At 36.8% G+C, this 72,089-nt stretch overlaps 2 pseudogenes; both read right to left on the reverse strand.

The window, feature by feature from the left end:
* Positions 1 to 4,657: 4,657 nt before the first annotated feature.
* Positions 4,658 to 39,691, reverse strand: LOC134363647 (small ribosomal subunit protein uS2-like; annotated as a pseudogene).
* Positions 39,692 to 57,605: 17,914 nt separating this feature from the next.
* LOC134363648 (large ribosomal subunit protein eL15-like) lies at positions 57,606 to 58,198 on the reverse strand (annotated as a pseudogene).
* Between the last annotated feature and the right edge of the window lie 13,891 nt (positions 58,199 to 72,089).

Genomic DNA, 72,089 nt, shown 5'->3' on the forward strand with positions numbered 1-72,089 from the left:
TAGTCACATCAGAGGAAATTTTCTGAGCTCTTGAACTACTTTAAGCAAACATTCAGTCACTGAAGGAATAATTGTACATGAGTCAACTATGGAAATCATTGCTTTCAAACAGCAAGTAAAGGAACGTTTCCTGGATGGATAGATGCTATGTTATTATACTTGGTACATGTTATTAAAGAGCTGCTCTGGAAGACATTCCTTGACTTGCTATTAAAATCTGTGTTGTTCATTTCTATTAAAATGTAACTGCAGGGCCGCCCCGTGGCTCACTTGGGAGAGTGCGGCACTGGGAGCGCCGAGGCCACGGGTTCGGATCCTATATAGGGATGGCTGGTGCGCTCACTGGCTGAGCATGGTGTGGACCATACCATGCCTAGGGTTGCGATCCCCTTGCTGGTCAAAAAAAAAAAAAAAAATTCAACTGCAGTGGACCCACATCTCCCATATGCACAATGCTAAGGGCAATGTAGAAGTCGCTGTCTCTAATGAACCAGTGAAGAGTCTTTCTGACATTGGTTTATGATGGCATCAGGAATTTGGGATATTTAATTGAGGTCATTTAAATTTAAGATTTGGGGACTTCAAGGCAGCATGTGCTAAAATGAAAAGTCAGGATGGTGGGGAATAGGTATTGATAGAAAAACAAAAACCAGTTAGCTGGCATTTTCCATATGCCAGGCACTGTATTGCCTCATTTAAAATTTAGAAAAAATTTTCAGGTCATGGTCATCATCCTCATTTATGAGGATTTTGACTCAAGTGTTATAATTTTCAGAAAGAGGTACAAAATTTCCAAGCTCATGTGAGGCAAGGAAAGAGAGCCCATAAAAAGGATTTGGATGATGATCCCAGGCAGATAGGAGCAGTGGAAGAGATTGCTAGTTGCTTTAGACCATGAGTGTTAGATTTTGTTACTCAGTCACCTTCTCCTACTCATAATGGCCACTCTTCCCATGAGACTGTAGTCCGAGACTAGGGACTGCATGAAGGATGGACTGGGTGAAGAGTAGTTTTAGCAAAACAAACTCTGTGGAGAGCCCATATTTTAAGATTTTCTCGCTTATTTTCATTCTGAAAACTTAATTTTGTTAAGTATGTGCAATGTGGCATTAAAATTCCCCTTTAAAATGGATTGCCCCTGAAAGGATGGTGTGTGTACATATATATTTTATTCTTGTTTGACCTTATTTTTTTGTTTTCTTTCTGTTGGTTTTGGTTATTCAGAATATTGTCATTATTTCTATATTTTATAGTACTTCTATCTTAAGACACTTAAATAAAAGTATCTTTTATTAAGCTATAAAAGTCATTTTAACTATTCAGACCTCTTAATTATGCCTATGTAATTAGAGACATGTTTATATCTTAAAACACAAAAACAAAACAAAAACCTTCAACTATTTTCTCAGGGACAATCAAATCTAATGAATGAGAATGCATGTTGGTATTTTCTAAAAAAGTTTTGGAACTAGCATTAGCTTGTTTCTATAAGCATTCCTTTTCAGTGGATTTTGCTTACATATCAATGGCAACTGTGCCTGTGAAAATATAATTATCACCAGTCTCATCATACAGTAACTCTCAGAATCTTCTCAATGTCTTTTAAATAGATTTATTTATCTCTACTGCCTCTATTTAAATATGACCTCATTTTATCTTCTTAGCTGAGAATACTAGCAAGAAAGGAAGAAGGAAGAAAAGGAAGAAAAGGCTGTTGGTATATGTTTTTAAAATCTTTTCAACCAGTTTGTGGATTGCCTCTATGTTTTCTTTTAGACATTTTATAGTTTATCTCTTATGATTTGGGTTATAGTCTATTTGATTTCTGAATTTGATGCTAAGTGAGATTGAGGTTAGTTTTATTTTATTTTTTCTATGTGTATATCTAGTTGCTCTAGCACAATTTATTTAAACGATTATTTTATCCCTGTTGGATTACCTTGAATTACCTTGGCACACTGTAGAAAATCAGTTGGTTCTGAAGGGTCCAGTTCTGGACACTTTATTCTGTTTTATTGACCCATATGTTTATCCATTTGCCAACATCACACTGTTTTAATTATAGTAGCTTTACTATAAATCTTGAAATCAGGTAGTATAAATCATGCAACTTCATTTTTCTTGAAGATGCTTCTTAATATTCCAGTTCCTTTGTAATTCCCTGAATTTTAGAATTACTTTATCAATTTGTATTCTAAAAGTCAGCTGAAATTTTGATGGAGATTTTGTTGAATCCCAATATAAATCTGGGGAATTTAGACAACAACATCTACCTTCTGAATTCATTTATTCATCCTACTAGCTTGTTTTGTAGATTATCAGGACTTTCTACATAGATGGTTGTCATCAAATAAAAAAGTTGTACTTCTTCTTGTTCAATTTCTATGCCTTTTATTTTATTCTTTTAATGTATTTCTTTTGCCTTATTGTATTGTCTAGAGCCTCCAGAATAATGGTTAAAGAAGAAATCACAGAAGATATTGGAAAACATTTTGAACTGGTTTAAAATTAGAGGTGATGGCTGAGGGACTGTGGGGCCCCTCCATTCCTGCTAGGGAGCCTGGGGGGTTTCTGGCAGTGGCTCAGTTGTCACTGGGCTGGATGCAAACATTGGGTGGCATGGCTGATACCCTCCACTCTCCCCACCCCAGCTCAGAAGCCCGGGGGTCTTCTGAAAAAACACAACTTTAAATTTATTTATTCTTTTAAAATTTTTACCAAAAATATATACTTTAGTGTAGCAGATATTCCATGTTTGTCAAACAGTTCACTTGGAAATAGTACTAAGAAACCACATATATGAATATTACTGTTTTGAGAATAGCTATGGGGGAGTCCTGTTGGACAGTAACCAATTCATTTACTTTAAACAGTGCAGACATGACAGAAAACCTGCACTTTCTCTGATCATGATAAAATGTAAGTCCATGACCTGTCAATAAATAGAAAATCATTAATAAACCAAATAATATAGAATAAAATTAAACTAGAGATGATGAGAGTGGACATTCTTAGAGGGAAAGACTTCACTATTTTCAGTATAAGTTTGTTGTTGGCAGTAGGCTTTCTGTAAAGGTTCTCTGTCAGTTCTGAAGAAATTCCTTTCTACTCCTGGCTTGCTGAGTTTTTTTTTTTTTACCATGAATGAGCATTTTATGCACGCATTCATAGGATTATATGACTTGTTTCGTTTTAGTATGTTAATATAGCATAGTACATTGATTTTTGGATGTAAAACCAACTTTGCATTTCTTGAATAAACCCAAATAGATCGTAATATTTTACCCTTTATGTGACTACATGGCAGGATACAGTTTTTAAATTTTTTGTTATAGATATTTGCATATATGTTATGACAACATGGACCTATGGTTTTATTTTATTTTTTTAAGTGTGGTTTTTGAATAATAGAAATGCCAATGCCATAAAGTAGATTGGGTGTGTCTCCTCCTTTTTTATTTTTTAGAGGTCTTGGTGTAGAATTGGTATTAATTCTTTCTTAAATATTTGGTAGACTTTAGAAGTGAAGTATTATGGGTATAGAGTTTTCATTGTGGAAAAATATTTTAGCTGCAAATTCAATTTCTTTATAAAATCTATAAAGCTATTTAGATGATCTGTTACTTCTTGAGTTAGCTTCTGTGACTCACTTCTTTCAAAAATTTGTTCATTTCACCCAAGAGGCCAAATTTATTGCCATATAGTTGTTCATAATATTTCCTTATCATCTGTTTAATATGTGGCTGATCTGTAGTAATATGTCTTCTTTCATTTTTGAAAATGCCAGTTCATTTTCTTTTTTGTTTTTCTTGGTTAGTTAACTAGAGTTTTGCCAATTTTGTTAATCTTTTCAATAAACCAATGTTTTATTTTTCTTTATTTTTTTTATTTCATTAATTTCTGCTCGTCTTTATAATTTCCTTTCTTCTGCTTACTTTGGATTTAATTTACTTTTGTTTTCCTAGTTTCTTAAGATAGTATGTCAAATAGTGAATTTAAGACCTTTTTTTCCTTCTAATACAAGAATTTAGCTCCATCTACCAGGCTTTGTTATGCAATGTTTTCATTTAAACCAATTCAAAATATTTTCTCTTTTCTCTTGTGATTTTTTCTTTAAAATGTAAGTTATTTTGGAACATGTTGTTTAATTTCCAATTATGTGAGAATTTTCCATATGTCTTACTGTTATCTATGTCTAAGTTAATTCTACTATATTTCGAAAACATCCTTCGTATGATTTTAATCTTCCTAAATTTATCGAGTCTTGTTTTATGGACCAGACTATGGTTGTTTTGGTGTTTCATGTGCACCTGAAAAGATTGGGTTTTCTGTGGCTAGGTAGAGTGCTCTATAAATGTTATTTAAATAAAATTGGTTGATAATGTTTTACAAGTTTCTCTATTCTTACTGATTTCTATATATCATACTAATTATACAGACGAGTGTTGAAATTTCCAGGTATAATTTGGATTTGTCTCTTTAATCTTTCAGTTCTAACAGTTTTTCTTATATTTTGATGCTTTGTTGTTAGGTATAAACACATTTAGTATTGTTGCGTCTTCTTGATGAAACAACCCCTTTATTATTACAACATGTCTCTTTTTATTTCTAGTAATTGTCCTTGCTCTTTTTTTTTTTTAGAAACTGATGCTTATTTTCCATCAACCTTATTTCCATTTTGCTTAAGAGCTTATGGAAGAATAGCTTAAGACCACTCAGTGGTTGTTCTTACCCATTCAGTGGCCTGAACAGTGGAAGCTGCAGACCAGTCTTCAGTAGCAGGCCAAGCACTCCAGTCTTCAGTAGGGAACTGCTGAATAGACACAGAGGACACCTGTACAGACCAGTCTGCAACCTCAAGTCGAGTAGCAGTAATCTCAGGACCTGGAGCAGTCCATTCACTCTGAAATTCTTCCTTGGTCACAGCTTTTCAGCAGTGGCCTGCTCTTCCTTTTCAATCTCTGCAGGACCTCTGTAGAAGGAGAGATCAGGCTTGACCTCCCACAAGTGTTCACAGGAGATGGTGCCACGCATATACAGAATTTCTCGGGCCAGCGTCCAACACATCAGACCCACTGAATGAGCTCCCTTGTTGTTACATGGGATGGCAATGTCCGCATAGTGCAGAGGAGAATCTGTGTTACACAGAGTGATGGTAGGCGGGTAAATGTAACAGGCTTTTGTGAGAGGTTGGTAGTCAGCCCTGGGGTCAGTAACCACAAGAAGACGTGGCTCCTGGAAGGCTGCCTGGATCTGGTTAGTGAAGGTTCCGGGAGTGAAGCAGCCAGCAATAGGAGTGGCTCCAGTGACAGCAGCAAATTTCAGCACAGCCTGCTGGCCAGTATTCCTGGAGGATATGACAATGCCATCAGCAAGGTTTTCAATGGCAACGATGGCACGAGCTGCCAGCAGAAGCTTCTCCCAGGTCCTCTTCAGATTTATTTTGTAGATGCCATCCTCACCTTTCCTTTTGTAGATGTACTGTCCCATTTGGAAGTCAAGGATGGTGCCACCTAAGTGGGTTCCTGCTGCTGGAATTTGAGGACATCCTCTTCCTTCATTTGCAAGACATCAAGGGCTCCGGATATTGGGAAAAGTTCCCTTTAAGTTAGGACAGGAATCCAAAACAATGCCATATGGACCCCTTTCTGGGCAATGCGGAAAAGCGTCCTTGTTCTGAAATCTATTTTTATATCATATTAACATAGCCACTCTAGCTTTCTTTCAATTTATGTTTGATGTGTAGCTTTGTCTATAGTGTTCTTATTAACTTATCTAGGTCTTTGTATTTAAAGACGGCATAGAGTTGGGTCCTGCGATTTTTTTTTTTTTTAAATCTAATCTGACAATCTCTCCCTTTTAATTTGTGTGTTTAGACCTATGGTTCTCAAACTTTCTGGCCCCATGATCCCTTTACACTCAATATGATTTTATTTACATGGGTTACATATTTTTGATATATACTCTATTAGAAATCAAAAGAAAAACTTTAAAAATATGCTTCTTGCTACATTTAAAAATAATAAAATAGCATTACATGCTAACATATATATTTATGAAAAATAAAAATCTTATTTTTGAAAAAGTTAAAAGAGTGGCTTTACATTTTACAAATCTCTTTAATGATTTTTGGCTTCATAAAGGAAGACTGGATTTGGATATCTGCTCCTGCATTTAATCTATTGTGGTGTGTTGTGTGTGTTGAAGTACCTGAAGAAATCTGGCCTCACAGGAATATGCAGTTGGAACATGAAGCTTGAGACATATGTTCCCCTCTAACAGCCCATTAGTAGGTCCTTGTCTTCCTAACCCGAGATTAGAAACCATTCACATATTTTTCCTATCATTTTGTTTTTTATTTTTATTTCCTAAATTTATCTGGAATTAATTTATGTGTGCACTGGGAGATATGAGTCTAGCTTAACTTTACCCCAAATAGAGAGCAAATTTTCCCTAATAAATTTATTGAATGGACAATCATTTCTCAAATTATTTTTAATTTTTTCTTTAGCACAAACTAAATTGTTGATAGATGTCATATAAAGTGGTTTTTAGTCTATTCTATTTGTTAATTTATTTTTTCCTATGCTAATACCACACTGTTGCAATTAATTAGTTTACATCGACATCTATTAAGGCAAGCCCTTCCAAATTGTTCTTTTCTGTCAAACTTTCTTGGTTGTTCTGGCACACTTTCTTTTACATGTGCACATTCCACCCAGAATTCAGTTTCACTAAAAATGTTGTAATAATTCAGTAATTTAAATAAAATTTATAATTTTATAATATTGAGTATTTTCACCCAGAACATAGTGTAAATCTCTATTTATTTAGATCCAGATAATATTATAATTTCTTCATTTAAATTTGAATAATTGTTTTATTCAGTTTATTTTAGGTATTTTAGTTTTGAACTTTTATTAGTGGAAACATTTTCAATGGCATTTCTAATTAAAATACATTTATTACGATTTTATATATGCCACCTTGCAGAACTCAGTCACTTGTTACTGCTGTTACCAGTTAATTAGTTACCAGTTAATTCTCTTAGATTGTCTGAAAATTATGATTATATATGAAAATTACTTTTTTTTCTTCCTTACTTTCCCTAATACACTGTCTAGGACTTCTAATAAATAATAGAGAGCAGTGGCAATAGATAAATACATTGTTTAATCCTCCTTCTAGTGGGATTTTAAAATTTTTATGAAGATTTCTGAAAGAAATCCTTTATAACAGTTAAGAAATTTTTTTCTGATTTGTATTTACTAAGGATCTTTAGAAAGGATGGGTATTGATCTTTATCATCCTTTTTGATTATCTATTGAGAGGATAATCATTTTTCTTTATTCTATGCAGTGAATGACATTGACAGTTCTTTTCAGCACAAACCAGTGGTGCCCTGGAAGACTGACCCTTTGTAAAAAAAAAAGTGTCCTGATTTGTAACATTTGCCAATTTACATGGTTTACTTACTTGCAGCATAGCTGATTTGTAGCTATCAATGTTTTATCAATCGGCTCACAAAATTACTGATTATTTAACAATAAATTATCATGTGTTTGTATAAGTCAATTCCAACCCAACAGTTCATAAAACAACTTGACATTCTTGGCTAAATTTTACCTGGTCATTATGTAAAAATGCCAGGATCAGGTGCCTTTAAAATAAAGATGTTTTACTAGCTTTTCAAATCTATGTAAGATTATTAGACTATTCTAGGTTTCTATTTCTTTTTATGACAATTTTGTAATATATATTACCTGAAAAATCATTTTTTTCTGCATTTCAAATTTTGTCAGATATTTATAGTATTCTTTTATAATTTGAATCTTTTTTGTGTTTTCCAGGTCCCTGCTTTTACTTTCTAATGCTAACCATTTATATTCTCTCTTCATTTTTTCTTGACTAAGTCAAGAAGAATTTCTTTCTTTCTTTTTTGAGTTAATTTATTGGTTCTTGAGTTTTATACATTTATTTTTACCTTTTTTTGATTTCTAGTTTGAGTATTTAAAGCCATAATTTTGTACGAATTTATTAGGTTGTGACAGGTAGTGTTTTTATTACCATTATTCAGTGTTTCAGATGCACTATAGATTAAATTAAAGGCATGCCTTCCTCCCCACATGCACATTGCATTACATTTCTGAAGTATTTAGCCAAACATGAATTAACTAATTAGAAAGAAAGTGGCTACACAATGCTAAAGGAGATAGATCAGGTCTCAGCCAATTTCCTTGGTCACCAGAGTCCCTAATACAGTCACAAAACTACTGACGACACTTCTCTCACAAGATGATTGCTAGATGTGAAAAGCTTGATTCTTTTAAATTTTTTATTATGGACATGTTTAATCATACACAAAAAAGAATAGTGAAATGAATCCAGTATACACATCATCTAGAGTCAATATACTGGAAAAATATTTTGCCAAACTCGCTTCACTTATTTCTTCTTAATTTCCTTCCTACTTTTTTCTTCCTCCCATTCTTCCATTTTATTTTTATTTTTTGTTTTGCTGAATTTTTTAAAAAACAAATAATACATATCATGTCATTTATCTCACACATACTTCAGGAGGTATTTTCTTACATAACCACAAGGACGTTATTTCACTTAACAAAAGCAACAGTGGTCTTTGGATTTATTCAACACCCAGCCCAAGTCAAAATTTTTTGATTGCCTCAGAAAATGTTTACAGTTGACATGTTTTAATTAGGATCCCCCAAGTGTCCACCTATTACATTTAGTTGTTATATATTCTAAGTTTCTTTAGTCTAACACAGTCCATCTTTTCTTTTTTTTTTTTTTTTATTTTTTTTTTAAATTTTATTTTGTCGATATACATTGTAGCTGATTAATGCTCCCCATCACCAAAACCTCCCTCCCTTCTCCCTCCCCCCCTCCCCCCCAACAATGTCCTTTCTGTTTGCTTGTTGTATCAACTTCAAATAATTGTGGTTGTTATATCTTCTCCCCCCCCCCCCGGTTTGTGTGTGTATGTGTGTATGTGTGTGTGTGAATTTATATATTAATTTTTAGCTCCCACCAATAAGTGAGAACATGTGGTATTTCTCTTTCTGTGGCTGACTTGTTTCACTTAATATAATTCTCTCGAGGTCCATCCATGTTGTTGGAAATGGCAGTATTTCATTCGTTTTTATAGCTGAGTAGTATTCCATTGTGTAGATGTACCACATTTTCCGTATCCACTCATCTGATGATGGGCATTTGGGCTGGTTCCAACTCTTGGCTATTGTAAAGAGTGCTGCGATGAACATTGGGGAACAGGTATACCTTCGACTTGATGATTTCCATTCCTCTGGGTATATTCCCAACAGTGGGATGGCTGGGTCGTATGGTAGATCTATTTGCAATTGTTTAAGGAACCTCCATACCATTTTCCATAGAGGCTGCACCATTTTGCAGTCCCACCAACAATGTATGAGAGTTCCTTTTTCTCCGCAGCCTCGCCAGCATTTATCGTTCATAATCTTTTGGATTTTAGCCATCCTAACTGGGGTTAGATGGTATCTCAATGTGGTTTTGATTTGCATTTCCCGGATGCTGAGTGATGTTGAGCATTTTTTCATATGTCTGTTGGCCATTTGGATATCTTCCTTAGAGAAATGCCTACTTAGCTCTTTTGCCCATTTTTTAATTGGGTTGCTTGTTTTCTTCTTGTAAAGTTGTTTGAGTTCCTTATATATTCTGGATATTAATCCTTTGTCAGATGTATATTTTGCAAATATTTTCTCCCACTCTGTTGGTTGTGTTTTAACTCTTTTAATTGTTTCTTTTGCTGTGCAGAAGCTTTTTAGTTTGATATAATCCCATTTGTTTATTTTTCCTTTGGTTGCCCATGCTTTTGGGGTCGTATTCATGAAGTCTGTGCCCAGTCCTATTTCCTGAAGGGTTTCCCCTATGTTTTCTTTAAGAAGTTTTATTGTCTCAGGGTGTATATTTAAATCCTTAATCCATTTTGAGTTGATTTTAGTATACGGTGAGAGGTATGGATCTAGTTTCATTCTCCTGCATATCGATATCCAGTTATCCCAGCACCACTTGCTGAAGAGGCAGTCCCTTTCCCAGTGAATAGGCTTGGTGCCTTTGTCAAAGATCAGATGGCAGTAAGTGTGAGGGTTGATTTCTGGATTCTCTATTCTATTCCATTGGTCAGTGTGTCTGTTTTTATGCCAGTACCATACTGTTTTGGTTACTATAGCTTTGTAGTATAGCTTAAAGTCAGGTAGTGTTATGCCTCCAGCTTTATTTTTTTTGCTGAGCATTGCTTTGGCTATTCGTGGTCTTTTATTGTTCCATATAAATGTCTGAATAGTTTTTTCCATTTCTGAGAAAAATGTCTTTGGAATTTTGATGGGGATTGCATTGAATTTGTATATCACTTTGGGTAGTATGGACATTTTCACTATGTTGATTCTTCCAATCCAAGAGCATAGAATATCTTTCCATCTTCTTGTATCCTCTCTAATTTCTCTCAGCAGTGGTTTGTAGTTCTCATTATAGAGATTTTTCACCTCCTTGGTTAACTCAATTCCTAAGTATTTTATTTTTTTGGTGGCTATTGTAAATGGGCAGGCTTTCTTGATTTCTCCTTCTGCATGTTCACTATTGGAGAAAAGAAATGCTACTGATTTTTGTGTGTTGATTTTGTATCCTGCTACTGTGCTGAAATCATTTATCAATTCCAACAGTTTTTTTGTAGAGGTTTTAGGCTGTTCGATATATAGGATCATGTCATCTGCAAACAGGGACAGTTTGACTTCATCTTTTCCAATCTGGATGCCCTTTATTTCCTTCTCTTCTCTGATTGCTCTGGCTAGTACTTCCAACACTATGTTGAATAGGAGTGGTGAGAGTGGGCATCCTTGTCTAGTGCCTGTTCTTAAAGGAAAAGCTTTCAGCTTTTCCCCATTCAGGATGATATTGGCAGTGGGTTTGGCATATATGGCTTTAATTATGTTGAGATACTTTCCCTCTATACCTAACTTATAGAGGGTCTTTGTCATGAATGAGTGCTGAACTTTATCAAATGCTTTTTCAGCATCTATAGAGATGATCATATGGTCCTTGTGTTTGAGTTTATTAATATGGTGTATCACATTTATTGATTTGCGTATGTTGAACCAACCTTGCATCCCTGGGATGAATCCCACTTGATCGTGATGAATAATTTTTCGTATGTGTTGCTGTATTCTGTTTGCTAGTATTTTAGTGAGGATTTTTGCATCAATATTCATCAAGGATATCGGCCTGTAGTTTTCTTTTTTGGTTATATCTTTACCTGGTTTTGGTATCAGGATGATGTTTGCTTCATAGAATGAGTTTGGGAGATTTGCGTCCGTTTCAATCATTTGGAATAGTTTGTAAAGAATCGGTGTCAATTCCTGTTTGAATGTTTGGTAAAATTCTGCTGTGAATCCATCTGGTCCTGGGCTTTTCTTTGTTGGGAGCCTTCTGATAACAGCTTCAATCTCCTTTATTGTTATTGGTCTGTTCAAATTTTCTACGTCTTCACGGTTCAGTTTTGGGAGCTTGTGTGTGTCCAGAAATTTATCCATTTCCTCCAGATTTTCAAATTTGTTGGCGTATAGTTGTTTATAGTAGTCTCGAATGATTCCTTGTATTTCAGATGAATCAGTTGTAATATCGCCTTTTTCATTTCTAATTTTTGTTATTTGAGTCTTCTCTCTTCTTTTTTTTGTTAGCCATGCTAATGGTTTGTCAATTTTATTTATCTTTTCAAAAAACCAACTTTTTGATTCGTTGATCTTTTGAATTGTTTTTTGGTTTTCAATTTCATTCAGTTCTGCTCTGATCTTAATGATTTCTTTCCGTCTGCTAACTTTAGGATTGGATTGTTCTTGTTTTTCTAGTTCTTTAAGGTGAAGTGTTAGGTTGTTCACTTGCCATCTTTCCATTCTTCTGAAGTGAGCATTTAATGCAATAAATTTTCCCCTCAATACTGCTTTTGCAGTATCCCACAGGTTTTGGTATGATGTATCATTGTTTTCATTAGTTTCAATAAACTTTTTGATTTCCTGCTTGATTTCTTCTTGGACCCATATGTCATTAAGTAGAATGCTGTTTAATTTCCATGTGTTTGTATAGTTTCCAGAGTTTTGTTTGTTATTAATTTCTAGTTTTAATCCATTGTGGTCTGAGAAGATACATGGGATAATTCCAATTTTTTTGAATTTATTGAGACTTGATTTGTGACCTAATATGTGATCTATCTTGGAGAATGATCCATGTGCTGATGAGAAGAATGAATATTCTGAGGTTGTTGGGTGGAATGTTCTGTAGATATCTGCCAATTCCAATTGGTCTAGAGTCTTGTTTAGATCTTGTGTTTCTCTACTGATTCTTTGCCTAGATGATCTGTCTAATATTGACAGTGGAGTGTTCAGGTCCCCTGCTATTATGGTATTAGTGTCTATTTCCTTCTTTAGGTCTAATAGAGTTTGTTTTATAAATCTGGCTGCTCCAACATTGGGTGCGTACATATTTATGATTGTTATGTCTTCTTGATGGATCAGTCCTTTTATCATTAAGTAGTGTCCCTCATTGTCTCTTTTTATGGTTTTTAGTTTAAAGTCTATTTTGTCAGATATAAGAATAGCCACTCCAGCTCGTTTTTCTTTTCTGTTTGCATGGTAAATCTTTTTCCATCCTTTCACTCTTAGTCTGTGTGAATCTTTATGGGTGAGGTGGGTCTCTTGTAGGCAGCATATAGTTGGGTCCTGCTTTTTGATCCAGTCAGCCAGTCTGTGTCTTTTAATTGGGGAATTTAAGCCTTTAACATTAAGAGTTGTTATTGAAAGGTGTTGATTTATTCCTAGCATTTTATTGGTTGTTTGGTTGTCTTAGGTGTCTTTTGTTCCTTGCTTTCTGATTTACTGTTTGGTTTCTTTGTTTGTTGGTTCCTTAGGTTGTAGATAGTGTTTTTGTTAGCTTGTTTTCTCTTCATGAATGCCATTTTTATTGTACTAGCGGGTTTAGATTTTTCTTAGGTTTTTATGGCAGTGGTAGTTATTTTTCAGGAACCAAACCCAGTACTCCCTTGAGGATTTCTTGTAAGGGTGGTCTTGTGGTAGTGAACTCCCGCAGTTTTTGTTTGTCTGAGAAATATACTATTTGCCCCTCATTTCGGAAGGATAGCCTTGCAGGGTAGAGTATTCTTGGCTGGCAATCTTTGTCTTTTAGTATTTTGAAAATATCATCCCATTCCTTTCTAGCTTTTAGGGTTTGTGATGAAAAGTCTGATGTTAACCTGATTGGGGCTCCCTTATAGGTGATTTGACGCTTCTCTCTTGCAGCTTTTAAGATTCTCTCTTTGTCTCTGAGTTTTGCCAATTTGACTATGACATGTCTTGGAGAAGGCCTTTTTGGGTTGAATACGTTTGGAGATCGTTGAGCTTCCTGGATCTGAAGATCTGTGATTTTTCCTATACCTGGGAAGTTTTCTGCCACTATTTTGTTGAATATGTTTTCAATGGAATCTCCATTTTCCTCCCCTTCTGGAATACCCATGACTCGGATATTTGAGCTCTTGAGGTTGTCTGATATCTCTCTCAGATTCTCTTCAATGTCCTTGATTCTTTTTTCTTTCTTTTTGTCTGCTTGTGTTATTTCAAACAGCCCATCTTCAAGTTCAGAGGATCTCTCTTCAACTTCGACAAGCCTGCTGGTTAAACTCTCCGTTGTGTTTTTTATTTCGCTGAATAACTTCTTCAGTTCAGCAAGTTCTGCTACATTTTTTTTCAGGACATTGATTTCCTTGTATATTTCCTCTTTCAGATCCTGTATACTTTTCCTCATTTCATCATGATGTCTAGCTGAGTTTTCTTGTATCTCATTCAGTTTCCTTAGAATTATCACTCGAAATTCCTTGTCAGTTATTTCAAGGGCTTCTTGTTCTATAGGATCTAGAGTATGAGATTTATTAACTTTTGGTGGTGTACTTTCTTGATTTTTTGTATTTCTGGTGTCTTTTTTTTGGTGTTTATTCATTGTGGCAGGGGGTTTCACAGTCCACCGGTTTAAGACTAATGACTAACTAGGATGTTGCTGTGGTTGCCAATTTGGTATGGCTCCCGCCGTGACTGCTCAGTTGGCCTCTAGTGTCTTGTGTGTGTGGTTGCCTCGGGTCTTGGGCTTCTCCGGGGATCCACCTTTCTGGTCAGCTTGTACTCTGCTGGGCTGGTGGATCACGTACCACAGGGTGTGTGATCTCTGTTGAGCTTTCACTTTCTGTACAGGACTTCTCCCCGTTCCGTGTGCTCTGGCCCAGGCTGTTAGATCGTGCAGTGGCAACCCCACCGGGTGTATGGTTTCTGTCGAGTCTCCGCCTCCCTGGCCGCACGTCTCCCCCCTCTGTGCACACTGTGCTGGGTTGGGGCGTGTCTTCTGCACCCCTCGTCTATCAGCTGGGCCTTCAAGACCCTGTTCAGCACCGCCTCGCCCAGGAAGTCTACCAGGTTTCTGCTAGGCACAGACGACCGGTCTCTCTGGGTGCCTTTGTAGCACTGTGTAGATCTTTCTCGGGTCTTGTTCACCTTTGTATCCCCCCGGTATAAACCGAGTCTAGTGCCCGCCTGCAGCCTGCTCTCCGGCAGGTTCAAGCGGGCCTGGGAACTCTCCTACCACACTATTCCCAACCAGAAATTCATTAGGCTTTTTTCCAAACTGGTGGTCACAGAGATGGTATCTGCCTCCCAGTAACAGGAAGTTTACCGGGGCCGGAGTCCAGGGTGTGGTGGAGTGACAGTCGGCCCGCCCGTACTTCCTAGCCCTCCCAAAACTGGTCGGGACGCCCCACACCCCCAGCCCTGCCAGAGAACCATGGAGGGAGTGGGAGAGGAGGTCGGCCCGCAGGGTCCGGAAAGCCCCGCGCCAGGCCAAGCAAATGGGCTCAGTGATGGCCGAGCAGGGCGGAGCTGCCTGCACCTGGGAAAATGGAGGCAGCACCGGGGCAGTGAGTGGCCTGGTGGTGCAGGCGGGGAGCCGCGTGGGCATCCACCCCCCGAACAGAGCTGTGCCAGGGATCACTCACAGTGCTGTGCCAGGTCGGGCGCTCGCTCTGTCTCTGGTTTGTTGACTTCCGTGTTCTCGGCGCTGCCGCCTCGGGCTGTTCAGTCGCGGCGCCGCTCGGGCGCTCCCAGGAGTCTTCTTTAATGCCGGCCTGAAACCTCGAATCCTGAATAGGGCAGCTGGCCGCCTTCAGTGCGGCCCCAGCCTCCGGGATCCTGGCTGCATCCACAGCAGCCCTGGCGCCGTGTTCCCTGTTTCAAGACTCACTTTTGCAGCTAAGAATCAGTTCTTTTCCTGCTCCACACTTCAAAGCTGTTGCCTGTAAATGAGGCAGCCTCTCCTGCCGGGGGCAAAGTGGCGTTGAGCCCCCACGACCGGCCAGCAGCAGCAGTCCTCCCTTAAGAGATGGCCAGAGGAAGGTCCACAAGTTTCCCGGCTGCCTGAGGCCCAGTGGCCACCTTTTCCACCTCAGCTACTCCGCGCCAGCCGCCGCAGCTGCCGCCATCTTGAAACTCCATATGCAGAATCCAGTCCATCTTTTCTTACTGCTGATTTTTCATGCCATTGAACTTTTTCAAGAAACCAGTTCAGTTGTTACATTAAATGTCCTATAGTCTGTATTTGTTCATTGCTTTCACATAGTGTCATATAACCTCTTCTACATTCCCTATTTCCTATAAATTGGAAATTTTGCTTGATTTGATTCAGGTTCAACTTTTTGGGGGAACGAATATTTCATAGGTAGTTCTACATATTTTATATTGAATAACTTAAGAAAGTATGTAATGAATGTCTGATTATTTCACTTTATGAATGATAAAATTGATCATGGTTTCAGATGGTGACAGACAGATTCTTCCATTGCTACGTTTACTATCAAGCTTCTAGTTCATGTTTTATCTATTGATGATCATGACCTAAATCAATTATTTGTTTAGGGGTGGCAACATAATAATTTTTAAAATTCTGTCTTTTCTTCCACATTTATTAGCTGGATTTCTACTGTTTTAATAATTATTTCCAATGATGTTCAAGATTTGTTTTTTATTTTATTTTTAATATTTATTGATTTATGATTATATGATTATTGATTATATAATTATAGAATTTATGATTTATTATTATATGATTATTGAATTTATGATTATAATTTACTGTTTTCTTTTCTTTTCCTTTTTCTTTTTAACTCACGAGTTTTTCTAGTCGATCGATCTCAGTAAGTCGTAGACTTTTTCCTCTTAGGTGCTCATGTGTCCCATCTTCCTTTGTGTTGGTTCCTGTGTTATTTGGACATAACACCATTAGTTTGTGTTACTACCCTTGCTTTCTGGCACAAGATGTCTCAGACAAACTTTCTTTATTTTATGCTTCAGACAATGTTCTCTCTATAGTTGACATGTTTTAATTAAGACCCCCAAAGTGTCCACCTATTGCATTTAGTTGTTATCTCTTCTGGTATTTATGGAGTATAGTCTTCCTATAGGAGCTCTCATTGCTACTGAGTTGTCATCGCTTTTAGACAGAAATAGGAAATACATACTTTTGAAAGAAAAAAGTTATGATTTCATATTATTTCTAATTCAAATTTAAAAGTTTGAGTTTTTGCTCTTTTCTTGATTTTATTCCTATACCTTGTTTTCATATGCTAAAATTAACACCTAACAACACCAACATAATTACATACTTTCTATATCCTACTATATCAAAATGGATCACATTATTAATTATATAATTTATTTGCATTCTTATTCGATTTATTGATTTTTGAAAGATGTGCAATAAAATCTTTAAATATTGAGGTAGGAGGTGCTCAGTTTCACAGGGTTGGGGTTTCAGGACACATATCCAGGTTTCAAGCCACTCCCCAAGATCTCAGTCCCCTCCTTTAGGCACTCACCTAGAGAAGTTACTGTTGCTAGTTGGACCTTTTTTTGGCACCTACACAGGGAAACTGAGACCACAAGGGGTGGACATATGCAAATCCAGTGGTTGGGCATGCTCAGTAGAGAAGGCTCATATAACCCTAACAGCCGAGCATGCTCAGTAAAGTGGAGTTTACCCCGTGAATGACCTTCCACTAGAGGTGCTAAAGAGCTCGGAATATTCTTGAATATGTCTGGTACATGATAGAATTTTATCAATGAACATGCCCCAAAAGGAGACCAATTGAGCATGTGCAAGGCTATGTTGCATAACTGGGAACCACCCCCTTAACTGAATATTCATTAGATATCATGAACATGTATTGGATAGCAACACTATAAAAGCTGAATCCCAGTAGGAGGTGAGGTTGTTGCTCACCTTCCTGGGGCCAACCCACACTTTACTCGCTGAGGTATGTATGCTTTACTTTTGTGCTAAACTTACTTTTAGCAGGTGGCTGCTCACTCTCTTGAGCCAGCCTGCACTCTGTACTAAACTTTAAGTGTGTATTTCTTCTGTATTAAACTTGGTGTGGGCCCAGCTCAATCTTTGGAGCTGGGCCCCACTTTCTCTGTGAAGTCTATATTTCTTATCAGTTACATTAAAATTGTTCTTACTCTCTACTAACTCTTCTTTTGAATTCTCTCCTGTGGTAGAGTTAAGAACTCAGTAAAAGGATGGGATGGGTTGAGGCTGGCTATCAGGACTCCCGAGACTATTCCTACAGCATCACTATGATTGTAGATTTTTCTATTACTCTTTTATATACACACATATTTTGCTTTTACATATTTTAAAGCTCTGCTGTGAGGTGCACAAAAGTTCAAAACTGCTATGTTTTTATAATGGATGATACAGTTTGGCAATATGAAATATTCATCTTTGTCCTGTTTTATGCCTGTCACGCTGAATTTTGTCTGTCAGATAATACTATTGTTATGGTTGCTTTCTTTATTTAAACATCTTTATTTTCAGAATTTTGGTGCCATGTTTTAGGTGTGCCTTCTTCAGATGGTTTACTGTTAAAATTTGTGCATGTTTATGTGTGTGTATGTGCATATGTGCTTGTATCCATATATGTATGCACCATTGCATTTTTTCCCTTATTCTAACATTCTCAGCCCTTCAAATAGGGCACTACCTCTGCTATACATTTTATACTTTTAAAATGTATAATATTGGTTATTAAGGATTTGGAGTGGAAGGAGAGGTGAACAAATGTTCTTAGTATGCCATCATAACTGAAAATATTATTGACTCTTTTTTTACAAAAACTAAAAGGGTTTGAATTTGCATAAGAAGATTGAACTACAAGAAATTTTTAAAAAAATCACGGTTAAGAGTTCAGCTAACATTTAAAATGGATGCTTACATTAATTTGATATGTGGCCAGAAATATGCATATGAAAAATAAGTGTGTAATGAAATTAATATATTACTGAAAATACTATTCTCAGTCTCCAGGAGATGAAAAAAAGCAATGTCTGTTCAATAAACTAGCAAGTAAAAAAGAGATGTCTGTAATTGAATTGAGGAAAGTACGTGGCAGAGATAGTGTTAGAGATATCCAGTGTCAGAGTTTCTTGTGGGGAGGCTACTGCCCTTATCCAGAAGCCCCAATAGTTAACCTATTCTCTAACATCTATTGTATTCTCAATTAGCTGCTGGCAAAATGCTGCTAACAACTTAAAGCAGAATATTTCTTAATAAATTTTAAACTAGGTAAAGCTTGGACAGGTTGTGAAACTTTAGGCCCCAAGTCAAGGAGGATCATAAGATTTGGTGCTATGCACAGTTCTACTTATTTTTCACTGCTTACTGGTTCTGTGAGATAGGTACTATTATTCACAACTTATACATGAAGAAGCTAAAACACAGTTAAAGAAAATTGTCAAGTTTGCAACTACTACACAGGAAAGATAAATTCTAACTCATGCGTTTGAACACGTATTCTTTAGAACATATGTCTAACCACTATGCAACGCTGTTGAAGGGAAGAAGAAAGAGAAAGAGGAGAGAGAGAGAGAGAGAGAGAGAGAGAGAGAGAGAGAGAGAGAGAGAGAGAGAGAGAGACAGAGAGACAGAAGCTCAGCATCTTAGAAATTTATGCTCTATAAGCTGCCACCTATTCTGCCTAACTGAAAACCAAGCAGTGATGGGATCGTTCTTTCTTTGTTCAGTTCCTACTGTAATATGCATACTCTTGGGAGAATAGTTTCACAAATATTTTAGAATCATTTGAAGTGCTTAGGTGGGTATTTTCTGGTACGTGTCCTTGGCATTATTGAGATGAGGAGAGGTAAGAAAGTAGAGGGATGCTGATTGAGGACAGAACAAAGGAACTGTGAAGATCTTAGCGTCAACTCGATTAACTCCGTGTCTTCACTTATTGTTTGTGGTGTCAAAATGCACATAGGCACTTTTCTTGTAGAATTGTCACAGGTGAAAGACACAGATCACCATTCTCTGTAGACAATTTGTTGAAACAAAGCACTAACTACTTATCATGAACCATCTCGGACCAGGGGCATTTGTGAGTCCTCCTGTGGCCGGAGAGCATGTGGACTAAGTCTGGAGCACAGAAGAGAATGGCAGGGTTGGACCCCGGGGCAGCAACTGAAACCATGCACAGTTCATTTTATCTTACAGTGCCTCTGTATCCTTAACCATAAAGAAGGGCTCTAATATTACCAAGTTATAGGGGAGTTGTGTCAGTCCAATAAGTCTACTCGTGTGAAGTTCTTATAGTAATACCTGCAAAATGTTTAAGCAATATATGTGTCAGGAGTCAGCCGGGGAAATGTACATTATAGAGTTATGGACCTTTTAAGTATAAGAGTTTTCTTATATTCTATGTATAGCACCAGCTCTAACTTAGGTCAAAAGTAATTTTTTATCATAAAGTAATGTATATACTCATTCAAAAAAATTTAGAAAATTTAGAAAAAGAAAAAAAAAATTAACTGTCTAGTCCCAACAACTAGACTATGACTGGCTGTTAACCTTTTATTCTTTAATGTCTATTAGGAGTTTACTACATGCCTTTTGATATGCATCTGTCCACCAAGATTATATAGTTTAAATACAAGCATAAGTCTTTTTGTTTTGCTTCACTTTATTGCACTTCACAGGTATTGTATTTTTTACAAATTGAAGGTTTGTGGCAACCCTGCATCAAGCAAGACTATCTGTACCCTTTTCCCCAACAATTTGTGTCTTTTTGTCACATTTTGGTAATTCTTTCAATATTTCAAACTTTTTCAGTATTGCAATGTCTGTTATGGTGATCTGTGATCAGTGATCATTAACGTTACTATTGCAATTGTTTGAGGTGCCACCAACGGAGCCCATATAGGATGGCAAACTTAATCAATAGATGTTGGGTGTGTTTTGACTGCTCCACTGTCATATTGTTCTCCATCTCTCTCCCTCTCCTTGGGACTTCCTATTCCTTGAGACACAGCAATATTGATATTAGGCCATTTAATAACCCTACAATGTCCTCTAGGTGACCAAGTGAAAGGAAGAGTCACCTGTCACTCACTTCAGATCAAAAGCTAGAAATGACGAATCTTAGTGAGGAAGGTGTATAAAAGCCAACACAGGCTGAGAGCTAGGCCCCTTGTGACAGTGAGCCAAGTTGTGAATGCAAAGGACAAGTTCTTGAAGGATATTAAAAGTGCTGCTCCAAAGAACGCATGAATGATAAGAAAGTGAAATAGTCATTGCTGCTATGGAGAAAGTTTTAGTGGTCTGGATGGAAGATCAAACCAGCCACAACATTCTCTTAAGTCAAAGCCTAATCCAGAGCAAGCCCCTAACTCTTTTCAGTTCTTTGAAGGCTGACAGAGGTGAGGAAGCTGCAGAAGAAAAGTTTGAAGCTAGCAGAGGCTGGTTCATGAGGTTTAAGGAAAGAAGCTGTCTCTATAACATACAAGTGCAAGGGGAAGCGGCAAGTGCTGGTGTAGAAGAGGAGCCTGAGCATGTGACTGAATCACTGCAACCTCATGATAAAACTTTAATGGATAAGGAGCTGCTTTTTATGGATGAGCAAAGAAGGTGTTTTCTTGAGACAGAATCTCCTACTGGTGAAGATAATGTGAACATTGTTGAAATGACAACAAAGGATTTATTACATAAACTTAATTGATAAAGCAGAGGCAGAGTTAGAGAGAATTGACTCCAATTTTGAAAGACGTTCTGCAGTGGGTAAAATGCCAGCAAACAGCATCACATGCTACAGAGAAATCTTTCATGAAAGGAAGAGTCAATCAATGCAGGAAACTTCATTGTTGTCTTATTTTAAAGCCACCCCAACCTTCAGCAACCACCACCTTGATCAGTTAGCAGACATCGACACCAAAACAAGATCCTCCACCAGCAAAAAGACTATGACTCACTTAAGGCTCAGATGATCATTAGCATTTTTAGCAATAAAGTCCTTTTTAATTAAGATATGTTCATTGTTTTTTTAGACATAAAGCCATTGCATATTCAGTAGACTACTATAATGTAAACATAACTTTTATATGTACTGGGAAAAAAAATTTGTGTGACTTGCTTTGTTGCAATATTTGCTGTGTTACGGTGGCATAGAACTGAACCCACAATATCTCTGAGGTATGCCTGTAAAAATTAATAATAATGTATAAATTTTGTAGTGCTTAACTTTTGCCAAAAAATGTTTAAAGATTGTCTCACTTAATCCTCATAACAATTTTATGTGGTGGGTGTTATTTTAATCCAACTGCGAGATGGAAAAAGTGAGTTTTTTTTTAAATAATTTTTTTAATTGACAAAAATTTGTATGTATTTGTTATGTACAACATGATGTTTTGAAATACGTATACCCAGAAGTTGAATTTCTGGATTGTATGGTAGTTCTATTTTTAACTTTTTGAAAGACCTCCATATTGTTTCCCATAATGGCGGTACTAATTTATACTTGCTGCAACAATGTGTAAGGGTTCCCTGAGACAGTTAGCCTTAGAAAGTCCAAGGTGCCACTGTTAACATGACCTTGACAAATGGGTAGAATTTTACAGGCTGAACTGCCAGTGAGGCTAATTATTTTGGACTTCTTTTATGATATGGTTATGTATTAGTTCATTTTTGTGTTGCTATAACAGAATACCTGAGACTGGGTAATTTATAAAGAAAAGAGGTTTATTTGACTCACGATTCTGGGACAGTTACATCTGGCTTGGGCCTCAGGCTCCTTCCATTCATGGCAGAAGGCAGCAGGCAGCCGGCAGGTGCAAGGAGATCACATGGCGAGAGGAAGCAGGAGGGAGAGGGGAGGTGCCAGGCTCCTTTTAACAACAAGCTCTCCCGAGAAATAACAGAGCAAGAACTCAATCACAACCCCACCCCAAGGGAGGCCATTAATCTATTCATGAGGGATCCACCCCCATGACCCAAACACCTCCCAACACTGCCACATTGGGGATCAGATTTCAACATGAGCTTTGGCGGGACAATGTATCTAAACGATATCAGGTTATGAGAAAACACTAAACTGCAGAATTTTAAAAAGTGATATTTATATTGGTTAAGAATGCATTTGGTTGCATGCAGTAGAAGAAAACCCAATTATTATGGTTGAACCCAATACTTGTTAATGTTTTTATACAACAATAAGCTTGGAATCTGGTGTGGTACAGGACATTCTGTCTTTGTTCCATGCTCTTTCTTCCCACATGACATCCTTAGTGTGTAGTTTTACCCTCATGCTTGTCACCACATGGTCCCAGACTGGCTGCTTCACCTTGATCTTCATGTCTGTGTATCAGGCAGTTATAAGAAGTGGAAAAAGCAAAGGGGTATCACTCTCAAATGTAAGAAGTATTTTCAGAAGTTCACAGAAGCTTTCTGCTTCTATCTTATTGGCATAAACTTTGTCCCAAGGCTATTCCTATCTGTGATCAGGGTTGAGATATTGAGGGTTTATTTTACTGGGCACATTGCCACCTTAAACAAAATCTGTATTTTTTTCTTAAAGAAGAGGAGAATAGATAATGGATAGGCAATGGACAAAGTCCCCCACCTGGCCTATATTTAACAAATAGAAACTGGCAAATGAATTGCATAAATACATTCTGAATATAATCTTTTGAGACAAAGCTGTATTTTTCTTTGGGGAAAAGGAATATGGGAATATACAGTCTAGCGCTATAGCATGTGAAACAAAGGCCACTGCTGTTGAAGTTTTAAGAGACATAAAATTCATCCCACTGCAAAAAATTTCCCAGTTGTGTGACTTGCCCAGAGGATCAGATGCTTTCTGAGTGAAGCACTGATTATTCTGCATTTTATGAGTCTCTTCAGTGTCATTTCCATGGTTTGTTATACTGTTTGCAACTGCCTTGGCTGACCTTGAAGATGGGTTCAAAAAACCCTCTTGTCCTGCAATCAATTCTTCAGCTCTGCTTATTCTGACTAAGTCATCTAGGTTTACCTCCAATCACTAATTCATTAGGTAGAGCAGGCATTAGATGAAATCAGGATCTGGGGGATAAATGGATAAGAATAACTGTCATGCCTGCTATCAGTGACTATACCTGAAGCTTCTCACCTGGTTACTGCCATCCAATTGCCAGTGAGCCTGCTAGAAAGATACCACCAGCTTTTAATCCCTAGTAATGGCTAGTGGATAAGATAAAGCAGTGCTTCCCAGATTTTTCACTAAGGTATCCCCGATAAATGGAATTAAATCCGGGAAGGGTTATGTGCATATGGGGTGAGTTAAGTGGGCTCTGGTCGACTACTCTGTGTGTGTGTATGCATGTGCATGTGTGTGCATGTGTATCTGGGGGTGGGGGGAAATTCTTGCACTCTCATTTATAGACTTCTGTGAAATCCTGTGAAGTGCAAGGTTGGCCAATCAGAACATTATATAAGTGGCCATAGTGGTAGGTTCAGTGACAGAACTGAAGCCAGCAAGACTCAAGTTGTCTTTTTTCCTGGGTCTTTTAGGAAAGCTACCCTTGCTTTTTTCCCCGAGATTTGAAGCAGAGAAGATATAAATTTGAAACTTTGGCACTAATGTTTGGTTATAACAATAAAGTCAATATGGAGCAAAAACAATTGTACGATTGAATAAAGAAAAAAACATCTGCAAGGTGTCTTTTGAGCCTCTGAACAAGTTATATCCTAAAATCAGTCCCACCCATGGGTTTTCACTTACACAAACAAATACATTCCTTTTGTGTTTAGGCCACCTACGACACTTTCTGCCATTCAAAATAAAAAATAAAAAATAAAAAATCCTATTGATTGACTCAAGACAGATCCTGCATCCTTGAAATTCTTTAAAGTTTTTGGTTTTAGCCAAACAACTCATACACATTTAGCATTCTTCTCCACAATATAACTATATATTTTAAGTATAAAACATGTTTAAATTATTATTCAAATTACTTAACCTTCTGTCTCAAAATTTTCAAGTAAAATTTATTTTCCAGGAGGAGATGTCACATGACTATATACTTTCTCATTTCCTTGACACAATTCTGCATGTGCCAGGTGGTACATCTACTGCAATTTTAGAAACACAGACTTGAAGAGTTGTGGGTACATGTATAATAGGAAACTTCTGAGCACAAAAAGTTTCAGAACTCAAAGACATGGAAGTGTAATAGAAGTATAATAATTGGCTTTGTCACAAGAATACCCATTTGGGGCTTCACAAACAGGCAGTATTCACTCCATCCACAGATAAAGCTCCTTTGTAAAGGAATAAATAAATATAAAAATTCTGTAAGGCGGTGACTAGTGAGTTTCACAATCGGAATTTCAACCACTTTATGAAAATAACTCTGTGTAAGCAGAGATATCCCACGTTATAAGTTATGACATATGACATGGAGGGAAACCAAGTATAGTGTTCATGTCTCCAGAGAATGTGCCTTCGTTTTTCTTATTTCTCCAAGTTATTATTTTCCTGCAACACAGTACCTTATAGATTATGGACTACTGAATTCGGGTTTTTCACAATGTTAGTCTAAATACTTAGTATTCAAAGGGCTCAGATTTTAGGTGGATGTGAAAAATGGTACAATGCTCAATTCACAGTCTGTGAAGACACCACGTTAATACCCATTGGCAAATGTGCACAGGCTGAAAAGTTAGGAGATGATCAAGACATCAAATCTCTCATCAAATTTCTTTCAAGTGAACTCTTAAGCAGATGCTCACCCATCATTTATCAGAGAATAAAATTGATTAAAAGGAGATACTTCAACATCTGCACGATTCCAGAAATCCTGATGAAATGGGAAATATTCAGCCAAGTGTCCGGATGTCTTGTTCACTTGTTAGCTAACACCTCAGTAATTGAAGGCATATGGATTTTGTCTTTACATTTTCATCCATTGAATCCTTGCCTTAAATGAACTCTAGATATTGTGTAGTCTCTTCTTCGGCTGCTGATCTAAACAATCTCAGATGAAGGGTTTCAATGTCTCTATTGCTTTCTCCATATTTTATTTTAATGAGCTTTCTTCGCACACAGCACTCTGTAATGCTATACGACAGTCACAAAACACAGCAAATAATTTGATATCCCACCCCAACCTCGTGCAATAGCAAAATTTTAGCAAGAAAGGAAAATAACACTCTTGATCTTCAGCTCTCATTCATCTGACATAAAGGATATTGGCTTCAAAATTCGCTGTTACATTTTGCACTGCAGTATCACATTCAAACGTACAATGCGTGCCTTTTTCTTCCTCTCCTTGGGTGCACTCTTTTTTTGTTTCAAACAAATTAAAGAAAATTAAGACCACTTTGATGACCGAAGAATAAAAGGGCGAGGGAGGTAACTTTCTGAAGTTAGGAAATACTTATGGGGAGATATCTCTGTCCAAAATGTATTTGAACTTACTCTCATTTTCTGAAAAAAAAAAGAACGTGTCGTTGGTTGTGATAGCTCAGAAAAAGCTGTCCATAGCTAAGAAAATACCTACAATAACTTAATAGTCTCAGAAATATAGATAATCGAAGACACTGAGAGTTGTCTGTTAGAATCACAAGAAGTTTTTCTTTTTTCTCTTTTTTTCTTTTTCTTTTTGTTTTTTTTTTTTTGTCTCTGCATACAACCAGAGCAACAGAACCAAGGTATTCGAGAACTTTGAATTCTTATTTCTTGTTTTCTCAGTTGTCCTAATAGGATGGTGTTGACTTTGATCCCTGGTAGATTGTAACTATTTCAGAGCTCCTCATTCTTGGTACCCACAAAAACTATTAAACTTGCTTTCCAGAATCTCCTACAATAAAATAATTCCAACATATTTGTTCACTAAGAATCTACAAACAAAATGGAGAACTTATTATATCGTAATGCAAATCTGGAATGCAAATATCAGTCATGAGTTCTAGTAATAAGAGAATACCAGTTTAAAGGAAATAGAAGTGCTCAACTGTAGTCTGCAAAATTCAGTTTGATCATCTCTCCCTCCTTAAATCTTCCATTGAGAAGGAGCAAGTGTGTTAGACAGCACAAACAAAGAAAAGAAAATTTATATTTATTGGTTGTCTACCATGCTCTAGGTACTTCACATATATTAAGCTATTTGCGTTATATTTATAACATATTTATATATTTATAATAGCAAATGAAGGAAAAGTGTGCATTTATCTAAATACTTCTAATGATTCAAGAAGCACAAAACAAAATGGAAAAGAAGATGACTTAATTTATGGCAAATTAAGCTGTTTTGAAAAAAGGATGAAAAATCTGAACACTGACCAGCATGATGCTTGGGATTGTACAGTCCCTGGTTCCTTGGTCATCCCTGTCTCAGGCAACCATGAAACAGGTCACTTGATGGAGGGAGAAAATAAGATCTAAACTTTCAGTCGCTTCTTGACCTGTTCCTCTTCCTGAAAATACGTTATATCCTCATCACTATGTTTATTTCTTAACCACATATCTTCTTCTGATTTTGGTAAAATACACATTTTAGCATTTGGTTATATGTCAAACAGTTCAAAAGTCTCATGAAAAAGTTCCCCCACCCACCAGTTCTATGCTTACTTGCCAAAGTTTACTTTTGTGTCTGTTAGTTTTACGGGTTGTTATAACCATAATTTTAGGTAATATGGTTGTGCTTTTACTTCTTGATTTTTAAATACTATATTTTCCAGTGATGACATACTATGAAAGATAAAGTTAACTCACATCAACTCTCTATATGGTAAGTGAGATTGTGCAGCAATTTGCATTTCTCATACCGATATTTAGGTTACACTAATCTCATTCATGGGTTGGGAAGCATACCCTTTTCTTCTATTTCCTGGAAGAGCAAGCATAGTACATGAAAGATATCTACCTTTAAAATTCAGTAGAATTAATCGATAAAACTGCCTGTACTTTTATGTATGAAGATTTTAAGGCTCTATGTCTGTAATACTGATAGGACTTTTCAGGCTTTCTCATTCTTCCTAAATCATTTGTATATTATATATGTGTAGGATTTTGTTCATTTCATCAAAAATTCAAATTTGCTGGCAAAATAATCTCAGAATTTTCTCTTATAGATTATTATTTTTTGTTATTCTTGCCTTTTCTGTGCCATTTCAATCCTACTTTACTCATTTTTTTCCTCTTTTTTTCCCCCTTGAGCAATCCAACTAATGACTTTTCTGTTTTATAAGTATTTAAGAAATTGTTTTGATTGATCTTTTCTACTGGATCTTTGTTTTGTTTTTTCTTTTAAATTGCTGATTAGTATTCTTAACTGCATTTTTCCTTTTTAATTTATCTGAGTTCATTTTACTATAGCTTATACCTTTTAAAATTGGATACTCAATCAATATTCAGACTTTTCTCTTTTCTAATGTAAAAAATTTTAAACACTAAATTTTCCTGTAGATACTGTTTTTACTATAGGGCACAACTTTTGATATGTTTATTATATCAAAAGCTATTATTTTTTAGTTATAAAATTTCATCATAAATTAATTATTATAATTTAATTTACATTTCCATCATTATTCTATCTTTGACCCCTGAATTATTTAATACAGTGTTTGTTTTTTAATTTCCAAATGTATAGTGTTTTAGATTGTATTGACCTAATAGAATTGTGGTCAGAATATATGATTAGTCTGATAACAATTCTGTGGATTTTTGTGAGTACTGTTTTATAGTCTTAATGGTAAATTTTTGTAAATGTTTCAGGTTTTCTTGAGAAAATATGTATTCTCTACTTGATGACTATAGTTAGATCACACTTGTTAGTTACGTTGACATGTCCCACCACTTCAGACAAACCAGGGTGAATAGACACCATTGGTGGAAGTAAAAACAGAGGTTAAATGAAGAAATAAGGTGGCTCAAAGGGAAAACACAGAGTCAAGTGCTTGTTTTATAACATGAAATAAAAGAGAGCCTATAGTATTTTATTTTAAAAAGTAAAATAAGTTTCAGGTTGTATTCTCTGCCTTCAGATAAGACTACATATATTTATAATATAAGTGTAAGTAATTATGTAAGATGTAGACAATGATAAAATAATAGCTTTCTACTATATATTATACCACACTAAATTAAAAAATTTCTAGGAATTATTTCATTCAATCCTTTCAACAAATAAATGAGTTTAGCAAGTATTATGTCCCTTTCACAAATGAGATTTAGCAACTTGTATCACATAACCTAGCTGGTAAGCGATAGTTTAGAATCATCTCTGTTCCAATCTCTGAGCTTTGCTCTAAACCATTACACTCTTCCACCAAGTACTTGCTAGGGTCTTGGAGTGACACAAAAGAAAGGTGCGATTTGTTCTTGCCCTCAGTGGCATTGTACTCTTATTAGGGACACAAGTCTCATGTGCTAAAGTAACTAGAGGATGGTATTAGTTAGTGAAATAATATTCTAACTTGAAATTCATGTGTCAAAATGTACAGTACAACCTATATGGTATAATGGAATTGTCAGGAAGGAGAGGTGATTGTTGCTTGCGATTTTAGAAAAGTTTCAGGAAAAAAGTGGGATTTAAAATGGAATTATAAATACTGATAGGATTCAGATAGAGAAAATATGTTCAAGTGGACTGTCCAATTGAAGAAAGCATTGGTTTATATATTTCGTATAACATTAGCTGGTAGACTTGCTAAAAGGTGGCAAGATTTGCCTAAGTGGAGAAAAGAAGAAAGGGCCATCTACAGTAAAGGTGCAACAGATAAGAACAGATATTGTGTCTGTGGAGGGGAAAGAAGAGCTGAGGGGGTGTTGAGAGCTGTGGGAAGGACATTTGAATGAGTTACACAGTGTCAACGCTGCAGGACTGGAGTTGGTCTGAAGGAAAATGGAGAAACATTGTGATTTTCTTTTCTTCACAGGGGAATGATATGGAAAATAATCTTTCTCATTTATAATTCCTGGTACATAGGAAACAATATCATAGGAAAGAAATATTTTCTATTGTCGCACCCTCTCTAATACATTTAATTCTTCCCTAACCCACAAAGACTGGAAGATTTTGTTTCCGTGTGACTTATTTGAATCTCTTCTATTGGAATGTAAGTCCGTTTCTTATGTTGTCTTCCCTTCATGAAGGTGGGAAGCCAGCTGCCGTATTTTAAAGTATAATCATAGTTTAATTTTTAATCTGTTCTTAATTTCTGAATGGCATTATTGGAAACTGTAGTTTTAATTATCATTGTACTAGAAATCTGAGCACCCTTGTGACCTGACCTCATCTTTTCTTTTGGGGCAGGGATGACACACATACCACATTTCAATTTAATAAAACCAACCAACCAAACAAACAAAAAAACCTGTCCAATTCATTTGGCTTCTGGTGGATTGATTCACTTGATTGACTTTTGTACATTTGTGTTATTTTGGTGGTATGTAAATGAAGCCTAAATTTTGGACTCAAAACTGTTGAGTTCAGCAAAGACTTTTGAAAGTTAGGAGGCCTAATCATGAATTTTCTTTTAACTGTTGAACTTATGAGGATTTTGTTTCAGATAAAACTAAGTGACATTGTACTGAGAATAGTACCGACTTATACATTAAGATGGAAAAATAATAATCTTAAGATTCCTAGTGTTGTTCAGAGTTAATTAAGGGCTTGTGATTGGTCAGCACTAAACGAGCTACTGCAATGCGAACTGAGAAATAATGTAATTCTCCAACTCCTGACCTAACATCAAGGTGCACCTTGAGAACACAGAGTTCATATATAGACTGGTTTACACTATAAAACTGTTTACATGCCAGGAATCGATAAATACATGAAAGTGTCCATTGTTTCTTACCTGCCAATTATACTGGAGAATTTCTGAAATTTTTAGAAGAAAATTAATATCAATATCTACTGAAGATCTGATATAGCACTTTTGTATATACGGTTTTCCAATTTGAGAATTTATATATTTGTTGTTGTTGTTTCCTTCAAATTAACAATAAGGCAAACTGTCCTGGTTTTGCAACTTATGTCATACACAAGGGCTAGGCTGAAATGTGCTTGGAAAGTCTTCCCACAGTGTTGCAATAGCATGGGCTGGTCACTAATATATATATATTTTCTTCAAATGCTGATTGACACTGGTCCTCATATTACTGGGTATTTTAAGTTGTTTATCTAGAATCTGACATACTTTAACCCATATAGTTCTGGTGATAATTGTTGAATTTCCAAATTAATAGGAAAACTGGCACAATACTAGATCTATCAGAGTTTATTTGTGAAGTGCCAATTTTTTATAATTAAGGAAAATTGCTAATTATCACTGGAACTATTCATTAATATCTGAAGGAAGATAAAATTAATAGAAATGCCTTTTCAGTGGTTAAAGTTTTGAAAGGCCACCTGCTGTCCTCATTTTGATGAATCCAGCACTTTGTATCTTATCAAACAACTGGGCAGTTGTGAGGAAAGTAAAGGTAGCATTATTTTCCCAAGTGTTGTGATGGAATGTTTAAGGCAAAAGACTTCTACATTACTTAATCAGTATCTCCAGTGCTCAAGTAAAAACTGGGAAAGCCCCATACTTAATCATTTAATGCCAGTACCTTTTTATTAGGTCAAAGTGGCCCTGCTTCATTAGATAAAGGGCACAGTCCTCTATGTTTATTTAGTGTTATGAAAAGAGGCATTTGTTTAGGAGCTTTGCCTACAGCAATGCTAATTATCACTAGTATATCCCATAATTTTAGGAATATGATAAGCTTAAAAGCAACGGCATTGAAAATGAGCTATAATTCTCAAAGTTTATACAATATTTATTATAGATTGCCTTTTAAGCTGGATTTCTAAGCATGTTCTTTGACCCAGAATAAAAATAAGTACAAATGCAAGTAATGTTTGAAAACTCTTAAATCTGATAATTTTTTTACCTTGTCAGGAAGTGTTTAAAATATGTGTTCATTAACATGCAGGAAATATCAGAATAATGATAAACTTTTTCTTAGCCAATGGGTGTTAAACTCATTATGAGATCGTGAATTCTTAATTCATGAATTAACAAATATTTCCTCAGTCTCTACCCTAAGAAAGGTACTTGGGCAGCCATAGGAGACTACTGGGTCATTGGACCTGGTGGGTTGAAAGGGAAGAAAACAAAGTTGGCAAAGAAAGCTGGTGATCCAGGGTCAGGATGAAGCTGAAATGAGCTTGTCTGCAGGGGATAGACTGAGAAGACTGAGTGATTAAAGTCGTGCCAGTGAACTCAGGGTCAGGAAGAGGGTGAGCACAAAGTCAGGAAACCAATGAAGGTGATAAGCTGAGAAATTGGAAAAGATGGCCTCAGCTGAATGGGGCGGTGGATATAATTCAGCTCAGTGCAGTGCAGATTGATTGAGTTCCTACTAGATGTTTAATGTAGTCCACCATAGCTTTGAAAAATTAAGAAAGAAAACTTGGTGAACACACAATCTGTGATGTCAAATATTCCTTCTTCTTCATAGTAGATAGTGGTACTGATGATTAAATCCCATTTCTAGAGACCACTAGACATCATTTTACAACTTAGGTTTTCCAAAGCATACATAGCATCTCATAGTGGGAAAGGATCTTAGATGTAATCTAACCTAGCCTGTTGCCCCAGGCTGAAATCCCCATGGACATTTACTTTAAAAAAAGGTAACACTTTTAAGGATCATATTGCATTATCAAAGGGAAGCAATGCAGTTGCTCTGTGTTATTCTAGTTTGGAAGCATCAGGCTGGAGAAATATCTTTGGTATCTTAGTTATCGGATAGATTTCCTAGCATTGTTATTCTAGCTTTGCTCCTCTGGGATCAAGTTTTAGCTTGACGATATCTTTTCCAAAACCTGGCGCTCAGAGATTAATTTCTAGATTTGCCCTGATTAGGAAGAGTCTGGGGAATGCTGCTTAGGGTCATTTCACTTCAATTCATACTTTGCAAGGCTTATGAGAATCTCTGGCTCAACAGAGCTCTAATTTGGCCACTGTATCAGTCAGGATTCTTAGCTGTAAGTAGCAGAAACTCATTGTGATGGATATATAGAGAAAATTAATTAATTTTTAAAAATTGGGTAGCTCACACAATCTCTTCCAGAGCCAGACAGCTAGGCTCAGGGTTTATGTAGCCAGGAATGGGACACCAAACCATATTTCAATATGAATCCCGATGGAAAGACCACTGCTACTGGGCACCAGACTCCAGATCTTTACTTCCTACACCACCAAAACTGTAACCCAAAGCTGCAGCTAGAATCACCATTGCTGCTGCCTGAATGCAGCAGAGTGGCTGTCCAATTCTCCCCATGCAAGCTCTGAGTATGGCTAGGACGGGTGTCCATGACATGGCTGCAAGATTGGCACACTGTGCCAAAAAAGAGTAGAATTCTTCAAACACAGGCAGGGGGTTCAGAATCTGGGAAGTCAACAAGACCAGCAAAATAACCCTTAGTGTGCCTTGACTGCTTTACTTCATATGTTTTCACTTGTGCTCCTCCCGAGACCAAAAACTCTCTCTCAAATCAGTTACTTTTCTAAGATGTCCTGGAATAGGTAAGGGATTAAATGTTTTACTTTCTAAATAAAACCTTTTCTTACTAGTTTACATACTGACTGGATGCATGAATAAGAATACTAAGGTCATTATTTTTAAAAACAAGTTATGCTAGATGAATAAATCCTAGAGATCTACAGTACAGCATAATGCCTATAGTTAACAATACTGTATTGAATACTTAAAAAATTGCTCAGAGTGTAGATTTTATATTGAGTGTTCTTATAGTTAAAAAGTAATTATAGTAAATAAACAGAGGGAGAAATCTTTTGGAGAGTTATAATGTTATATAAGTTATAATGACAACACATTATTAAAGATTTACTGTGTTTAGCCCTGGTGGATAACAAAAAGCTCTATTTTCTTCATGTGCATGGAAATCATTGGCATGAATAGAAGAGAATGTGGAATTGTAATAGTTTACACAGTATGACATTGTGGAACTTCATTTATCCGGGAGTTGAGAATTCAGAACTTCTTCTCCACCCCAACAGTGCATTATTAGATCCTCTGGACAATACAGAATATGCTTAGTTAAACAGCTTCTTTAAAATACCTTCTCAGATTTATAATGATAGACTTAGATAATAATCATAATACAAAATTCACTAGCGCTCATGGTGCTGTCAGACAGCATCCTGAGTGCCTTGCGTGAATTAATTGAAGGCACTGCTGTTATCCCATTTTACATATGAGAACACTGAAGCAGAGAGAAGAAGTTACTTGCTCAGGACTCTACCTTTCATACATGGCCAGAGACAGGGATGGAACCCGGGCATTCTGATCCCTCAGCCCAGCTGCCTGTTAGAAAATTGGAGGCAGCGATAATATAGGGTTTCTCTATGCTGGATCGGAAGTAGAATCTCTGCACTAAGGTGCTCCCATGGTTGGCATGTCTCAGCTGAAATGAGAAGCCATTTTACTGCCAGCAGTACAGAAAAATATGCCGACCTTTTTTCCTCTCAGCCCAATCCCAACTGCAGGGTGCAGTGTGACTACCCAGTGTGAAAAATATTCCAAGCATTTCAGCTGAAAAATTCTAATGGAGCTCTGATGCCTTTTGTGACTTTGTTCAGATTCGTTTAGTACACCAAGCATAAACTGCTTAAATCTTTTACATGTAACCATTCTATTGCCTATTAATTAGAACTGTCTTTTAATTGCACGGGTGCTTCAGAATTAAGTCAATATAGTTACAGGGATAGTATCCCCTGGGGGGGGGGGTGCAGAAATTTCTTTATAGAAAGCTAGGGATGTTAAAAACAACAGAAGCAGCAAACAATAGAACCCCGAATAACATCTACAAAACATCCCCACAAAAACCTTCATAAATCATTTAAGGATAAAACTCCATTTTCCTAGCTGCAGATTAGAATACACGTGGTGCTTAGCTCCTTCCATGTCCCACTGAGTTGTGATGTCGTTGAAGGTTTCTTTGTGTCTTCTGCTCCCTCTTTTTTAAAAAAATTATTTCTTCTTCCCCCCATGTAAGGTAGTCAGTACACTCCTTCTGTCTTCAGACTCTCAAAACAGGAAAAGATTATACATCACTCTTTTCCATTTGATGGACTGGTTCTATTTTTTATTTCACTGATTAACCATTACCTCATCCAAGCATTTGCATTTTAGGTCATTTTATCTCTCACTGTCTAAAGGAATGTCAGCTATTGACAAAGGTTAGGGAAATTTGGGGTAAGGGAGAAAGGACTGAAATGATTCAAATGTAGGTCCTGAAGGCAAACTTAATTTAGCATTTTGGGGTGATGCTGAAGTTGAGCAGTGGGCTTAAGAGAGGTTCCCTTCCCCCCGACCTTCCTGTTCTCTCTGTTGGCAGAGGTTGGTGGAGACTCGGAGGGTCCTGGGCCTCATCTCGCCTTCCTGCACTGTGCTCCAGCAGGCCCACGCCCTTCACACTGTCCACCCTTCTGTCCCTGCTCAAGACCACTCCTCCTCTCCCCTCCCCTGGCCCCAACCTCAGCCACTCCTCTAACTTCCCCTCCCTCACACCGAAAATGCCCAGAAGCATATATGCTGATTGCCATCAAAAGCTCTTTTGGCTGATGTCATGAAGCTCCTGACACATATTCGTTAATGGATGATGACTATATTTAATGCTATTTTGGATAATGCTGCTTTGAAAAATAATCCCACAACCATCCTCACGCCGCATTCTGTGGCCTCTATTTCAAATGGTATTAGCTCCTTACTCTCAGGGGTTCTGAGTCAGGCTTTTTATAGTTCACACAACCTAGATTTGCGAGTCACTGTGCACAATAAATAGCATTCCCACAGCAGCCACGGGGTTTGGAATCAGTGTTAGGTGTCGCAGCCGCTAACGATAAATGAATTGTAGAATTCATGTTGTTCTGAGGCCTCAGTTTCTTCATACCCAAAATGAGAGAATTGGATGAGTTGCTACTTTCTAACATTTATTTTTAATCAATGGCACTTCTCTTACTTATCTTTTATTTCAAGTAAAAACTTTTTAGAAACTTGAATATTATCTTCAAATAACATTGTGCTTTTTGTTGAAGGATGAAGCTTACACTAAATTGGAAAAGAGCAAAAAGCAAAGCATACAAAGCTGGTGGGAGATATTGGACCATGTGCTCCTTCTCACGGTTACAAATAAAGAGAAAATGGGCAGAGGAGAGGGGCAAATAAAGAAAGATCTATCTGCTCATGTTGTGCTGCCATCCTTGGAAGCATGTTGACAAGACCTTGGAGATATCATTTCTTTTTCTTGTGACCTTCCTCAAGTCTTGAAAGGACGTGGTGTGCAACTAATTAGAGCCCCCATATTAGCCCAGAAGAAATTGTCAGTGAAGTTAATATTCAAGGACCAAATGAAAGCTGCCATCTGTAGCAGGATGTTCCAGCAGAGCAAGGGTGACCACTGGGATAATGTGTTCCAGGGATAGACAGGGTGACATTGAAGGACCCTGTTTTCCTGATTCTATGATAGTCAACAAAACACAGCACATATTAAATAGCTATGGTTTCTTGGTTGTGCTTTGTATAATCTGGTCTCCCCTGCCTCTTTTCCTCATATCTTAGTTCTGGGTTTGGAGTACTAATTTGTCATTATGTGCCTCTTTTTCCACCTCTTCAGCACCCATTCAGCCTCATTTGTTTTCTTATTTCTCTTCTTTCTTCTTCTACCTATTAAGAAACCTGTCATATGTCAACCCCTGGGGACTCAAGTGGTAGTTTCTTCAATTCATAGACTACCTAATTTTACCTACTACTTGGGAGATGGGGCTAAGGTTTCCTTAAAAATTTATTTATTTATTTATTTTTTTGTCTTTTTGTGACCGGTAAGGGGATCGCAACCCTTGGTGTGGTGTCGCCGCACCGCGCTCAGCCAGTGAGCACACCCGCCATTCCTATATAGGATCCGAACCCGTGGCAGGAGCGCCGCTGCGCTCCCAAGTGCTGCACTCTCCCGAGTGCGCCACGGGGCCGGCCCTCCTTAAAAAATTTTTAAAAAAATAAATACATAAATAAAAAATCATACGTGTGTTTATATCCCTAAGGCTTAAATAATTAAAAAGTGTACTGTTTGAGGAAAGATAGTTTCTAACGAGCAACACACAAAGAAGGAAATCTAATTTCCCAAGTGATATTCCTGACAAACCATGAACTCTATATAAGGAGGCAGAACACCTTTCTCTGGTGATGGAGCTACCACATCCCTACGCTGACATCATAGAAAAGCCTTTGTGCATAAATAGACTGTGTGTTAATAAAATAATATTTATGATTCAGCTTCCTTTTTTCTTTTAAGTATCAAGCTGTATCCTGGAGGAACAAAAATAAAAGAAGTTGATGTCTACAATATAACTATTAAGGGGAAATTTGCTCCACTGTTATTTGGATGTAATTGGTACTGAGCATCACAATGCACTTGTAATTGGGTCTGTACTTGTTCACTTCAAGGGTTCCATGCTATTTCTACTTGAACCCATTTTTTTGATACCGTTCAGCTCAGCAGTGCCAGCTAACTCTTGTTATGCAGTTGAAAAACTGTGGCCATTAAAAATAGGATACGGTGTGATTTTGTTTTGCAGCACTGCATGGAAAATCAGTTGCTGTTCATAACAGCTCTGTGGTTGGTTGATTTAAAGCAGGGGGGTGACTTGGAATTGACAAGCAGACAGTTTGTGAAAAGGGATATTGTATCTTTAAGGCTTTCTGACTGATTGTGTTTAACTGCGCCACGCAGCAGGCAGTAATTAGGCTCTAGCTTCACCGAGAGACTTAAAGCACTGGCTCTGGTTCTCAGTTCTCCAGATTTTTTTAAAGCACCGACATTTTTGGATTTGAATACATGATAATTGTTTTAAAATTGTGAGTGAGCATGTGAGTGAGCAAATGAAAAGCCAACCCCAGGGGCTTGCTGTGCAGACTGCCTCTGGGACCACCCTGTGCCAACGGGCTCTTGGCTCTTGGGAGACCAGGCAGCCTCACTGGGAAGCAGTGAGAAACCGATAGGAGCACATGACACCACTGCTGGAGGAGGTCTAGGTGCTCTTGAAATGAAGGGACGGCAGCTCTCCTAGTGTGACACGGTGTCTTCTATCCCAGTTCACAAAGTTCATGAGACTCTAGTTGAAGAATGCTACTAAAATTAAAAGACAAAATGCCTAACAATTTGTATTTAGAAGAAAGAGAAATTTCCCTCTCCCTAAGGTTATTAAGTAGAAAAGAGAGTATTTTAGAAATAAATCAAACATACCATCAGTTTAAGGAATATTTTTCATCCACCACCTTTCCTCCCCTACTCCCTCACTCCTTCTATAAAATCCCTTATTACTGTTTTGGAAAGTGGTGAACATCATCAATTTGTTACTATTTGGTAAAGAATGAGTTTCAGGTTTTCCATGCATTTGTTATCACAGAGGAGCTGTAGACAGATTTTACACTGACCTTACAAAAATGGACATTCAGTTACCGTCGGGTTGACCACGGTGACTGTCTTCATTATCAAGCAGGCAACAGAGAATGGGTTGCAACTATGTGCAAAATGCTGTACTGGATGCTGTGAGAGATAAAAATTGCTCTGAAAATGTAATTGTGATTTTTTTCCGAATTGTATGTATAAATCCCAAAATGAACTATCTTCTACTTTAAGAGCATAGACACAGTTTAGTATAGCTTTACCACATTAAAGCATGGATTAAAAGTCAAACATTAGCCACCAGAAGAGGATTCTGATTTTTAAAAGTTGTTTCTACCACTTTTAAGCTAATGTTTGTCCATTCTCTATAGAGTTTACAACAATCAGAAGCACATTTTTTTTTTCTTGGTCTTGATTTTTTTTCTGGACTGCCTTGAAGATAAATTACTTTAATCTGTAAGCTAAGTTGCATTGAAGTATTTATCTTTCTCAACATGCTTTGTCCTAAGGTCAGTACTTTGGAAGATTTGATCTAAATAAATTATAAATGTGTATCAAAGTCTATTTGCTATTAGAGCAAACACATTAGAAATACGTCCCATTATTACTTTAAATGAACCAAAGATGAATTCCATTCTATAGTTCAAATTTCAAGTGTGGATATGTACTTTTATATTTGTTTATGTCTAAATGTTCAGGTCAATATTTCTATAAATCCCTAAGGTTAGCTCATTTTATAGTGCTGATAAATGCCCCTTGGAATTAGGATATGTAGAAGATCAACGATAACATTGCATTTTTTTTCCAAAGTGACAATGAGCCTAATTCACTGTCACTTAATGCCAGGTGTTTCTCCCCCTAGTATTAAGTTCTTCAAAACAGTGGCTGCATAGGACACCATTCACAGAAGCTTAGTGCTGGGGAGAAAATGATTACATTAAATCGAATGATATGAATAATTCATGACATCACATTTTGTAATCCTGGTGTTAAGCATAAAACCAGTGGTTTATTTTTCAGCAAAATGTTTTTGTATCATTTTAGATAGAGCATCATGCAAAACAATAACTGCATACATAATGCAAGAAAGATGGTGGTGAACAGCATCTGTGATAGTGCTTGCAGTATCATGTGGGCTGTGATCACAATAAACGCATTTTGAGCCAATGCCCACGGGTGCCCAACGTTTGCTGGAATCTTCTAAGTCCAATAGAATGGCTGCCTTTTAATTTGTTTTTGAATATTACACCTGACCTTTAACACGGATTTGAAAATCAGTCCTTGTACATTGCTAAAACTACAAATACTTTTGTCCCCTTTCCTTTCAGTTTATTTGGAGGGCAATTCTATTGGGGGTAAACAGCTGATTTTTAAAATGACGTTTGATTTTCCAATATGGAGTTGGAAATACTGGAAAAATCCATAGAGTCTGAACTTATATTCTTCTATAAACAACTCAAATATTCTGGGATAAAATGTCAGTTATTTAGCAATTCAGCCAGGTACTTACTAGGAATGTCATTTATATCTCTGGGACTAAATAAATAATTTCTTGTCTTATTTGAGTCTTCTCCCTACTTTCTAGAGAAAGCATCTTTTCTTTGTAATTATCAAAGGAGATTGAGGATGACTGCAACCTTCATGAAACAGTTTCCAGGTCATGCACACTGTAGCAATACACGAGTCTGATTTTTCTGCTGCATTTCAGGCTGAAATAATTGTGTACCTGGACCATCTGCAACTGCCTTTTCCAGCACCTTCCTGTGGACAGCTCCAGGGCACTCTCCAGAAGCCAGAATGGACTCCTGCTGATTCGCCCACATATTTGTCTTGAATGAAAGAATGGCGTATGCCAGTGGATTTCAAAGCTTTTCACAAAACATCGCCACATCTGAAGTCTCAAGAGCTTATGTCAAGCGTTTGTATTACTTACAACTAATTAAATATACCATCCATGTTTTACAACATGAACACATCTGCTGATAATGTAACCTGTATTATTATTATTATTTATTTGAAACAACATATTAGTAATTAATGGTTGGTCAATAACCTTGAAATCCTGACCTATTTAGCGTAGACGTTAATTATGTATAAAAATAGTTTGATTTTAAATATTTTTCACAAAAATAATTCAGAAGCATGTTAAACTGTCTTGTTTTAAAATTTATTTACTGTGATACCAAGCATATTGTTTAAATTCCTACCTTTTAAAATTTGAAGCAGATTGCCAAAAGTGGTGGTCTTAAATATGCTAAGTGAATCAATGTACAGTATATGCGTGTATTGAAACAACACTCTGTACCCCACATATATGTACAAATAAATGTTAAAATTTAAAAATAAAAGATTTTAAGAAGACCGCCAAAAAGGGTAGATTATGAGTGTTGTTAGAGAAAAGTTAAGAGGGTTAACATTTAAATGCAAATTATAATGATTTGTTGAGAATGTTTAATGGCAAATATCTGATGACCCAGTTATTGAATTCAAATATAAAAATGCTGAGATGCACAATTTATGGTAGCCTGAGATCTATTCTTCATATCAAGAAGATATAAAATTACCCAGATTTAACTGAAAGCAGAAGTCAAACTCTAAGAAGAAACTGATATTCTTCCAAGGAGTGCAGGTTCTATGCTAAAGACACAAAGAGTCTTATTGTTTAATACTGTACCACAGTTGGATTGTGACAGAAGTTGGATTTCTACGTCATCCCCCGCCCCCTGCTTCTTATTTCTACAATCCTCTTTAAAGTTACTAGTTTTTGGATGACTGATTCTGGTGTTGACCATATGATCACTTGCTCATCCTGTTCTGATGTCATCACACAGTTGCTCTACAAGAGTCCGCAGATCTTGGGTTTCCCCGCTTCCTCCAATTTCTTCTTATCTGGTTTAGTAATACATAACTTATTTTTGGCAATGGCTATCCAAAACAAGAGAGGAATCGTCTGTAGTATAATTCCAAGTTTGAGTACAGAGAATTATAAAAAAAAAGATTGCTAAAATAAAATACTGTTTATCTAAATAATAATTATTTTCATTTTTTTTCTTTAATAACATAGCTATTCTATACTGGATAAAAGGAACACAAACTCCAGTGCCTGTTTGGTCACTTATCAGTCCCATAAATTTGGAAAAATCAATGAGTAACTCAGAATCTCATCTTTTTTATCTTTAAAATGGGAATAAAGAAAACTTCTTGGATTTGCTGTGGATAATAAATAAAATAAGGTACAGCAGAATATCCCGTAATAACTTTCCATGGAAATAATAATTGTTCTGGATGTTAAAAGAATTCCTTTTCCTTGTCAGTTAATATATTACTAAAGACTACTTTAAAATTTTTAATTTGCTAAAAAAACAAATAAACCAACACATTTGGAGGTTCATATGTACCTTTAAAAATACCCTTTTAAGATGCTAAATCAGTGATGTGTGTTTTCATGTGTATCTTGCCTTCACACACTTAAATGTGTAACCTTGAAAGTAGTAAAATTTGTTGAGCTGGCTATTTCCCTGCCTCCTCAGAACATATGTCAACTGAGCAGCAGAGAATTAGCTGTAGCAAAGAGAAAGATAGTTCAGTGGAAGCTTGTTCAATAATTAATTCGCTGAGTAAGTGTATGAATATTTGATAAATATTTACTCAACTATGTGTATCATGTAGCATCCGTTGCATACCAAAGAATTTGCAAAGGTAAAAACTGCCAGTCACAGGCATCAAAGATCAGGAGATTTCAAGATCACAAGTCGGAGAAGAGCAAATTATTTCACATAATATAAGTCTAGAAATGTAAATCCATGACTATGCACATGATGCTATTCTGGGAGGGAGATATGAGGCCTTGTCCTCCACTGTTCTTCTAAAGTGTATCTGGCATCACATTTTAATTTAATAGCTGCTGCATGTCCATGTGTGAGATAAAATATTCTGACGCACATATGAAATGGAATTGTAAAATATCGACCTTAGATCCTCTTGAAATTCATACTGTGGTACTAGGAAAGAAGCGGTGGGTGATCCATTGCTGTGCCCTTAATGGAAACAGTTTGCTTCAGCATCTAAAGATCAAGCATTGAAACTCAATAAACATTTGTTAATTCCCCTATTCAATGCACTGTGCACAAAGAGAAGAGAAATTAATGTTTGTGAATCTTTTGAGTGAAGAAAATGTAAAATTTAATTCTTGTGTAGTAAAAACAAATAAAATTAAGATGATCTCCAATTTCTGGAAAGGTCATTTTGTAGCTGGAATTTAAAAGTTTCCATTTTCCTATTTAGCTAATCACTCAGAAAGTGGGTTCTAACATAAATTCCTCACAAAATCCTCACGAATTCTTACCACTCTCTCCACACACGCTACCTCTCAGCTCGTTCCAGGTCCTTTGGCTTTCATGGGGGTGGGTGTGAAGTCACAAATAGAAGGTGGGAGTGGCTGCTCTTCTTGGCACCCCCTGCTGGCCAGAGTAGTACTAATGATGGCTCCGGCGAGGCCTCATCTTCTCTCTTCCAGCCCATATGAACTGTTGCCATGGCAGCCACTGCAATAAAAAGGAAGGGAGCCCAGGGGCTGCAGCATGTGGAAAAAAGAGATGACCCCAAATGAGGCGCTGGAATAGAATGCCTCCAGGATTTCCCCCTGAACACAGATGACTGATCTTGCAGAAAACTGTTCTACCTGGTTTTATTCACAAGAACCATATTCTGTTCCTTAATTATGGTTTTGTTGTTCACACCACTGTACTTCCATTCTCTATTTGCTTATTACACTCTTCTTTTACACAGGATTGATAAAGTAAAAATAAGCTGAACAAAGGCAAACAAAGAGAGAGTAAGACGTGGCTTTTACAATATTAGAAGCAGTTTATGAATTAGAAGACTTAATACTTTTATGACAGCAATGCTTCTCAGATTGATCTACAGATACAATGCAATCCCTATCAGAATCCCAGCTGGCTTCTTTGTAGAAATTGGCAAGCTGATTCTAAAACTCATATGGAATTGCAAGAGACTCAAAAGAGCCAAAACAACCTTGAAAAAGAAAAAGTTGGGGAACAAACTTCCTGATTTCAAAATTTAACTGCCAAGCAATGGTAATCAATACAGTGTGATACTGGCACAAAGGTAGACATATAAATTGATAGAACAGATTGGGAGTCCAGAAATCAACCCATGTGTCTATACTCAATTGATTTTCAACAAAGTCCCCAGACCATTTTATGGGCAAAAAATAATCTTTTCAACAAATGGATAGACAAATGAAAAAAAAAAAAAAAAAGTTGAACCCTCACCTCAAACCATACACAAAAATTAATTCAAAATAGATCAAATACTTAAATGTAAGAGCTATCTGTATGAAACTCTTAGAATAAACTAGAGGGGTAAATTTTCATGACCTTTGTTTTGGCAATGTATTCTTAGATATGACACCAAATGCATGAACAACAAGAGAAAAAAACAAATAACTGGGACACCATCCAAATTAAAAACATTTGTGCTTCAATGGACACTATCAATAAAGTAGAAAGACAACCCTAAGAATGAGAGAAAATGTTTGCAAGTCATATGTCTGATAAGAGACTTGTATTTATGTATATATGTACATGTGTACATATGTAATATGTACATATGAGAGACTTGTAATGTAAAAACTCTTACAACTCAATAATGAAGAGTAATAACCCAATTAATAATGACCAAAGGATCTGAATAGACACTTCACCAAGGATAAAAAAAATAACCAATAAGCATACAAAAACATGCTCAACATAATTAATAATCAGGGAAATGCAAGTCAAAACCAGGATGAGATGTCACTTCACACTTACTACAATGGCTGGAATAAAAATAGCAAGGTGCTGGCAATGACCCTCACACACTGTTGCTGGGAAAGTTGAATGATGCAGCCACTTTGGAAAATACTTTGGTAATTCCCTAAATGATTAACATAGAGTTACCATATGGCTCATAAACTCTACTCCTAGATATATTTCCAAGAGAAATGAAAACATTTGTCCACACAAAAACTTGTACACAAATGTTTATGGCAGCATTACTCACAATAGCCAAAAGGTGGAAAAAATCTAAATGCCCATTAACTAATGAACAAATAAAATGTGGAATATCCATACAATGGAATGTAATTCAACATAAAAACAAGAAGCACTGACACATGCTACAACATGGGTGAACCTTGAAAAGATTGTACTGAGTGAAAGAAGCCAGTCACAAAAGGCCACATATTGTATGATTTGATTTATATGAAATGTCCAAATAGGTAAATCTATAGAGATAGATAGTAGAGTAGTGGTTGCTTAGGACTGGAGGTAATGGGGGAATAGAAAGGTGATAGATAAATGGTACAGGGTTGATTTTTGAGATGACAAACATCTTCTAAAATTGGCTGTGGTGATGTTTGTACATATCTGTGAATATGCTAAAACCATTGAAATGTACACTTTAAATGTGTGAATTGTATGGTATTTAAATTATATCTCAATAAAGCTGTTAAGATATGAAATGACTTTTACAATACTAGAAGCAGTTTACATGGAGAGAGGGCCAACTTTCATCCAAACTGTATCCTCATGTTTCCACGACCTTCTGACAGCCCTCTTCTTTGGAGCTCCTTGTTTACGGGCAGTTGCTTCCCCTACAGACCATCCCAGGGGCTGAAATTTTCAGTCCCTTCTGGTGCTTACAGATAATTAGAACTATCATTGACATTTGACCTCTTCTAGTCTACAAACTCCTGGTTTCCTTAGGTTTGAAGCTTTGTGCTTTCCAAGAAAACATTTAGCTTGTTTAATAAACTAACCCAAACAGATGAGAAAAGGCTAGAGATCTTTATGGTTCACCTCTTCTCACAAATGCACTACATTTTGAACGTGGCCTCTAAAGACTGTGTGACTTAGAGCTTAGAAGTTGCCTAACTAAATAGCTACTACAAACTCATTCTCTTGTGCCTACCCCTAAAGAGGAAGGAAAACTAAAAATGCAATTTCCACGTCTCCCTCAAAGCTAGGGTGACCAGGCAACACAGTTTACATGAGATTCAAGCAGAAGAAAGCTGAGGTTTTCTCTTTCTTGACACAGCTGTCACAAATGCTCCTTTTTCTTTCATCTTGCCTTAAGTAATATCACTATAAGTAATATCACTACAGCAGCCACCTTGGCACTCTGCTCATGAGAATTACATAGATACTGCCTATGACACCTATGAGCCACTGAACGAATGTCAATAGCTACCTGTCTTCAGAATTCTTGGTAGGAAAAACCAAGTTGCTTAAGCTCCTCTTAATCAGGTGTTCTGTAACTGGCAGGTGATAATAATCCTTACTGAAGCTTTATCATTTTGTATTTGATGTCTATTTCAAAAGAGTGGTGGGAATTTCAGGATTTATATTGGAAAGAGAATTGGAATAGACAGACTAGTAGGAAAATATTTTGGGGCAAATGAAGTCTGATTGTGCCCTTGAAATCAAGAATACATACTGTATACACTTCATGTTTACATAGGCAACCCCAACATTATAATAATTCTTCTCCTAATAATTTTAGGTACATGAATATACTCTATATCAGTGTAAGGGAGTAGAAAAAGGACTGAATCTAGAGTTAAAAAGCTGGATTCAAATTCTGACTCTTCTTATTAGCCTGTGTTACCTTTTCTCCACCATATCCCTAGCTCTTAGAACAGTGCTTGAAAAAGCATGAATATTTGATAAACATGTTTCTAAGCATATTGAATATTATGTTTATAATAGATAAATATATGTAACTCAGTATAGATGTAAAAGAAAAGACATGTTATAAATACCAATCACAGAATTGTATACTCTCAGCTAAAATGGACAATTACAGATGAGAAAACCAGGAATTTAAAAATATAAGATCACTAAGACGTAGCTTTGCTCTTCTTGTCCAGAGTAAACACTGATGAAGAAGCGGGCTAACTTTGAGGAAGTCAAGTAAAATCAGAGGCCCCAAAGAGAAATGACATATGGGAGCTTGATGTAGAAAAGTAAAAGCTCAATGACAACTGCACATTAGTGTCACCTAGGGATATTGCTAAACACACAAATGCCAGTTCCTCACCCACTGACAGTCTGATTTAATTGGTCTGTGATGAGGTATAGGTATTTATATGTTTTGAAACGTCTCAACATTATTTTGATATGCAACCAAGACTGGGTGACACTGGCATAGAAAAAAAAATGACAGGCTTTGGAAAAAGATGAAGCTATGTTTGAATCTGTAATTGATCTCTTACTGGTTAGGGCTGGGCAGAATGGGGGGGGTAGAAAGTTACTTATCATTTCTTAGCCTCAGTTTTCTCACCTGTAAAATGGGGATGACTGTAATACCTCTCTCCTAGAGATGTGAAGATTAAATGAGATGATGTAGACCCTGTTCCTAATACACTGGTCATTTAATACGTTTTAACTATTGTAGGTAGCATTTTAGTGTTGATTCCTGCTGATGCTTTGTTGCAGGTCATAAGGGAACCTACAGCCATTGGGATTGGTGAGAGAAGGGAGTTGGCCTGTAATGGACGCATACAGTTTCTCTCTGGATTTTGGTGGCACAATAGCATTGATTAACAGCATCTTAGTTTATATAATCCTCAACTTTAAAATTTAATTTTTCTTAATTTGCTGGAAATACAGAATTCCCCCAACAAGCTAATATAGAACACAATGGAGGGGTCATCTGAGACCAGTTGCTGGCCATCTCGAGTCATCCCTCCTAGAGGGTGTTCAGTTTTAGAGTTTTAAAAAAGTAGCACAAACTTTATTTATTTATTTATTTATTTATTTATTTATTTATTTATTTATTTATTTATTTATTTATTTATTCATTGTGCAAGCTTTCAGGTTCTAGAATCACATTAAAATTATCCTGCTCATGGCTAATATAGTGCCTAGCTTATAATCAGCATTCAGGAAATATACTTTTAATTGAATTGGTTCCTTTTTTGCTGACAGTTCTGTTTGCCTCACTGTTCCTACTTGACAGTCTTCCAGGGTTAGCAGATGAGAACATTACTTCGGAGTGAAAATCCAGGTGACTATTGTCTACATGAGCAATATTAGGTCCCTGCTCCTTCCCTCTTCAATATTAATTTTACATTTTGATGAAACTCACTCAGTTGGTTTTTTAAAGCCTGGTTTACTTACCTTTTTTGTTCCTGGCTTGAAATCCCCTGAAATGTACTCCTTATTCTTCCATACGTCGATCTTTGTGCATATACCTTGTTCAAACTTCAAAATACCTATGGATCATCACCTGTTTTCCCTTCTCTCTTTTACAGAAGAAGAAGGGGCTCCCCTCACTTCCAGGTCTAAAGCTCTCTGGGGATGCTCTCAGCTTCTCTTCCATATGTCTTCTCCTCTGGGGTATGGTGCGTCCACTTAAGCTTTTCACAGTGGAACATTTAATGTGTCCTTTTCCATTTGTATCTCCTCTTCTGCTTTCAAATGTGCTCCATTTTCTCTGATTTTTCAGACACACACACATCCACACATGTGTGTGCACATTAATTCAATGCCACCTGAACTCCTTTCTGCCTCGACAGCCATTGCAGGCTACTGTTCTATTTCTCTCTTCCCTCGACATCCTGTTGTCTTTGTTCTCCTTTCATTTTCGTGGCTCTTTCTATTTACTTTTTCATTTGCCCATAGATGAATGAAAATTATAAGATTCAATTCTTATTTTTTCACTTTTCTCTTTTTGCATCTCTTTGTAGAATTCATGTATTCTTATGATATCAAATAACATATAACATCTGCAGTTCAATTCTTTATTTATTTATAGCATAAATATAGCTAATTCACCTATTTGCTTATTTGAAACACAAAACAATAACTATGTGCATGACCATAAGAACAAAAATTAATAACCTCATCCTTATGATAATTTTTAGATCTTCAGTCTGACTCTTAGATCTTATCATCACCTCCAACAAGGTGTCAAAAATCAAGCTAATTCTTTTACCTACAAAATATTTCTACCAATGCATCATCATTTCCATTATGACTTTGCCTTGATTGTTCGAAACCACATTTTATCCCTTCCTCTCCTCACACACGGTATTCAATTTATTTCTCTTCCATCATGCTCATTCCTTTTTCCTATTCTTATGGACACTCTGGTACAAACCTCTTGCCTGCAGTAGTGTAACAGAGTCTAACTGGCTACTTGGCCAAAGCCTTTCCTCATTTTAGTCTTTCAGCACGTGATTTCCAAGTTATTCTTTCCCAATGCACAAGCTACATCTCCTATTCAAAAATACTGTTAATGACTTTCTATTAGCAATAGAACAATGCTCAGACTTCTTAACCTATCAGTCAGCACCTGGTGGTCTCCCTGTGAATTATTTACATACACTATCCACTTCAGGTGATCATAATTTCCAGATATGTCAAAGGTATTTCTTCATCTCCCTTCCAGGAGCTAAACCTATCCTTCCTTACAGTCCAAGTTCAAGAATCTGATATTTCCAGCCCTTACTAACCACCTCACCTTTATACATACTAGGCAACACATTGGTTTTCAATAAATACCTGTCTCCTTAATGGTTAGTATATGTGCACTGCCCTTGGAAGAGAATGTAAGGACCTTGCCAGCAGGGAACACGTGTGTGCCATATAGCTGTAGGTAGAATATCCGAGGAAATTTTTCTATTAGCCAGACTCAAACAAACAATTGTTGATATCAGTGATTTTTTGTTTTTCAATTCCAAGTAGCATAAAAACTAAATATAAATTGTGAGCATTGCTGATTAGCCTCTTGAAATGACTATTTTTTTTTAGAGTGAGTAATAATGAGTGTTTTGCTGATGTGCTGATAAAGTAAAAGAATGGGAAAGAGCCACAGGGAGAGCGTGAGAGAGCAAGAGACAGAACTATATTCATTCTTTACATGTTTAAGTAGGAGAAACTAAGTACTTAAACTTTTGTGTTTCTCAAGCATAAGCATTATAGCATTTTACTGAAATAACATACAGAGATAGTGAAAAATAAACACATTATAATGCTTAGATCTCCTCTTCCGTAGTGATCATATTTTATCTGCTATGAGAGGAGCTCTTTTATTGTCTTAATTTTGGTAGCCCAATTCTGCTCAGAATTTTAGTGCTTATACAGGCACGGGGATTGACAGTTAAAAGGCACATATTTGCCTATGTTACATGTACATGGAAGAAAACCAGCAAAGAAAGGTATTAGAAGGGATAGAGCAGGTTGAGTATTTTTTGTTTCTGGCAGTTTCTCTTTCTATAGTTTTTTTTTTTTTCCCCTAGAACCCTCTCTTGCAGTTGGTTCAGAATCCATTTTTTTAAAAAATCTGGCTTCACTCTGTTACCATTTCCTGGCTATTTCCTAATCTGGGAGAAAGCCATCTATCTCCTTTCCTTATTTCTAGTAATTAAACTGAAAAAGACCCATTGCCTAAGGGCTCCTGAATAACAATGCATAGAGACAAAATTATCCCTCTACTTCACCCTTGACGCTCCAGGAGAGGAAACCTGGCTGGGTGCCTCTGTCAAGGGCCTGCCTGGCGCTAGTCTGAAGTTACCTGTAGGCTTAGGAGCAATGCCCAAGGCCTGCCATGTGGGCTGTGAGCCTCCCGTGCCACTGGCCAGCCTTCTCCAATGAACCTGTCCACTGCTAAAGCCAATTGTAACTCATTTTTACCTTTCCTTTAAGCAACAAAAAACCAAGAATTTAGTTGTTGTCTAGTTGAGTAGACATTTTCCTTAGTGGCAAAGTGGTGCAAATAATATGAGTCCTAAAACATTTCAGTTTGATGGATAGTGATGGTACAGCTCCTGGATTTTTGTCACCAGGAGCTGCTTTTATTGGCTCTCTCCCCTGGGATTTTAACATCCAACTGTGAATGATAAGTCATCTTTCCTCCTCTCACCCAAAAAGAAAATTTGAGCACTTTATGCTTACTGGGGGTGGGGTGGGGTGGGGTGGGGGGGTGGGGAGAATATAATTAATTTGTGGTTTTACCATGCAGGGACCTAACACGACTCTATCTCTAGGAAATAAATGACATCCCAGGTGGTAATGTTCTTGCTGTTTGAACGACTTACTTTCTCTGCTTTCTTTGCCTAATCACCCTTGTGACCCTGATATCTGACCTCCATCTAACCCCCCAGGATTAACCAACTTAACAGTGATCTTTAGGTATTCTCTAAAAGCACACACCAGGTTATACCTGCTTTTAGAAGCTTTCATTGTCACGTTTAGGACTTATTAATCGTATGAAATTTTGGCCCTAGTATCACTATTCTTCTCATATTGTTCTTTGACTCATCTAGAAATATTAGCATATTTTCTGCACACGTATATTTTGTTAGAATTTATTGACATGTTTTTATTTGTTTAACTTCAAATGTATAAAAAAAGCTCTGTAGATTTTTGAAGAGGGTTGGTGAACTGGATTGAAAATATTGATAAATTGATAATATGGGATGAAAGTACAAACAAGATGAAAAAAGATCTTTATTATTAAAGATTAGTTTACGTTTTATGGGTAAGTATAAAATATGCAGATATGGTGGAATTATTCTGGATAACCAGTATCTAGATATGAAGAGGAGACTAATTTTAAAGTGAATTAAATATAATTTATTTCTGGGTTATATACATACATGCAATAATATATGTATGTAGTGACGAATGGAGTTTCTAAAGTATCTGACTCAATTTACTCTTCATCTACTTAAAATTTCCTATTTAGTAGTAAATCTACTTTTCTCTAATGCTAACAGCAACACAAGAGCTGGGAACAAAAGGCTTTGATCAGTTCTCTGCTTTTTTAGTAGAATTTGAACTTAACCCTGCAAATGTGTATGTCTTTTGTTGCTTATACAATTTGATTTATACCCAATTGATGGGGAGCTGCTATGGATATTGGTGGTTTGGGCTTGTAATATGAAGAAAATGGTTACCTAACATGTGCTGTTGTTTTTTAATGCGGGCATACATTTAAAATTCTTATGGCTCTCCCTCTCTTCCCCCCACCCCGAAAAGCAAAATGCATTTAGCGTTGAGCTGAAGAGAGCTGCGGCTGAAGCAAGCATCTCCTGGATCACACCAGCATTAACATATACGGTCATTGTCTCTGCTGCTTCCCACTGCAGCTTTATATAATAAAACAAGCCGCGTCAAATAGGCTAGGCTGTAATATTAGGTAAAATCTAATTTCAGTTTGGTTATTGTATAGTGTTCATTTCCCTAAGGGAAGAAAAAAAAATTAAATTTGTAAGCTTAAGATTCCAGCTGAAGTAGTGGAAAGTATGAAAGGCTTCCCTCTGCCTTTTATTATTCACTTTATGAATTAGACTTAGTTTACTTGTTTCTATCGGTGTCGACATATTTCTGAATACTATTAGCATAGCAATCAGGGCTGTTCTCAGGTTATTGAATGGTGTGTTGACTTCCGAAGTAAATAGATATGCAGTGTGAAGGGCGAGCTGTCACTTTAGGAGAGCTTTCCTGATCTAAATTAAAAGGCACTTCTAATTGAAAACTATAATAGCAGGAGGGTTAGAGAGACAATGAAACTGCTCAGTCCCTTTCAATTTTCATGGGATTCTGTTAGTGATTGTAGGAGAAAAAGTAAAATGAAAATATTAAATTACAAATTGCAATTTAAGTAGCAATATTAAATTATACCTAAATAGCCATATTGCCATGAAGCAATTTTAGATGTTTGATTTAAAGACTCTCAGTGCATTTGAGTTTTTGCTATTATATTCTGATGTATCTGTTTTATCACTTTACATATAATTCTATGTTTACACTAGCAAATGTGTCTTTATCTATGAGATAAGAAATCGACCCTGAAAGACTTTTCATTTTGCGCTTGTGCTCACTAATTCAATGTTGCATTAGTTTTTATGTATCTTTTATCATATGTGAGGATATATATCAGGGGAAGGGAACCTCAAAGTCAGGACAATCTATACAAATCTAAAGCAATTATTTATGAGTTTTCTAAGTAAAATATTTTCAGAAACTAGTAACAGCAAATCAATTATGAATTTAGGTAATAGATGAAATTATTAGCTATTTCAGTTTGTGAATAGCTACCGGCTGACTGAGTCTATATATTTTGGTCCTTTAAGGGTTAACAATTGAGGCCTGTCTATAGCTCATTTCTATAGTAACAGCAAGACTGAGACTTTTTATGGGCACCTAATAATTAGAAAGTGCTAGAAGGTATAACAATATAATGAATCAAAACTGATAGACTTGTGGGTTTCCATAGAAACATGTATAATTATGGTAATCGGTCCCTGGCGTACCCTCAGAATCGTATACATTCAGTTAAATGCAATAAACATTAGGCACTATTTAGTGAGCTGTGATGCAGATTAACAGTGTGAGATACAGGGAAGCTATGAATAAAATTGCTGTACAGTTTATCTCAAACTAATTTCCCAGATTGCTTTAATAGATGTAGTGTGTGGATGTGAAAAATTGGAAGTGTGTTTTTGTTAGTGGTAAAGCTAACAAAGATACTATTTCATAAAGGGGCTGACTGATTGTTAATTTCAGTGCAGATCAAAATGGGCCGTGGCGAGTTATTCAGCATGGCATCCCAGACACCTTGGAGCAAATGACAGATTGGGCCTCCCTTTGCTGATTTATTTTAAAAGTAAATTATAAATCTTTTTATGGTTGTCCATTTTTCTTTAACCTTTTCTCTCCCCTACATCCCCGTTTTAAGGATAAATTTTACAGCCCTGTTATGGGGAGAGGAAATAACATAAGTGAATGTTCTCCCTGGCTCTGACACAGGCAACAATTTTTTCCAGCTCCTTTGCACACCTAGTTTTTTTTTTTTTTTTTTCTCTCCCAGCTTTAGATTTCACTGTACTGGACTTTAGCATCCACAGTGGCCCATGAAACAGCCAGAATTTCATTTAAGGTGGGGCAGAAAATGGTGTGTACATTGTGTGTATTCATGTACACGGGGGAGGGAGGTAGTGTGGGGGAGGCAGCATTACAGGATGTTAAATATTATTCCATTTGGATTTTTCCTGTTTCCTTACTATGAAAGTAACGCACCAATTTGGAAGATGCCAGACTGCTCTCCCGGGGAATAAAGAAGGCGGGATAAGGTGATGAGGGACGGGAGCTCTACGAGAATATTCCAGTAGACAGTGAGAGCAAGAGGAGGGGCAGCTTTCCAGCGTGTGTGCGTGTGCTCGTAGGTCTGGTTTATTCGTCAGTATTGCCCTCCTCTGCCAATGCCCACGGTCACTTCTCAAGCACATTTCACAAGAGAAACGTGAGTTTCTTCTGATGCGGGTGGGATGAAAACCGAGATACGCACGTGTGAGATCTGACAGTCCTTAGTGTTGGGGAGAGTTGAGCTTCAGGATGAAATTACACAAATGTGCTGTATCATCTCTTGTATTAACTTTTAAAAATAAACTAAATAAAAGCCTTTTGAGGGAGAAACGTTCCCCCTAGTCAGCTCCTGAGCTGCTCTGAGGCCTGACACTGTAGCTGGGTAGGTCCTTTCTCTGACTTCGCTCTGCCGCAGTATCCGGCACAGGGGGCCTTTTAGAGTCACAGGGCAGTGAACATGGAGCCTTTCTTCTCTCCTTCGTGATTGTGCCACTTTCTAATACTTTAATGGTGCTCTACAAAAGACTCTAGTTCCTGCCTGGCAGGAGCTGAGGTGTCGAGGGTGTGGGGGAGGAGCTGGCCATGTTCTCCCTGCAAGCATATCTCTCCAGCCCTGTCTCCAGTCCTCCTTGTTTTCCAAAGACCCACAGCTACAGGAGCAAGCTCATAGGTTTCCATTTGGAATGACAACTCAAGTGTTTAAAGATTTTTTTTTTTATTTTTATTTTTTAAAAAAGCTTTTTCATTTCTCTCTCTCTCTCATTCTTTCTCTGATCTATGGCCAAAAAAAAAATCTCTCTCTCTCTCTCTCTAAATATATATATATATATATTAATAGTATGGTAAACAAAAACACAATATATAGCCCTTTTTCTTTCAAGTTTATTTCACATGGTTTATCTTTTATTTTGATTAAACTTCAGCATTCTTTCCCCTTCATAATCTAATAGAGTGACATTCGGTATATAGCATTTACCACAGTGTTTGATATTATTCCACAATGTCTAAACATTTTTTTATATCTTGTTTTATATACACATATGTGAATATATTAATAAATTATTCAAGAAATAGTCAGCGAGGATCTACTTAACAAGCACATACACATATTCACACAAAACATACCTCTACATTTATGACATTATATTTGTAGTTATGTGCATGTATGAATGACAACTCAATCCCAGATTATTGTATTTTACAAGACTCCTACATTACTTGTTATGGTAAATTATGGATATATGTAGTCAGGCAATATAAGGTTGCAATATTTTATCTCCACAAAAACCACTGATTTTTCCAGATGAAAATGAGAAATATACTATCCTGCCATCTAAATTAGACATGTTCATGTATATATAGTGCTTGGATAAGAAGCTCATTTTAATATGTTTAACAAATATTGATTAAACGTTGATTATGTTCAGGGCACTATTGATTTTATATGAAGCTGTAAAGGTATATATAATGATACTATCTATTTATTTACAAATAGTTGGATGTGTTGTTGCCAACTATTTCAGTAACAAATGCTGGAAGCAGCTTTAAATGAAACAAATGTATAAGGCTTTTATTCTTTATTTCAACAAGTATTCACTGAGTCCCACTATATGGAGGCATATTTTTCGGTGGTAGAGATTCAGCATTGAATAAATTTCCTGCCCTCTGGTAGCTGGTGTTCTAATGGCAGAAAGTAGAAAACAAAAAAGCAAATGCATACCAGGTGATATGCTTGATATAATGCCATGAAATAAAATAAAACAGAACAATGAGGAAAACACAGATAAACTAAGGGGACACTTTGAACTTGCTCGAAAATACCGAAACTTAGGAAATGCCAAAATCCTAAAGTGTATTATACACCAACACCTGGGTGTCAGTATTTAGAGCAGAGTATTTTAAAAAGGAAGAGGCAAAACTAATATTTGTTACATATCTAGCAGCTGCCTGGTGCTCTGCGAAGCTTTGTCCCCTCAGCATACCATTTACTATTTACGTCTGCCCCGAGAGGTGGACAGGTATTACTCTCTTCATTCTGCAAGCAAGGAAGCTGACATTCAGAGTTGCTAGTCCAAGGTCGAACAGCTGGAATGCTGGGATTTAAACCGAGCTCTCCTCTCTACAAAGCCCATGTTCTATTAGCAGCACTGTACTTTTTTTATATATTAAGAATGAAGAACAATTAGTACTGTCAGCAGCACACAGTTTATCCCTCTTTCTATAGCTCAAGAATTCTGTTTCTCTGAGAGAGGAAGGGAGCAACAAGTTGGCTGGACACAACATAACCCAACCACGCACTGTTTTACTTTCTCCACTACCCCACATGCAGCCGTCATCCTGAACTTTCTTATTCAAACCCTTAGGGATTCGTAAGGTAGAAACTCTTCCACATTGCTGAATCTCTGCTGCTTATTTTTTGAGTACTGTTGCTGTGAGAATTCTTCTACACTTTCTCTTACTCTGTTCTATCAAAACCTACCAAGACTGTCAGAGTGTTGTCTATTTAAGGATGCTAGTTTAATTAACTTTCTTGAATTCACCAATGATTTCAGTCAAAGAAAAGGAGTTTGAGTTTTTAAAAATTGTTTACCAGTTGTTTGGTCTTGTTGAATGGTCTTACCTATACTATCCAGAAGGATTTCTATGGAGAAGAGCCTGGAATTTGTTCATCAGGTTTTTGGAAGGAGAGGTGATAGTCCCTAGCACTACTAATAGATCAGCATTTTTCTTTCAAATAGGAAGATATATATGCATTGGAAATGGCAAAAAGCAATTACACTATATACATATTTCACATACCCATATTTTTGTACACTGTAATCCTGATCACTGGGGACTTTAATCAACGCTGATGACCATTAGGTAATACCATTAGATTTAAGTAGTATTTTTTGTTTACTTGATTAAAAATTATTGATTGGCTTAATCACAAAATGCAATAAAATGTAGAAATTGTTTACCATACACTTACATGAACACAAGCACACTTTCTTCCTTTGAGGTTTTATCTGATCAACAGTAATGACCAGTTTGATGATACAGTTAAAATTAACCAATAGTTTGATAGACTTCATTAAATAAATGTTTAGTTTGGATGCTTTTGAAAAGAGTAAACTTTTCTATAAAGCTATGTACCTTCAGAAAAATGTGATAAATGAGTAGGTCTTACTCAGGAAAACGTTCTTAACATGGGATTCTTAATTTCAGTTTATTTTCTAAAGAGGAAGGCAAAGGAAAAAGTAAGAATTTCTGCCTTGTTTTGCTTGTGATTTCCTCTGTTGTCTTCTGAAAGTCATATCATCTTATGTCTATTTATTTTTTCCATTTACGGAATTTGGAAACAGAAAGTTATTTCAGACAGTTGCTATGAAAAGTAATTAGTTACAATGATCAGTGTGAGCGTGTATATAGACATTTGTGAAATGATGTTTGATGATGAAATGTTAAGTACCTCTCCTATTCTTTTCGGTAATTTGGTAAATAAAAGTGCTGTTATATAGGAGAAAGTGGCTAATACAGACCTTTCTGTTTGGGCAAAGATGGACTGTTTTGGATTAAAACTGCTGCTATTTTGTCAGCCTTCGTTTAGTAAGTCCTACTGTTAATAATTCAGTCAATGGCAGCAAGGCAGGTTTAGCAATGTTGGCCTTAAGTTAGGTGCAAGCACCAGTTGAATCTCTTGGGTCTCTAGTTGAAGACTAGATACTCCTATTACATACAACTCCCAATCGTGCACACACAGCCCTCAACTTACAACAACCTATTATTGAAAAAGTATTAGAAAATGGCCTTTATATAATTTAGACATCCTACAATATGTTGGCTAAATGATGGTACAGCCATTTACTGGAATGTTATTCTGCCATCAAAAGACATATTGTAGAAACACAGTTAATGATCTGGTCAGATGTGTATAATGTATTGTTAAATTAAAACAGTAGTCTAAAACAAGATGTAGAATATTGTCATACCTAAGTAGAAGGAAAAAATAGCCTGGAGCAAGATATCCAAATATATGGATAATAGAACTGTAAGTAATTTTTCTTTTTTAAAATTTTTGTCACCTTTTCTAGATATCCTACAAAAATCAGCTATCACTTCTGTAATAAAATAGAATTTTTAAAAGCAATCAAAATGTTTTCTACGTTATAATGTTGATAATACATATACACATATACACATGCAAGCAAAAAATGGTGAAATGGTCAAGGTTCTCTCCGGATTGTGAGATTATGTTGGTTTCTTTATTCTTTTCTATAAGCTCTCAATTTTTTAACAAAGCGAATGTATGACTTTTATTTTCTCTTTAAAGAATTTATTTTGCACCTATTATACTGCATAGCATATTTTAAACACTGACATATAACTCCCCAATGAGATAAAGCAAAAACAAAAGTTATCTTAGAAACAAGATATACCACCACTTACAGTCTTCAAACATTTTTGCACTTTACTTTCAAAATTTGACAAAGCATTCATGAAATAATCTGCAGATTAGTTTTAACAGACAAGTGACACCTTTAAGCAGACATGACTGCCCTAAATTGTTTATTTGGTATGAATTTTATGAACATTACTCATCTTAGTGGTAACAGGGGAGCTGAAAAGTATTGCACCTTCTCTAAGCTGCACACAAGAACCACCAACAGTTTGGTGGGACTTGTGGCCCTTTCCAGGGCCTACAGAGGTCAGCCCACACATCTCTCTGCTTGTGGACTGGTTTGGTGATCCACTGGGTATCAGGACTTCTTCTGATAGCTTTACAGAATGGATCAATGAGGATAATCTCAAAGAATTTATATGTGGAATCTTTACCAACCCAGTAAGAATTCAGGCCTCCCAGAGCCTCACAGCGGCATCCAGCTGGCTTCTGCAGCAACAGACTGAAGGCTTTGAGCAAATGTTAGCTGGTTAACACCATGAGGGACAGGCTTGCCATAGGTTGCACCCTTAGTAACTGGTGTTTGCAGCCACCATGGTGCACATGAAGCCTGTATATGATGCAACCTTGCTTGGCCTTATATCTCAGTCTTGCACTTTATCCAGCAGGGTGGGGCTGAGAGCCCTGTGGAGTGCAGAGCTGGTGGTGTTGCCAGCAGGGACCCTCAGAAGAAAGCACACCATGTCGGCCTGCTTCCTCCTCTATAACTCCTGGAGGTATGTGTGTGCACCCATCTTGGCTTTCCTGGTAGAATCAGACAAAAAATTGTTCACAAAAGTGAGAAGAAAACAGCATGTAATAATCTGTGTTGACAATTTGTTCCAATAAGATCAGAATATGATGACCTGCCTAATGATCTCTATATAGAAGACCCTGTGATATTCACGTATTCAGTCATGAGTTAGTATCAGGCCTCACGGAAATTTTGTATCGTACCCTAGTCCTGTCGGCAGATGTATTTGTATGAGTACATATTCCTCCCCATTGTAAAAAATCATTTCATAGTAAATTCATTTTCTGCAGCACTGTCGGACTCTCCTTTCTCCTACCGCAGGAAGGTCTGGCTTTCTTTGCACGGGCCTTTGCCTCTCTTTCCTCTTAGCTGGTGCCCTTGGTCATCTTGGCACAAGTTTGTTTCTAATCATCTCTGCTGATGCTAGATACAGTAACTAAATTGAAGCACTAGCTTTTCCAGACTGCAAACTCCCAGTTTTTCCTTCATGTCATTGAAAGGCTATTTGAAAACTACTTCCCCTGAATGCATACAAAAAAGTAAAACTTTAAAATTAGCAGACAGAGCCAACTGAAAAATGAAGAAGAGAAATAGGCTCAATTTTAGAGAGTCTGAGCAAGCCAGAGAATAATGATTCATTAATAATCCCCATATTCTGAATACGGTAAGATCATTAGTCACTTCTTGGTTTCTTCTGACTTTGAGTATACTAACTTTTTGTATAATTTTTTTGATATGGTCTCAGCCAAATTGTTTATTAAAAAATACAAACAAAGTAATAAATTTGTTTTTGGACCTGCAATTGTTTTGACACATGGACCCCTTTTCTTTCTCTCTCTCTCTCTCACACACACAAAAGAATAAATAGATCACTTGAGAGAAAAATGCTTCCAGATTTTTGTTTGATAACAGAAAACAACTAAATTAGCACCCTGTAGATCATTAGTGTAGATACAACTTAAAAAAATAATCTTCCTCCTAAAAAACACATGCATATCTTATATAAAAAAATAATTATTTTTTTCCTGTTTCCTCCTTGCAGAACATGAGAGAATAGTATTTTTTCATTTCCCATTTTTTCATTGATATTTCTAATTGAAGTCATTGTGTAGAGAAAAGGAGTCCAAAGAAGAAGTTAACGTCAGAAGCCACAGAAAAAAGCAGCACTTCTTTCAGGTTTTCGACTTATTTTTGTCACTGGTTCTTACTTGTGCTCAGACCAGAGGCTATACCTACTTAATACAGTCAAGATAGCAAACTGTACAGTACTCACGTTTAATTTTTTGAAGTATGGTAATTATTAACTATCACCTTGTTCAGTAATTAACATCTGGTAGCTTTAAGCTAACTTCCTGCATACCCCAGCCCTGTGGCTGCGGTGGAGTGAAGAGTATGTTGCTTAGTGGACATTTCATAATTTAACACCTATAAAGGCATTGGTACCCTGGGGAGGGGCATCCAACAGGAATATTGCAAATCCTAGATTTCTGCTTTACAAAGTTATTTCTTTATGTATGTATCTAAGAATTTGTTTTGTGTCCTGACTAAGGTAAAATGGCTTGAAAAATTTTCTTCTCCCTATTCCTCCAAATTAGTAATTTGTCCTTTCAATTATGTGTCCCACTTTGAAAATTCATATTCCTCTCAGTCTATGATTCCTTATACATCGGAAGTAAGGGTCTAATGTTACCGCCTTCACCAAGTCAAGTAACATACTACTGCCACTACCACTGCTGCCACTAATAACCATGGCAATGAAATGATAACAATACTTAAAAATTATAACGTGCCAAACAGTGTTCTAAGAGCTTTAAACATGTGCAGCCGTTCAATCTTCCCCCTCAAGCCTGTAAGATAGGTCCTATTCTTATTTCTGACTTCCTATTGAGAACACTGAGGACAAGAGAGGTTAAGATACAAAGCAAGTACGTGGCAGAGCTGTGGTGTGAACCAGGCAGTCGGGTTCTCGAATCAGTACTTTTCATAGTTCTAAGCCAATACTCAAGGTTAAAGTCCCAAAGGCGGTGCCATGCAGAATTAGTGCACAACAACCGTGGATTGGATCTAATTGCCCACATTATTTATATAAAGTACTCATTACCTGTAGTCATAAATTTTGAAGATCCCTCTATATATAGCTCTTAATTCTCACACTTGAGTTTAGAGTAGTTTCTTCATCTTCTTTTTTACTGACTATAGTAAATAAGACTTTTGCCATTTATGGAAGCATAGCTTATTAGCTTCTTCTGTTCTCTACATTATAGAATAAGAAATAGTGAGCGAAATAGATGACATTGAATATGCAAACATGTTCAATGTCTTGCGTCAGTTTATCAACAACATTTTAATTTTTTTTTAGTTAATCCCTTGAGCAAGGAAATCATCATATGAGCAAGGAAATCCTGTACATTCCTTTTGACGTCCCCCCACACCAACGGCTCAAGAGCCCCTGTGGGCCTGCTCCTTCTAAAGCAGAACCTCTCTTGTTCCGAATGCCTTATCTAGGAGGAACCTGACATTGCAGCACTGCAGCTTTCTGGTGCTGCCACGTGGAGTCACTTCTGTAGTCTGCACTGTCTTGAGACACTGCTCTACTGTGCTAGTATACCTGAGATCCTCAGTCCATGCCAGCACTGCAAGAACGCCCCATTCCAGCTCCCCCGTTCACATGCACAGGCTTGGCCATTGTTCCCCAAGCTCCAGATACTGTGCCAGAGTGGCTGGGTCAGTAGAAGTTTCCGGAATCTGGCATGTACAGTGGCAGCAAACAAACATACAAAAATCTCTCCAAGGAACACTCAACCTCTTGAAGAAAGAGCAGGACACAAACACAATTCTTTCTTTCCTGGAGGTCATTTTATTTGAGGGATCATTGCTCTTCCCTGCCATCATGCCCTCTGTGGACCTTCCTTCCCCCAACTAGGTTTCCTTACATCTGAAGGCTCCTGAGCATCTTGTATAAATTGGTCATTAGAACCCAGCTCTCTATACCAAAGGGGAGGGAGAGATTTTGGCATAGCATTTCAACAAATAAATTTCTGAACCTTCTTCTTTTATTGATCTCTCAGTACTAGCGGTGTTTAGCCCTCACATTCAAATAATTTTTAAAGTCATTTAAAGGAAACTCCCTGATAGGCATATTCCTAGTGATTGAAGAGCTCCATTACCAAACCCAACAGTACCCAGCATTTTAACCATTCACCTTCAGTGGAGTTCATTTGAGTTCTGTTTGGATGAGACACTCTCCCCTCAACCCCTGTGATAAAGCTTAAAATGGTTTGAAGAGTAATACATAATAGATGCACACAGAAAGGCAAGTAAACTAACATGTATGTCATACCTAATCATGTGCACGACATTATTCTACGTAAGTGACATGTGTAGCGAGGTGCCCTGCCAGGAGCTGAAGTTGAGTGTATACACGCACATTTGCATCCATATATGCATGTTACTGCTGTAGCAAGAGAAGTGGCCCAAGTAGCGCCTTTTGTTGCTGTCATAAGAAGGGTGTGTATAAGCTCCCTGGACATAAGTGTAGCCCCCGTTAGACAGGTGTGCTGGTGGTCCCTCTGTCTATAGGTGGCCGACAACCAGACCTCTTGCTTTAGGGTTTTTTAGAAGAAACCAGCAAATCAGAGTGAGTTTAGTAAAGGGAAGTTGTCAGGGCTCTTTGTATCCATGAGACGGCAGGTCCCTGAGCCAGCCATGTCCCTACCCTCTGAAACCACCTTCCTGCCCAAGGGGCTGTTTAAGACAGGAAGAAAGGAGGGTGTCATCTTCATACCACACTCCTGGCTCACTTCCAGAGGTCAATTGCTGCCCCACCATCAACAGGTAGTAGTGCCCAAAATGTCCTTTTGTTTAACATCAAGCTAGCAGCAGAGATTGAACACAGGCCTTTTTGATTCTAAAGCCCGTGTTCAGTAGTACTGTAATAAAGATACAGCAAGTAGGTTTCAAATCAAGGTTTAATTATGATCAACTCATAGCAACTGTATTTAATACTGTGTTAAGGAATATGAGGTGTCACTCTTAGGAGCCATTTTCAGGAGCACCTTGAGTGTTTGCCATAGGCTGGGGAGGAGAGAACCCAAATAGTGGGTCGGGCTCTTCTATTTCAGCAATACTGTGTGAGCTTCTCCAACTTAATCCAACAGATCTGCAGCCCCAAAGTGCTGCATGCTTCTAATTTATAAACAGATTGACCTGATTATCTCATGTTAGCAGTGTATAAAAAAAAATCCGAACTTCATTTAGAGCAAAACTTGCTTTTGACAATTTCTGTAAAAAATGTGTTCTCTTCCAGGTAATTAAAAAAAAAAATCTAGTTTAGTACGTATATAAATATTGAACTTGAAGCTTTACTGCTTTTTCTTCTTTTTGTTGAGAGGGAAATTTACTAAAGGCAGAATGTCCCTGATGGATATTTGTGTGTTCTGGTTAATACCTTGCTATAAGAGGTACGGTAAGATGAATTCCAATTAAGAAAACAAAGGCAATAGAGAGTGAATGAGGTGATCCATTTTAATTCTGGGAATATTCTGAAACAATTCATGTAAAATGTGGTGGCTGTGTGGTGGTGGGCAGCTGCATGTGGGCATTCTCTTGCAAGAAGTGAAAGGTCGTTTTGAACCGCAGAGCAGAAGGTGAGTACCAGGCACTGAGCTGAAGGTGACGACGCACTGCAAGTGCGGAAAACAAGCGATAGGCAGGAAATCACGGGGAAAGGACCTGTGAACATCATGAAACATAACTCTTTTTCTGCCTTGGGAATTATAGAGCTCAAAATTAAAATCACTGGTGTTTTTCTCCCTTACTGTAAGTAGTGTTAAATAATGGGAAATTCACTATTGCAATACATCCTAAAGCTATTTAGACAATTTACACGTGAACCTTTTATTGCTTACACCTCAATGCAAGATTTGTATAGATATTTGACAGAGGTTCTTAGCAGGTTACAGTCAAAACATTATATGTTTGAGGTTACAATGTTATTCCAAATATAATTCAAAACACAAGCAAAGAGAGAGTACGGAGAGGTGAAAGAAAGAAAACAACAAGGAAATAAAGGGTGGGGGAGAATTACAGCCCTCTACCTATCCATGTTCATTAGGTAGGAAGAGAAAAATGGAAGAAGGAAGGAAGAGAGTAAAGGAGGGAGGGAAGGAGAGAGAGAAGAGAGAAAACAATATAAAGATATTTTCTCCAACTGCATCTGCAAATAATGTTAAATCAAAATGTAGAGAGGTCACTGGAATTGGGCTTCTTAAGAAAGGTTAAGTGTTGTAACAGACACCCCCCCAATTCTCAGTGCTTTAATACAGTAAAGATTAACTGCTTGCTCCTGTTACAGTCAGTGTGGGTGGGAAGCTCCCTGCAAACAGGAGAAGCAGGGCCTTGGGCACTTTTCCTCTTGAGGTGCCACTGTCTTTACTTACTGTCAAAGGGAAAGAGCACAGTGAAGACCGCATGAGGCTGGAAGTGGCAAAAGTCAGCTCTGCCCCCACTCCCTTGGCCAGAACAGAATCAGATGACGGCCCACCTGATCAGCAACAGTCTGGGAAATATAGTTTATCTACACATTCAAGAAATGGAAACATTTGATGGACATGTAGGCAGTCTCTACCACAGTATGGTCACTCCAGTTTAAGGACAGAGGAGGACCTATACTTTCTATAGAATCTGAAGTTTCTTTTATTAAAAATGTTTAGACCTAAATTCTCATAGTAAATGCCCATACCTAGTGAGTTAAAATTAGCTGTGCTAAGAAGCTCTTTTGATTTTTTTCCCTAGGCTCATGGCTGTTCAGTGGTACCCCCAATGCATGTCATTGGGCCCCTTTAGGTCACTGTTCCTTAAAAATTCCTGGTGTGCTCTCACCTTTCCCTGAGAACTGGCACAGCAGGCAGAGTCTAGGTGCACTTCTTCATGTCCTCACTTAAGGAAATGCTGGGGATCTTCTAATGGAGATGACATAAATAAGGTAAGGAACTTTTCCATTAAGTTCTATTTAGATTATTCTGCATTCCAAACTTTTTTATGCTTAAATTTTGTCATTAACTTGCTTCTTGATATTCATATCTTACAAACTATTTCCTATTCATACACACACAGGTAGGTACATTTGTTCTCGGAAAGATTTTGTGTTTTTCTTCTTTAGATAATCTTCCTTTATTCCAAATCATTTACTAATGGCTTAAAAAATAACAAATTTGAAGCTTTCATACTTCACATCAGAAGCTGCACTTTTATATTCTTATAATTTTGCAGAAGAGTAAAGAAAATACAATTACTAGAATAAATTTAGCTTTTGTATAAAAGAAATCTATTGTAGAACTATAATTATTATAATGGCATAGTAAATATACAGACTGTAACATGTAGCCACTTTCCAGTATGGTTATTATAGTATTACTGTTACTAGAACCAATTTACTATTGTTTTACTAGGCAAAATATTAGTTACTCTATTTTTCATATAATAACTGTGGTTTGTTATAGTTTTATGACAAAACTAGAATGCTATTATAATGAATTTTATTATGTTGTATTTATAAGTGGTAGAGTGGGACTTTTTATCTTATTTTCTAACTTGGCTTTGCACTTATATAATATGTCCTAGAGCATGTTATTTGAGCTTCCTTCATCTTTGTTGTCCACTGTGAAAAAAGAGATATTCATTAAAAAATAATAGTCCTATTAAAAATATAATCTAAAGTCCATTCCTAATTAATAACACTTAGATTCACTTTGTGGATTAACTGAAGTGAAATATTAATCCTCTGCTGTTAAGTACATGTTGGGATACTTTCCTTCACTGTAAGTGAATTAAGTTACTCATAATGAAGAATAAGTTTGCTCTCAACAATTAGATAATAAAAACTGGACCAAGCCCCAGAAGGCTCTTGTCCTCATTTTTCTTTTGCCGTGAACTTTTTGCCTAGTTCTATCTCTCTAAGCTTTAGTTTCTTCCCTTCTAACATCAGAAGTCTGTGCTAATCGCCTGGGCATCCTAAGATTTCATGCTCCTATGCACTCCAAAGTAAGACGAAGTTATTCTTGGGGTCATTTGTGCTATCCATCACCCTTTTCAAGGTATTCCTCCATAACTGGTTATAACCAAAGTCAAACAGCACAAAGAAAAATAAAATTCTCAAATACTGTGCAATATATAAAAGCTGCTATTGTTTTCATTGTCTTGGACTTGCCAATGGCTACATTTCCGTCTGGGAGGGCGTTTATCACCTTAGGTGTGCATTGACTTTCATTTTGTATATTCATAAATTACTACTCTAGACAAATAAATACAATAGTTCACAACTATAAGGCCAGAAATACTCCATTTTGCCCTTCTGAAGTTCAGAACCATTAGGGAGAAAGGACTGAGATGAAGAGAGATCAAGATGTCAGACACATTACTGAAAATTTTTACTGGGGAAGTGATTTGGATCTATGGCCAAACCCTTCTAATATTCACTCCCTACAAACCATCCCCTCCGTTCCCCAGGCCTAGTCCCAGGCAATGCTGTGGATTCCCTGGCCAGTCAGGCATTTCTCACACAGCAGGGAGACAAACAAGAGCATTCTGAAAGAGGGCTGCTCCCAGAGGGACTGTGCTGGATGTGCTTGGGTGCCTCTTTCAAATTAACTAAGTTAACGAATTACTAAAATGAGTAATGGAGTGAAAATAGGGCAACAACTGCCTCCCCATCATTTTGGAAGTTCCCAGAAAAAAACAGCCAACTTGGACCTATCTGTGAAGAAAGAAATGATTTTAGGGTTAAACTACTTAGGTTTGAATTCTATATTTGCCTCTACTAGCTGTGAGATCTTGGAGAAGTTACTTAATGTCTGTTATCTTCTTTTGTAAAGTGAGTATAGAAACATCTTCACACAGCAGAAGTGTACTTTGTATGCAAAAACCCTTTATTTTTCCTCCTTGGAATGCAAAAAGACAATACTTCCCAAACCATGTGACTAAATGCTGGCCAATGACATATTGGCAGATGTGAAGTTGACTATTTCCAGTCCTGGCCCATAAAACCTCCTACACAACCCCTCACCTTCTATTTCCTTGTGAGCCAGACCCAAAGGAACCCATGGAGGAACTAGAAACCCCAAGAGATGGCAGAACCACTAGCTAGAGAGAATATGGGCCATCACTGAAAGCTTCAGTGGGATGTTACCTCCTTTATCCCATCCTTTTGATGTGTGTTGGATCATGATGTGAATGAGAAATAATTATTTATTACATTAAAGCCACTGAGGATTTTGGGTTGCTTGGTACAGATATCAGTGTATCCTGATTAGTACACCAAGAGTAGTCATGGAGATACAATGGAGCAAAATTCAGAAAATGCTGGGCACAGGGATTCTTAGCTCTCAGAAGGGCTACATTCAATCTCTTCATTCTAACTGTCTGGTATCAGCTATTAGCTATTAGGTGCTATTAGATTAGCACCTCATAGTAGAAGGCCAAACATAACTAAATGGGATCAAAAAAAGAAAGATATTTCTTATCATGATCTTTTGATTGTTTGCTTCCAATAAGTGATGATTAAAGAATAATTAAGCAATAACTACAAAAAGAAAAATGAATAATAATAACAATAACAAAGCATCCAATTGTTGTTTCAATCATGATTCTTTTAAACAAAACTAATTGTTAGCTAGTTATAACATGTTTTAGACTTGGTCTGCAACCTGCCAATGATTTTTTTTAAGATGAAGATAAATTTAAATGACATTTTATGCAATTTATTCATCTTATTCCAATATATTCAGGTTTTTTGAAATGTCTCTCATTTGTGTTCTTTGGAAAAGCCTGTACATAAGGTAGTACATCTTATTCCATAACTCAGAGTGTCATAACAATAATCCAACTTTGTAGTATATTTCATGTGGATTTTTTAGAGCAGAATATGTCCCACAAAAGATAAATTACTTCTCATAACCTAAAGGTAATTTTGTGTAAATTTCCATAGGAGTAAAAGCAGGAGAGAAAACAATACAATAATGAAGTAATTGAAACAAATAAACAAAATAAAAGATACCACAGACCAATACTGCCTATTATTATGTTTGATGGGCAAAATATAATCAGAAAGAGGTATTTAACACCCTTGTTTAAAGGTAGAACCATTTCTCTGGGCAAATGAGTTGAACAGACATTTTTCAAAGGAAGACATCAAGTTGGCCAACAGGTACAAGAAGATACTCAACATCTCTCATCATGAGGGAAATGCAAATCAAAACCACATTCAGATGTCATTTCATCCCAGCTAGACTATTACCAAAAGGACTGAAAATAACACATTCTGGCACGGATGTGGACAAAAGGGAACTCTTCTACACTGTTCATGGGGTTGTAAATTAGTGCAGCCATTATGGGAAACAGTATGGAGGTCTCTCAAACAACTGCAGATAGAACTACCATGTGATTCAGCAATCTCACTTCTGGGTGTATACCCAAAGGAATGGAAATCATCATGTTGAAGGGACACCTACACTCCTGTGTTTATATCAGCTCTATTTACATAGCCAAGATATGGAACCAACCTAAATGTCCATTGGCAGATGACTAGATAAGGAAAACGTGGTATGTACACACAATGGAATACTATTCAGCCTTAAAAATGAATGAAATTCTGCCATTTGCAGCAACATAGATGAACTTGGAGGAAATTATGTTAAGTGAAATAAGCCTGGCACAGAAAGAGAAATACTTCATGTCCTCACTCATAACAAGGAAAGAGAAAGAAACAGAGAAAGAAAGAAAGAAAGAAAGAAAGAAAGAAAGAAAGAAAGAAAGAAAGAAAGAAAGAAAGAAAGAAAGAAAGAAAGAAAGAAAGAAAGACCATTATAAAACATTGAACTCTCAGGAGGGAACAGACCTATAGTTACTGGAGTTGGGAAAGGGAGTAACCATTTAAGGGACACAAAAAGTAATTATGATTTGTAATGATGAACATGTGAATAATGCTGATTTGATCATCACATACTTTACCCAAATACTGATAGTCAACTCTGTACCCCATAAAAATGCATAAATAATAATAATAAAAAAGTAAAGTCAGAACCATTTCTATTTTCTTAAAAGTTTATATATAGAACCTCAGGTTCATACAGTAATAAACTAGAGTGTTCATTAAGTTACCTAAGAAAAAAAGCTTGACAAACCTTGAAGGTACTGGCAATGACATGCCTTCCAATAATTCTGGTGAAAATATGTTTTGAAAGTCTTAGATTACTTAAAATAATTTTTACTTTTGGCTCAATGGTATGTGTAGTCATGTATCTGCTTGCACAGAGAAAGCTGGAATTATACTCTGGGGTCATCCTTCCAAAATTTCTTTTGGCCCTAATGGGCATCTCATAGGTACTACACTCTAAGATCCTTGAGAGCGGGGAGAAAAAATTTGCCTTTTTTGCCTCTCTAACAATTAGTACATATAGAAAATGCAACAAGTGTTTGTTTAATAAAAAAATAGACAAAAGAATCTGTATGACATCTTTATTTAAGAGAGTAGTGTAATTGAATTTTAATTTTTTAAGTTAATATCATGTGTGTTCAAGAGACCGGTTTCCCGTCAGTGTGGAAGTTGGTAGAAGGAAATGGGTATTGAGTGTGGCACAGAAAAGAGTTAGGAAGTCCTTAGTAATCCAGACACATAATGTTTAAGGCTTTTAATAAGGTTGAGACCCTGGGGAAACAAAAGATGGTGCAAATTCAAGATGTTTTCAACCTATGTTCAATTGAAGATGAACAAGGGAGAGGGAAAAGTGGAGAACATCCTTCATATTTCTAATTCGAATGATAGGAGTGTGGACAATAATGCTACTGACCCAAATCAGAGAATCTGAGGTGACGCCATGAGATTGGAGGGGGAGGACAAAAATCTTACAATCAGCCATGGTACGTTCTCTGTAGCTGGAGATGAATGGTAGGAATTGGAAATATGAGTGAAGAATTGAAGATAGAGATTGGGAAGAGTGTAGATTTGAAAATCAACAACAGTCCTCATAGAACCACTTGTCATGTGGTTACTGAGAACTTGAAACAGGGCTCATTTGAAGTGGGACGTGCTGTAAGGTGATTTACCCACTGGATTTTGAAGACTAATACATGTAAAATATCTTATTAATAATTTTGATATTGTCCATACATTGAACTGCAGATATTTTGTGTATCTTGGGCTAAATATAATTTATTATTTAATGTGAGTTTCACCTGTTTCTTTTTGGTTTTTTTGGTTTTTTAATGCAGCTACCAGAAAATTTAAAATTATGCATGTGGTTCACATTATATTTTTATTGGAAAGTGTCAGCCTAGTATATGGACAGAAAAAATAATTGATGTTTTTCTAATCTATTTGATTTTCCCTCATTATTTTAACTATTCTAGGTATTTAAAAAAAAAAAAAATCCAGGGCCGGACTGTGGCTCGCTTGGGAGAGTGATAACACCAAGTCAAGGGTTAAGATCCCATTAACAGTCATCTTTAAAAATAAATAAATAGACAAGGGTGCCCACTCTCACCACTCCTATTCAACATAGTGTTGGAAGTACTAGCCAGAGCAATCAGAGAAGAGAAGGAAATAAAGGGCATCCAGATTGGAAAAGATGAAGTCAAACTGTCCCTGTTTGCAGATGACATGATCCTATATATCGAACAGCCTAAAACCTCTACAAAAAAACTGCTGGAATTGATAAATGATTTCAGCACAGTAGCAGGATACAAAATCAACACACAAAAATCAGTAGCATTTCTTTTCTCCAATAGTGAACATGCAGAAAGAGAAATCAAGAAAACCTGCCCTTTTACAATAGCCACCAAAAAAATAAAATACTTAGGAATTGAGTTAACCAAGGAGGTGAAAAATCTCTATAATGAGAACTACAAACCACTGCTGAGAGAAATTAGAGAGGATACAAGAAGATGGAAAGATATCCCATGCTCTTGGATTGGAAGAATCAACATAGTGAAAATGTCCATACTACCCAAAGTGATATACAAATTCAATGCAATCCCCATCAAAATTCCAAAACATTTTTTTCAGAAATGGAAAAAACTATCCAGACATTTATATGGAACAATAAAAGACCACGCATAGCCAAAGCAATGCTGAGCAAAAAAAATAAAGCTGGAGGCATAACACTACCTGACTTTAAGCTATACTACAAAGCTATAATAACCAAAACAGTATGGTACTGGCATAAAAACAGACACACTGACCAATGGAATAGAATAGAGAATCCAGAAATCAACCCACACACTTACTGTCAGCTGATCTTTGACAAAGGCACCAAGCCTATTCAGTGGCGAAGGGACTGCCTCTTCAGCAAATGGTGCTGGGATAATTGGATATCCATATGCAGGAGAGTGAAACTAGATCCATTCCTCTCGCCGTATACTAAAATCAACTCAAAATGGATTAAGGATTTAAATATACACCCTGAAACAATAAAACTTCTTAAAGAAAACATAGGAGAAACACTTCAGGAAATAGGACTGGGCACAGACTTCATGAATACGACCCCAAAAGCATGGGCAACCAAAGGAAAAATAAACAAATGGGATTATATCAAACTAAAAAGCTTCTGCACAGCAAAAGAAACAATTAAAAGAGTTAAAAGACAACCAACAGAGTGGGAGAAAATATTTGCAAAATATATATCTGACAAAGGATTAATATCCAGAATATATAAGGAACTCAAACAACTGTACAAGAAGAAAACAAGCAACCCAATTAAAAAATGGGCAAAAGAGCTAAGTAGGCATTTCTCTAAGGAAGATATACAAATAGCCAACAGACATATGAAAAAATGCTCAACATCACTCAGCATCCAGGAAATGCAAATCAAAACCACATTGAGATACCATCTAACCCCAGTTAGGATGGCTAAAATCCAAAAGACTCTGAACGATAAATGCTGGCGAGGCTGCGGAGAAAAAGGAACTCTCATACATTGTTGGTGGGACTGCAAAATGGTGCAGCCTCTATGGAAAATGGTATGGAGGTTCCTCAAACAATTGCAGATAGATCTACCATACGACCCAGCTATCCCACTGTTGGGAATATACCCAGAGGAATGGAAATCATCAAGTCGAAGGTATACCTGTTTCCCAATGTTTATCGCAGCACTCTTTACAATAGCCAAGAGTTGGAACCAGCCCAAATGCCCATCATCGGATGAGTGGATACGGAAAATGTGGTACATCTACACAATGGAATACTACTCAGCTATAAAAACGAATGAAATACTGCCATTTGCAACAACATGGATGGACCTTGAGAGAATTATATTAAGTGAAACAAGTCAGGCACACAAAGAGAAATACCACATGTTCTCACTTATTGGTGGGAGCTAAAAATTAATATATAAATTCACACACACACACACACACACACACACACACACACACACACACACACACACACACACAAACCGGGGGGGGGGGGAAGAAGATATAAGAAACACAATTATTTGAAGTTGATACGACAAGCAAACAGAAAGGACATTGTTGGGGGGGGGAGGGAGAAGGGAGGGAGGTTTTGGTGATGGGGAGCAATAATCAGCCACAATGTATATCGACAAAATAAAATTAAAAAAATAAATAAATAAAATAAATTTATTTAAGAGCATAAGGGCAACCCTTGAGATCTGGCATTCAATGCAAGGATGGTGTCACCATACCCAAAACATCCATTGTCACAACTAACCGTTAGCCCCAGGGAAATGCTTTTCTGCATCCTTGGCTCTATTTCTTTAAAACAAGAAGCACTGCATTCAAATGCCATGAAGGATTGTCTATAGCGCCCCTGCTAATCTTGAAAATAAACACCGTTTTGGAAAGCAGAGAAGGTTTCAGCATTGAAAACACTTACGTAA

The sequence above is a fragment of the Cynocephalus volans genome, chromosome 15 (genome assembly GCF_027409185.1).
Source record: "Cynocephalus volans isolate mCynVol1 chromosome 15, mCynVol1.pri, whole genome shotgun sequence".
Classification (NCBI taxonomy): domain Eukaryota; kingdom Metazoa; phylum Chordata; class Mammalia; order Dermoptera; family Cynocephalidae; genus Cynocephalus; species Cynocephalus volans.